This window comes from Bos javanicus, chromosome X (assembly GCF_032452875.1).
Source record: "Bos javanicus breed banteng chromosome X, ARS-OSU_banteng_1.0, whole genome shotgun sequence".
Taxonomy (NCBI): Eukaryota; Metazoa; Chordata; class Mammalia; order Artiodactyla; family Bovidae; genus Bos; species Bos javanicus.
This window is the reverse complement of record NC_083897.1, coordinates 116350275-116418366: the sequence shown is the minus strand read 5'-3', so window position 1 is coordinate 116418366 and position 68092 is coordinate 116350275. Positions and strand designations below refer to the sequence as shown.

General features: G+C 44.8%; 1 protein-coding gene across 1 annotated transcript; it reads left to right on the top strand.

Moving 5' to 3' along the window:
* The first annotated feature begins 20567 nt into the window (after positions 1 to 20567).
* On the top strand, positions 20568 to 42276 carry LOC133242880 (melanoma-associated antigen B3-like). The gene is made up of 2 exons (XM_061409105.1): positions 20568 to 20639; positions 40650 to 42276. The coding sequence occupies exon 2, from the start codon at positions 40702 to 40704 to the stop codon at positions 41749 to 41751; it is 1050 nt and encodes a 349-aa protein (XP_061265089.1). The 5' UTR covers positions 20568 to 20639; positions 40650 to 40701; the 3' UTR covers positions 41752 to 42276.
* The last annotated feature ends 25816 nt before the right edge of the window (positions 42277 to 68092 follow it).

The window sequence follows — 68092 nt, the reverse complement described above, 5'->3', positions numbered from 1 at the left end:
CAGCGAGGGAATGGATGGAACCCCAGTTCTTAGGAGGGTGGCATCTTGACCATCACCACTGGGAAGATGAGGACCATCAGTGCTGATGAGAGGGTCTCTCCCACCAAGGAGGAAGGCTCACAGAGTGACTCTGCCCCTGTCAAGGAGAGATGCACAGAGAAGCGCCCTGATTCCCCACTAGGGACTCGGAGAGGTGAAGGCTTCATTTGGGGGCAGGAGGACTCAAGTCCGTAGTGCGAAGGGTCCTGGGCTCTGACAGATGGCATGGTGAGGACTCTAAGGGATGACCCAGGGACTGCTGAACACTGAATGACGGGGTCCCCACAGAGCCCCACCCCTTCTATCATCCTTCAGAGATCCTGCACAGGGCAGCCATAGCCGAAAGTGTCTCTGCAAAACTTCCGTGCTGGTGGCGAAGAGCTCGGACTCATGTTCAGCGTGTTCGTGTGGCTAAGAGTGGATTCCCAGGACTGATCTGTAGGCAAGGTCAGGACCTGAATGTGGACTCAAGGGACCATTCCCCCGTCCTGTAACAAAGATAACACCCAAAGTCTCATCTCTGTGATCGGCAGGGGACGGTTCCTACAACTCTCTTAGGCCGATTTCTTCGGTATATCTTGATCTAAGACATTCTGTAAGATAAGCGATTACTTGATTCTGTAAATGAAGGAAACCTAGGCCCTAACTCCAGTCACGGGAGAGCGCCAAGTGCGAACGAGGCATGGGGCAGTAAAGATGGTGACACAAAGCGGCACCCATGCACTCAATTCCCAGACTTCTCCCCTGCCGAACTCTAAGAGGTGAAACTTTGGAGGCTTGTGGACACAGTTCGGGAAAGGGAGGAGTGTCAGACTCTGAGAGATACGAAGATGGGGACTCTGAATGAGGACTGTAGAACACCCCGACAGGCTTCTTCCCACCACCCCGCCCCCCCCCCCCCCGCCCCCCTCCCCCCCGCCCCCCTCCCCCCGCCACAACCCCACCTCTTCTGTCAACTATTGGAGATCCTGGGTATCACAGCTTTGAGAGTTGAGGAAGAGAGGGCCCAAGCCAGCAGATGTCCCAGTGTTCCTCCAGCAATTCTTCCTACACCTAATGAAGCTGAGCCAAATTCTGTACTTTGTGGCTGAAGATAGCATTCAGTGTTCTATAAGTAGTATAGAACGGGGCATCCCAGAGGGTGCACAGTGTATAATTCCTTGGGGTTTGTGTTCTGTATGAGGAATTTAGAGATAAATCTGTGTTTTTATGTTCTTGCTACTTTTCAAAGGTTGCTCCTCAATGAAAGCTTATAATCTAAGTGTACGAATGACATCAGTCACACTTTCTGTTGTTTATCGGTCTTAAGAGTTTTTCTGTTGTGTAAAAGAAGTGGGAAAGCTTCCATCTTATTTAGTAAGCTGGTGCAAGATAACCTGGCATTTCAATATGTTATTTCCTTGACAATTTGAAAACACTAAGCAGTGCAATATGTGGGATCAAGAAATAGAGGGAAAGTAAGATGGATGGTATTTTGTTTCCTCATCTTTTGTAGTCTGTGTTTTACAAAATTATAAGTGACAGTGTATGTTTCGTTAATTCAAAAATGTAAAATTAAATTCTAAGAAATTCATCTCATGCTCACAGGCTCATTTATTCCCTAAACAGTAATTGAGCCTCTGCTCATAGAAGACTCCGTGCTAGTACTTGGAGAGCTGAGAAAAAGATCTAGCCACTGACTATAAAATTACAGAGTTGAGAAGCAGCTGTCATGTAAAGGAAATGGTGACATGACAGCAGTCAGATGTGAATTCCCTGATGCAAGGGAGTGGTGGGCCTCGGGAAAGTATGACTTCTGGTGCAAAGTAATTATAAGTTGAGTGCATGGCGGGCTGGATGAGGCTGTGGCAATCGTGACCAGGGACCAGGTTCTCACATGGTGGGCTGCATAGTTTAAAGACAAAGCCTGGGATGGGAAACTGCCCTTAACAGTTACAGGCACACTTCACTCTGTTGCCCGTTGCTTTATTGTATTTCACAGGCACTGCTTTTCTTTTCTTTGTTCTTTTTCTTTACCAAATTAAAAATTTGTGTTAGTCAACCTTGCTTCCAGCAAGTCTTTCGGCTCCATGTTGCCAACACCATTTGCTCACTTCATGTCTGTGTGTCACGTTTTGGTAACTCTTGCAATGTTCACACCCTCAGCAGCAAAAATGATGGACTCAGTGAAGGCTCAGATAGTGGTTAGCATCTTTTTTCTTTTAGCAAAGAGGTGTTTTTATTTAAGATATCTATATTGTCCTTAGGCATAATGCTATTGCCCACTTAATAGCCTATAATATAGTGTAAACATAAATTTTATGAAAGCACTGGGAAACCAAAAAATTCGTATGACTCAATTGTGATGTGGACTTTCCTTTCAGGGTTGAGACCCAAACCTTCAGTATTTTCTGAGTCTGCCTGTGCTTTGGAATTGTGAGTAAATCAGAGAGCAATCATGTGAAGCTGCCATGGAATGTGTCCTGTGCTCTTATTCCAGTACAGGGAAACCCTGTGGAGATTAGATGGTTTATTCATGTTCTCTTCTGTCTATGGAGTTTCCCAGAAACTCCATAGTTTCCCCTGAGGTGGGATGATGCCTTGAAGCCACTGGACTGGCTCACTCTGCCCTTGGGGTGGGGGAGCCAGAGCCCACACCACTAAAAAAATAATAATAATTGAAATCAAGTTACTTGACTGTAATTTGACAAACAATAGGGAAGGAATAGACACTTGTGGGTGGTTAAATGAATGAAAGTGGGAGTGGTTTATGAAAAAGGGCAAGTGAGAGATAGGTAAGTTTGGGGCCCTTGAAATATTTAGGAGCTTTGTGTTACATCCACTGAGGATATCTACCTCATGGTGACCTTCAGTGGCATACTCTTAATTGGGATATGCTAGTTTTCCTTGCTAACCAGGATTTTTCTGATAGAGGGTTCTCTGCCCTGCTGCTGCTGCTGTTGCTTCAGTCGTGTCCGACTCTGTGCCACCCCATAGATGGCAGCCCACCAGGCTTCCACGTTCCTGGGATTCTCCAGGCAAGAACACTGGAGTGGGTTGCCATTTCCTTCTCCAATGCGTGAAAGTGAAAAGTGAAAGTGTAGTTGCTCAGTAGTGTCCGACTCTAGCGACCTGATGGACCTCAAACTACCAGGCTCCTCCATCCATGGGATTTCCCAGGCAAAACTACTGGAGTGGGGTGCCATTGCCTTCTGCAGTTGCCATGGCAGATCCTTGTAAATGTCAGAAAGAGATGTCCTCATATTCTTCTCAGGGGTAACAGAAAAGTGATGAGCTTGATTTGAGATGGAGGTCTCAGGTCAGCAGAGGGGGAACTCTTAGGCCTTCACCTGAGTCACATTTAGGGTTCGGAGTCAGCACCCTCAGTGGGATCACCATCATATGCGTTCTCAACCTGCCTGATGCAGTTGTCACTCATGGCATGACAGGTGTGGTCAAGCAATGCCACCCTCACATCCTTTTGGATCTCAGGAAATGAGAGCTTTTCTCTGCAGAAATGTTCTCAGATCCACAAAGAGGGGAGCCTCGGGTCCTGCCTGCATCCAAATCAAGCTAACTGAGGATTGAGGGGCCCACCCACTTTTGGATAGAGGGGTAAGAGGGCCTGGCCCTGCACTCAAGACTGAGATCCTGAGAGAAGGGTGTGGGACTGAGCCACCACCCCAGGCCCCAAAGATTTTTTTAACTTTCCTTTTTTAAAGCAGTTTTAGATTGACAGCAAAATGGAGCAGAAAGTACGGAGAGTGCCCATATGTGTTCTTCCTGGACACGTGTACAGCCTCCCCCACTGTCAGTGTCCCCCAGTAGAGTGGGCTGTTTGCTACAATCTAGGAAGCTACTTTAGCAAACAGTCCTGACCTAGCACACTTACTTGCTTACTTGCATTATCTTCATTCTTGGTATTGTACCCACTGTGAATATAGACAAATGGATGATGACTTGTATCCAGCCTTATGGGCTTCCCTGGTGAGTCAGCAGTAAAGAATCCACCTGCCCATGCAGGAGACACGGGTTCAATCCCTGGATGGGAAGATCCCCTGGAGAAGACAGAGGCAACTCACCCCAGTGTTCTTGCCTGAGAAATCCCATAAACAGAGGAGCCTGGCAGGCTACAATCTGTGAGGTCGCAAAGAATCGGACATGACTGAGCAACTAAACAACAGCATCCACTCCTATAGGGTCATACAAAGCAGTTTCACAACAGTAGAACCTCTCTGTGCTCTGTTCATCCCTCCCTCTGCCCATCCCCACCGAGTCCCAGGCAACCATTGGTCTTTTTACTGTTTCTATAGTTCTGCTTTTTCCAGGAGTCATGTAGTTGGAATCATGCAGTGTGTAGCCTTTTCACATTAGTTTCTTTCACTTAATAATACACATCTAAGGTTCCTCCATGTCTCTTCAGGGTTTGGAAACTTATTCATTTTTCGCACTGAACAGTATTCCATTCCTTATCCTGTTACCTGCTAAAGAACCCCATTGTTGCTTTTTATAAGTTTTGAAAAATATGAGCTAAGCTGCTATAAAGAGCTGCATACAGGTTTTGTGTGGATGTAAGTTTCCAGCTCATCTGGCTAAACACCAAGGAGCATGACCACTAGATTATAGGGTAAGAGTATGTTTGTTGTTTAGTCGCTTAGTCATGTCTGACTCTTTGTAACCTCATGGACTATAGCCCACCAGGCTCCTCTATCCATGGGATTTCCCAGGCATGAATACTGGAGTGGGTTACCATTGCCTTTTCCAGGGAATCTTCCCAACTCAGGGATTGAACCCATGTCTCCTGCAATGCAGATGGACTCTTTACCATTGAGCCACCTGGGAAGCCCAAGAATATGTTCAGTTTGTTAAAAAAAAAAGCAATTTATTAAGGTATGTTTGACATACAATAACCTGTACATATTTAATGTATACAGATTGATGAGTTTGGAGTTAAGTCTACTGTGAAACTACCACCACAGTTTATGCCATAAACATATCCATTACCTCCAAAATTTCCCTCTCACTCTTTTTAAAGTTTATTTTTAATTGGAGTATAGTTGCTTTACAATATTGTGTTGGTTTCTGCCATACATCAACATGAATCAACTATAGGTATTCATATTTCCCCTTCCACTTGAAACTCCCTCCCACCTCCCACTCCTTCCCACCCCTCTTCGTTATCACAGAGCAGTGGTTTGAGCCCTACATCTGCATCTCCATTCCTGACCTGCAAATACATTCATCAGTACCATCTCTCAAGATTCCATATGTATGCATTAGCATATGATATTTATATTTCTCCTTCTGACTTACTTCACTCTGTACAATTGGCTCTAGGTTCATCCAGCACATTAGAACTGAGTCAAATGTGTTCCTTTTTATTGGTTAGTAGTTTTCTGTTGTATATATATATGTACCACAGCTTCTTTATCTATTCATCTATCAGTGGACATCTAAGTGGCTTCCATATCCTAGCTATTGTAAATATTGCTGCAATTAACATTGGAGTACATGTGTTTTATTCAGTTATGGCTTCTTAAGGGTATATGCCCAATAGTGGGATTGTTAGATCATATGGTAGTTTTATTCCTAATTTTTAAGGAATTTCTATACTGATCTCCATAGTGGCTGTATCAATTTACATTCCCACCAACAATGCAAGAATGTTCCCTTTTCTGTACACACTCTCCAGCATTTATTGTTTGTAGCTTTTTTGATCATGGCCATTCTAGGAGTTGCCTTCTCACCCTTTATGTTTTCTGTGTGTGATAAGAACACTTGCCATAGTATTTCCCCTCTTAGAGAGTGTACAATATAGTATTCTTAACTATAAGCTCTATATTATATAGTAGTTTCCTAGAACTTATTCATTTTGTTTAATTAAACTTTGTAACTTTTGATTAATACTAAGAATTGGAATACTGTCTGCCATATCAGTGAATAAACATTGTCAGTTATCAACAGTTGCAGCCCACACAGATGGTGAGCCTTGAGGGAACACAAGATGTAAAACTATGGGATACAGATAGGTGAGGTGCATATCAGACGAATGATTTCAGTGAGCCCAGATTCTTGCATCTTCCCATACAAGGAAAAGCACTAAAGTCCTTAACTTGGGTTATCTGGTTTTCCTTCATTTATGATAATCTTTTGATATTCAGACTACCTGCCCTTTGTTGCAAAACTTTTATGTGACCTGGCTCCTCCCCTCCCTCCCTGGCCAGAGCAGTTTGAACTTTCAGGGTTACTTGAGATGCTGCCTCCTGGGTAGAAGTCCTAAACGTTTCTACCAAATAGAACATAACTGTCAACTTTTAGGTTGTCAATGTTTTTTAAGTCTACAGTTCCTTCCCATCCACCCTCCCATAGCCTCCGGCAACCACCACTCTATTTTCTGCTTCTTTGACTTTGACCATTTTAGATTGCTCCTATAAATATCATGTAGTATTTGTCCTTCTGTGTCTGGCTTATTTCACTATAGCATAAAGTCCTCTAGTTATATCCATGCTGTCATAACTGGAGAGGTTAGCTTCTTTTTAAGGTTGAATGATATTCCATTGTATGTATATTTTACATCTTCTTTATCCATTCATCTGTCCCTGGACACTTAGGCTACTTCCCTTTCTTGGCTATTGTGAGTAGTGCTGCAATGAACATGGGAGTGCAGAGTTCTCTTCAAGGTCCTGATTTCATTTCCTTTGGATAGTAGTGGAATTCAGAGAATATTATGTGTTATTTTATTTTTTGAGGAACCTCAATACTGTTTTCCATAGTGGGTGTACCAATTTACATTCCTACCAGCAGTGTTGAATATGTATAGTTTACTAAGAAACTTGCAGACTGTCTTCAAAGTGGTTCTACCATTTTCCATCACCACCACCGAGTAATGAGAATTCTTGTTGATTCATATCCTTACCACCATTTGGTGTTAGTCCTTTGGATGCTGGCCATTCTAAAAGGCATGTTGTGATATCGGATTTTTTTTTTTTTTTAATTTGCAGTTCCCTAATGGTATATGATGTGGATCATCTTTTCATATGCTTGTTGCCACCTGTGTATCTTCCTTGGGGAGGTATCTATTCATATCTTTTGTCCATATTTTATTAGATGTTAGTTTTCTTCTTATTAATTTTAAGAGTTCTTTATATTTTAGGTTGGAGTCTTCATCAGATACGTCTTTTGCTAATATTTTCTCCCAGACTATGGCTCATATTCTTGACCTCTTGATGGTATATTTTCACAGAGCAGACGTTTAAAGGGAATGAAATCTAGCTCATCAATTATTTCTTTCATGGATCCCCATCACTCTTTCCTATGATGGTATTTTGTTGATTGATTGATTGCTATGTGAAACATCTTTTTTAAATATAAATTTATTTAATTGGAGTCTAATTACTTTACAATATTGTAGTGGTTTTGCCATACATTGACATGAATAAGCCATGGGTATACATGTGTTCCCCATCCTGAGCCCCCCTCCCACCTCCCTCCCCATCCCATCCCTCTGGGTCATCCCAGTGCACCAGTCCTGAGCACCCTGTCCCATCCATCGAACCTATACTGGCGATCTGTTTCACATATGATAATATACATGTTTCAATGCCATTCTCCCAAATCATCCCACCTTCGCCCTCTCCCACAGAGTCCAAAAGACTGTTCTGTACATCTGTGTCTCATTTGCTGTCTCACATATAGGGGTATCATTACTATCTTTCTAAATTCCATATATATGCATTAGTATACTGTATTGGTGAAGGCAGTGGCAACCCACTCCAGTACTCTTGCCTGGAAAATCCCATGGATGGAGGAGCCTGGTAGGCTGCAGTCCATGGGGTCGCTAAGAGTTGGACAGGACTTCACTTTCACTTTTCCCTTTCATGCATTGGAGAAGGAAATGGCAACCCACTCCAGTGTTCTTGCCTGGAGAATCCCAGGGACGGGGGAGCCTGCTGGGCTGCCATGGGGTCGCACAGATTCGGACACGACTGAAGCGACTTAGCAGCAATAGCAGCATACTGCATTGGTGTATTTCTTTCTGGCTTACTTCACTCTGTATAATAGGCTCCAGTTTCATCCACCTCATTAGAACTGATTCAAGTGTATTCTTTTTAATGGCTGAGTCAAATTCTATTGTGTATATGTACCACAGTTTTCTTATCCATTCATCTGCTGATGGACATCTAGGTTGCTTCCATGTCCTGGCTATTGTAAACAGTGCTGCAATGAGCATTGCGGTACACATGTCTCTTTCAATTCTTGTTTCCTCGATGTGTATGCCCAGCAGGGGGATTGCTGGGTCATATGGCAGTTCTATTTCCAGATTTTTAAGGAATCTCCACACTGTTCTCCATAGTGGCTGTACTAGTTTGCATTCTCACGAACAGTGTAAGAGGGTTCCCTTTTCTCCACACCCTCTCCAGCATTTATTTCTTGTAGACTTTTGGATAGCAGCCATTCTGACTGGCATGACATGTTACCTCTTTGGGGTTTTGATTTGCATTTCTCTGATAATGAGTGATGTTGAGCATCTTTTCATGTGTTTGTTAGCCATCTGTATGTCTTCTTTGGAGAAGTGTCTGTTTAGTTCTTTGGCCCATTTTTTGATTGGGTCATTTATTTTTCTGGAATTGAGCTGCTGCAGGAGTTGCTTGTATATTTTTGAGATTAATTCTTTGTCAGTGGCTTCGTTTGCTATTATTTTCTCCCATTCTGAAAGCTGTCTTTTGACCTTGCTTAAAATTTCCTTTGTTGTGCAAAAGCTTTTAAATTTAATTAGGTCCCATTTGTTTATTTTTGCTTTTATTTCCAATACTCTGGGAGATGGGTCATAGAGTATCCTGCTGTGATTTATGTCGGAGAGTGTTTTGACTATGTTTTCCTCTAAGAGCTTTATAGTTTCTGGTCTTACATTTAGACCTTTAATCCATTTTTAGTTTATTTTTGTGTATGGTGTTAGAAAGTGTGTTAGTTTCATTCTTTTACAAGTGGTTGAGCAGTTTTCCCAGCACCACTTGTTAAAGAGATTGTCTTTTTCCACTGTATATTCTTGCCTCCTTTGTCAAATATAAGGTGTCCATAGGTGCATGGATTTATCTCTGGGCTTCCTATTTTGATCCATTGATTTATATTTCTGTCTTTGTGCCACTACCATACTGTCTTGATGACTGTGGTTTTGCAGTAGAGCCTGAAGTCAGGCAGGTTGATTCCTCCAGTTCCATTCTTCTTTCTCAAGATTGTTTTGGCTATTCGAGGTTTTTTGTATTTCCATACAAATTGTGAAATTCTTTGTTCTAGTTTTGGGAAAATACTGTTGGTAGCTTGATAGGGATTATGTTGAATCTATAGATTGTTTTGGGTAGTATAATCATTTTCACTATATTGATTCCTCCAAACCATGAACATGGTATATTTCTCCATCTGTGCGTGTCCCATCTGATTTCTTTCACCAGTGTTTTATAGTATTCTATCTATAGGTCTTTTGTTTCTTTAGGTAGATATATTCCTAAGTATTTTATTCTTTTCATTGCAATGGTGAAAGGAATTGTTCCCTTAATTTCTCTTTCTGTTTTCTCATTGTTAAGGTCAGATCAGATCAGATTAGTTGCTCAGTCGTGTCTGACTCTTCGTGACCCCATGAATCACAGCATGCCAGGCCTCCCTGTCCGTCACCAACTCCCGGAGTTCACTCAGACTCATGTCCATCGAGTCAGTGATAGCATCGAGCCATCTCATCCTCTGTCGTCCCCTTCTCCTCCTGCCCCCAATATCTCCCAGCATCAGAGTCCTTTCCAATGAGTCAACTCTTCACATGAGGTGGCCAAAGTACTGGAGTTTCAGCTGTAGCATCATCCATTCCAAAGAAATCCCAGGGCTGATCTCCTTTAGAATGGACTGGTTGGATCTCCTTGCAGTCCAAGGGACTCTCAAGAGTCTTCTCCAACACCACAGTTCAAAAGCATCAATTCTTCAGTTCTCAGCCTTCTTCACAGTCCAACTCTCACATCCATACATGACCACAGGAAAAACCATAGCCTTGACTAGATGAACCTTTGTTGGCAAAGTAATGTCTTTGCTTTTCAATATACTATCTAGGTTGGTCATAACTTTTCTTCCAAGGAATAAGTGTCTTTTAATTTCATGGTTGCAGTCACCATCTGCAGTGATTTTGGAGCCCAGAAAAATAAAGTCTGACACTGTTTCCACTGTTTCCCCATCTATTTCCCATGAAGTGATGGGACCGGATGCCATGATCTTCGTTTTCTGAATGTTGAGCTTTAAGCCAACTTTTTCACTCTCCACTTTCACCTTCATCAAGAGGCTTTTTAGTTCCTCTTCACTTTCTTCCATAAGGGTGGTGTCCTCTGCATATCTGAGGTTATTGATATTTCTCCCCGCAATCTTGATTTCAGCTTGTGTTTCTTCCAGCCCAGCATTTCTCATGATGTACCCTGCATATAAATTAAATAAGCAGTGTGACAATATACAGCCTTGATGTACTCCTTTTCCTATTTGGAACCAGTCTGTTGTTCCATGTCCAGTTCTAACTGTTGCTTCCTGACCTGCCTACAGATTTCTCAAGAGGCAGGTCAGGTGGCCTGGTATTCCTATCTTTTTCAGAATTTCCCACAGTTTATTGTGATCCACACAGTCAAAGGCTTTGGCATAGTCAATAAAGCAGAAATAGATTTTTTTTTGGAACTCTCTTGCTTTTTCCATGATCCAGCGGATGTTGGCAATTTGATCCCAGGTTCCTCTGCCTTTTCTAAAACCAGCTTGAACACAGGAAGTTCACGGTTCACATATTGCTGAAGCCTGATTTGGAGAATTTTCAGCATTACTTTACTAGTGTGTGAGATGAGTGCAAGTGTTCGGTAGTTTGAGCATTCTTTGGCATTGCCTTTCTTTGGGATTGGAATGAAAACTGACCTTTTCCAGTCCTGTGGCCACTGCTGAGTTTTCCAAATTTGCTGGCATATTGAGTGCAGCACTTTCACAGCATCATCTTTCAGGATTTGGAATAGCTTAACTGGAATTCCATCACCTCCACTAGCTTTGTTCATAGTGATGCTTTCTAAGGCCCACTTGTCTTCAGATTCCAGGATGTCTGGCTCTAGGTCAGTGATCATGCCATCATGATTATCTGAGTCGTGAAGATCTTTTTTGTACAGTTCTTCTGTGTATTCTTGCCATCTCTTCTTAATATCTTCTGCTTCTGTTAGGTCCATACCATTTCTGTCCTTTATCGAGCCCATCTCTGCATGAAATGTTCCTTTGGTATCTCTGATTTTCTTGAAGAGATCTCTAGTCTTTCCCATTCTGATGTTTTCCTCTATTTTTTTGCATTGCTTGCTGAAGAAGGCTTTCTTATCTCTTCTTGCTATTCTTTAGAACTCTGCATTCAGATGTTTATATCTTTCCTTTTCTCCTTTGCTTTTCACTTCTCTTCTTTTCACAGCTATTTGTAAGGCCTCCCCAGAAGCCATTTTGCTTTTTTGCATTTCTTTTCCATGGGGATGGTCTTGATCCCTGTCTCCTGTACAATGTCACGAACCTCATTCCATAGTTCATCAGGCACTCTATGTATCAGATCTAGGCCCTTAAATCTATTTCTCACTTCCACTGTATAATCATAAGGGATTTGATTTAGGTCATACCTGAACGGTCTAGTGGTTTTCCCTACTTTCTTCAATTTAAGTCTGAATTTGGCAATAAGGAGTTCATGGTCTGAGCCACAGTCAGCTCCCGGTCTTGTTTTGCTCCCAGACTGTATAGAGCCTCTGCATCTTTGGCTGCAAAGAATATAATCAATCTGATTTCGCTGTTGACCATCTGGTGGTGTCCATGTATAGAGTCTTCTCTTGTGTTGTTAGAAGAGGGTGTTTGTTATGACCAGTGCATTTTCTTGGCAAAACTCTATTAGTTTTTGCCCTGCTTCATTCCATATTCCAAGGCCAAATTTGCCTGTTACTTCAGGTGTTTCTTGACTTCCTACTTTTGCATTCCAGTCCCCTATAATGAAAAGGACATATTTTGGGGGTGTTAGTTCTAAAAGGTCTTGTAGGTCTTCATAGAACTGTTCAACTTCAGCTTCTTCAGCATTACTTGTTGGGGCATAGGCTTGGATTACTGTGATATTGAATGGTTTGCCTTGGAAACGAACAGAGATCATTCTGTTGTTTTTGAGATTGCATCCAAGTACTGCATTTCGGACTCTTTTGTTGACCATTATGGCTATTCCATTTCTTCTGAGGGATTCCTGCCCGCAGTAGTAGATATAATGGTCATCTGATTTAAATTCACCCCTTCCAGTCCATTTCAGTTCGCTGATTCTCATTGTTAGTGTATAGGAATTCAAGGGATTTCTGTGTGTTAATTCTATATCCTGCAACTTTACTATATTCATTGATTAGCTCTAGTAATTTTCTGGTGAAGTCTTTAGGGTTTCCTATGTAGAGGATCATGTCATCTGCAAACAGTGAGAGTTTTACTTCTTCTTTTCCAATCTGTATTCCTTTTAGTTCTTTTTCTGCTCTGATTGCTGTGGCCAAAACTTCCAAAACTATGTTGAATAGTAGTGGTAAGAGTGGCCACCCTTGTCTTGGTCCTGACTTTAGGGGAAATGCTTTCAATTTTTCACCATTGAGGATAATGCTTGCTGTGGGTTTGTCATATATAGCTTTTATTATGTTGAGGTATGTTCCTTCTAGTCCTGCTTTTTTATCATAAATGGATGTTGAATTTTGTCAAAGGCTTTCTCTGCATCTATTCAGATAGTTATATGATTTTTATCTTTCAATTTGTTAAAGTGGTGTATTACGTTGATTGATTTGCTGATATTGAAGAATCCTTGCATCCCTGGGATAAAGCCCACTTGGTCATGATATATGATCTTTTTAATATGTTGTTGGATTCTGTTTGCTATAATTTTGTTAAAGATTTTTGCATCTGTGTTCATCAGTGATATTGGCCTGTAGTTTTCTTTTTTTGTGGTATCTTTGTCTGGTTTTGGTATTAGGGTGATGGTGGCCTCATAGAATGAGTTTGGAAGTTTACCTTCCTCTGCAATTTTCTGGAAGAGTTTGAGTAGGATAGGTGTTAGCTCCTCTCTAAATTTTTGGTAGAATTCAGCTGTGAACCTGTCTGGTCCTGGGCTTTTGATTGCTGGAAGATTTCTGATTACAGTTTCAATTTCCATGCTTGTGATGGGTCTATTAAGATTTTCTATTTCTTCCTGGTTCAGTTTTGGAAAGTTGTACTTTTCTAAGAATGTGTCCATTTCTTCCAAGTTGTTCATTTTATTGGCATATAGTTGTTGATAGTAGTCTCTTATGATCCTTTGTATTTCTGTGTTGTCTGTTGTGATCTCTCCATTTTCATTTCTAGTTTTGTTGATTTGATTCTTCTCCCTTTGTTTGTTGATGAGTCTGGCTAATGGTTTGTCACTTTTATTTATCTTCTCAAAGAACCAGCTTTTGGCTATGTTGATTTTGGCTATGGTCTCTTTTGTTTCTTTTGCATTTATTTCTGCCCTAATTTTTAAGATTTCTTCCCTTCTACTAACCCTGGGGTTCTACATTTCTTCCTTTTCTAGTTGCTTTAGTTGTAGAGTTAGGTTATTTGTTTGACTTTTTTCTAGTTTCTTGAGATAAGCCTGTGTTGCTATGAACCTTCTTCCCCTTAGCAGTGTTTTTACAGTGTCCCATAAGTTTTAGGTTGTCATGTTTTCATTTTCATTCATTTATATGCATATTTTGATTTCTTTTTTCATTTCTTCTGTGACTTTTTGGTTATTCAGCAGCATGTTGTTCAGCCTACATATGTTGGAAGTTTTAATAGTTCTTCTCCTGTAATTGACATCTAATCTTATCGCACTGTGGTCAGAAAAGATGCTTGGACTGATTTCAGTTTTTTTGAATTTACCAAGAGTAGATTTATGGCCCAGGATGTGATCTATCCTGGAGAATGTTCCATGTGCCCCTGAGAAAAAGGTGAAATTCATTGTTTTGGGGTGAAATGTCCTATAGATATCAATTAGGTCTAACTGGTCTATTGTATCATTTAAAGTTTGTGTTTCCTTGTTAATTTTCTGTTTAGTTGATCTATCCATAGGTGTGAGTGGGGTATTAAAGTCTCCCACTATTATTGTGTTATAGTTAATTTCCCCTTTCATACTTGTTAGTATTTGTCTTACATGTTGCAGTGCTCCTATGTTGGGTGCATATATATTTATAATTGTTTTATCTTCTTCTTGGACTGATCCTTTGGTCATTATGTAGTGTCCTTCTTTGTTTCTTTTCACAACCTTTATTTTAAAGTCGATTTTATCTGATATGAGTATTGCTACTCCTGCTTTCTTTTGGTCTCTATTTGTGTGGAATATCTTTTTCCAGCCCTACTCTTTCAGTCTGTGTGTGTCCCTTGTTTCGAGGTGGACAACATATGTAGGGGTCTTGTTTTTGTATCCATTCAGCCAGTCTTTGTCTTTTGGTTGGGGTATTCAGTCCATTTACATTTAAGGTAATTATTGACAAGTATGATCCCATTGCCATTTACTTTGTTGTTTTGGGTTCGAGTTTATACACCCATTCTGTGTTTCCTGCCTAGAGAAGATACTTTAGCAGTTGTTGGAGAGCTAGTTTGGTGGTGCTGAATTCTTTCAGCTTTTGCTTGTCTGTAAAGCTTTTGATTTCTCTTTCATATTTAAATGATATCCTTGCTGGATACAGTAATCTGGGCTGTAGGTTTTTCACTTTCATCACGTTAAATATGTCCTGCCATTCCCTTCTGGCCTGAAGAGTTTCTATTGAAAGATCAGCTGTTATCCTTATGGGAATCCCCTTGTGTGTTATTTGTTGTTTTTCCCTTGCTGCTTTTAATATTTGTTTTTTTGTGTGTTTGATCTTTGTTAATGTGATTAATATGTGTCTTGAGGTGTTTCGCCTTGGGTTTATCCTGTGTGGGACTCTCTGGGTTTCTTGGACTTGGGTGACTATTTCCTTCCCCATTTTAGGGAAGTTTTCAGCTATTTGCTCCTCAAGTATTTTCTCATGGTCTTTTTTTTTGTCGTCTTCTTGTGGGACGCCTATGATTCTAATGTTGGGGCATTTAACATTGTCCCAGAGGTCTCTGAGGTTGTCCTCATTTCTTTTCTTTTTTTCTTTTTCCTCTCTGTTTCATTTATTTCTACCATTCTATCTTCTACCTCACTTATCCTATCTTCTGTCTCCATTATTCTACTGTTGGTTCCCTCCAGAGTGTTTTTTATCTCATTTATTGCATTATTCATTATATATTGACTCTCTTTTATTTCTTCGATGTCCTTGTTAAACATTTTTTGCATCTTCTCAATCCTTGTCTCCAGGCTATTTATCTGTAACTCCATTTTGTTTTCAAGATTTTGGATCATTTTCACTATCATTATTCAGAATTTGTTATCAGGTAGATTCCCTATCACTTCATCTTTTGTTTGGCTTGGTGGGCATTCATCCTGTTCCTTAACCTGCTGAGTATTTCTCTGCCTTTTCATCTTGTTTATATTGCTGTGTTTGGGGTGGCCTTTGTGTATTCTGGCAGTTTGTGGTTCCTCTTTATTGTGGAGGTTCCTCTCTGTGGGTGGGGTTGGATGGGTGGCTTGTCAAGGTTTCCTGGTTAGGGAAGCTTGTGTTGGTGTTCTGGTGGGCGGGGCTGGATTTCTTCTCTCTGGAGTGCAATGAAGTGTCCAGTAGTGAGTTTTGAGATATCTATGGGTTTAGTGTGACTTTGGGCAACCTATATATTGAAGCTCAGGGCTGTGTTCCTGTGTTTCTGGAGAATTAGCGTGGTATGTCTTGCTCTGGAACTTATTGGCCCTTGGGTGGTGCTTGGCTTCAGTGTAGGTATGGAGGCTTTTGATGAGCTCCTATCCTTTAATGTTGCCTGGAGTCAAGAGTTCTCTGGTGTTCTCAGGTCTTGGATTTAAGCCTCCTGCCTCCAGTTTTCAGTCTTATTCTTATAGTAGCCTCAAGACTTCTCCATCTATTTGGCACCGATGATAAAACATCCAGGTTAATGATGAAAAGTTTCTCCACAGTGAGGGATACCCAGAGAGGTACACAGAGTTACATGGAAATGAGAAGAGGGAGGAGGGAGATAGAGATGACCAGGAGGAGAAGAGAAAGGGGAGAGAGCAAGCTAGCCAGTAATCACTTCCCTATGTGCTCTCCACAGTCTGCAACACTCAGAGAGGTTCGTGGAGTTACACAGAAAAGAGAAGAGGGAGGAAGGAGACAGAGGTGGCCAGGAGGATAAAAGGGGGAACCAAAAGGAGACAACAGATCCAGCCAGTAATCAGTTTGCTAAGTGTTCTCCACAGCCCGGGACACACACAGAGATTCACCTAGTTGGGTAGAGAAGAAAAGGGGGAGGGGGAATATAGAGGTGACCTGGTGGAGAAAAAGGAGAGTCCTAAGAGGGAGAGAGCAGTCAAGCCAGTAATCTCACTCCCAAGTAAAATGGGTACTGAAGATTGGGTTCTTAAAGGTACATAATCAATAACAAATACCAAAAACCAAAGATTAAAAATCTAGAGTAGAGGTTAGAGTCTCAAAACCCAATATTAAAAAAACAAAGTCACAAAAATTATAAAAAAAAAAAATATATATATATATATATATATATGAAGTTTGATTTAAAAAGAGTGTCTTTTTTTGCAAGGTAATAGTAGGTTATAAAAATGAAAATTAAAGGAGTAACAGGACTTAAAAATTTTTTTTTAATTTTTAATTAAAAATTATAATAGTAAAAATATATCTAGGACTTTCTCTGGAGCTGTTGTGGATAGTGTGGGGTCAGTTCATTTTCAGATAGTTCCTTTATCTGGCTTATAATTCTCAAGATCTAAAGGCCCCTTCCTATGTAGTTGGTGCCAACTACAGGGTTTTAATCTGTTGCACCTGTCACTTCCAAACTGGTTCCCTCTGTTTATTTTAGCTTCTTCTGTTTGCTGGTCTCTTCAGTGTCTAATTTCCACCCTGACACAAGGGGCTGGTGGTGGTTACTTTTTTTAGGCTCCACTGTTCAGTCGTGCTATGGGGAGGGAGAAACACTGCAAACAAATATCACTGGCTTGTGTGGGGAATGCTTGCAGTGTCTCAGCCACACTGGGTTTGCCCCTGCTCACTGAGTGTGTGCTTTCCCAGTCTACACTGCTCAGGCTCTAGGTTGTTCTGCTGGGAACTGTCTGAGGCGGGGCCTGGGTTGCGTGCACTTCCCCGGTCTAAGCCTATCAGGTTCAGGTTCTCGGGTACTTGACAAAGGCGCAGACTTGGTTGGGCATGCGTTTTGTGCCCGTCCCAGGTCCGAACAGCTCAGGTGACCATGTGCTTGGTGAGCGCAGTCGCCCCAGTTTGGAGGCTGCATCTTATCGCCTCCCCTGTCCCAGCCCCTTGGTTTTCTGGGTGTACAACGGGCACATCTTCTCAGGTTTGCCATGTGTCTCTTCTGGGGAGCTGATCTCTGGCCGCAACCCTCCCAGCGGATGTCAACCATCCAGAATCCCAACAAGTCTTGGTTAGCAATGAAGCCTGCTTGCAGTTTGGTGGAGAATGCCTCTCTGGAGCTGCAATTGCCCCCTTCTGGCTCTGGCTGCCCTCGGCTGCCTGTCTCCAGTTGGGGATGGGCCGGTCCACAGCCTGCTAGCTCTGCTCAGTCCTTTGCTCTGTGAGCGGGCCTGGCAGTGTCTTAGGTTAGGGCTTTTCACCGGATAGCTATCCCACAGTCTGGGTTGCTATCTCAAGTTAGTAACCTCAGTTGCCCTCAGGGCATTCAGGCCTGGGGTCCTTACCCTAAGCAATGCAGCCCACGCCTCCCTGTCCAGCCCCCGCTTTCTAGTGGCAGATGCGAGTGCCTGGGCTGCTACTCCACTGGGAGTTGCCTTTAGGCATGTAATCTGTGGGTTTTAATTATTTATGTACCTATTTGTTTATTTTTCCTCCCAGTTATGTTGCCCTCTGAGATTCATAGGCTTGCCACAGACCCGCCAGTGAGAGTGTTTCCTGGTGTTCAGAAACTTCTCTCTTTTTAAGACTCCCTTCCTGGGATGGATCTCCATCCCTACCTCTTTTGTCTCTATGTTTATCTTTTATATTTTGTCCTACCTCCTTTCAAAGACAATAGGCTGCCTTTCTAGGTGTCTGATGTCCTCTGCCAGCATTCGGAAGTTGTTTTGTAGAATTTGCTCAGCATTCAAATGTTCTTTCAATGAATTTGTTGGGGGAAAAGTGGTCTCCCCATCCTGTTCCTCCACCATCTTAGGACCGCCCCTTGAAACATGGGATCCTAATTCCACAACCAGGGTTTGAACTCATACCCCTTGCACTGGAAGCACAGTTTTGTTTTTTATAATTTGAACATTTATTTTTTGCTTGGGGATAGCCAATTAACAATACTGTGACAGTTTCAGATGAACAGTGAAGGGACTCACCCATACATATACATGTATCCACTCTCCACCAAAACTCTCTTACCATCAATATTGCCACATAGCATATAACCAAAATAAGAGAGATAAAGGAGAGAAAGTGATAATGCTCAGTAACCATATGATTATCTGCATCTGCAAATTCAGACACCCTCAAGTCATGAAGGGCTGACAAGATTATCAGGTGCTATCCTTCTATGTAGAAAGTAAATAATTTTTTTAATTAAAAATATTTATTTTTATTTATTTTTGGCTGCTCTGAGTCTTAGCTGTAACACTCAGGATCTTTGTTGCCACAGGCAGGCTCTTTAGTTGTGGCATGTGAAAGTTTTAGTTATGGCACATGAACTCTTAGTTCTGGAATGTGGGATCCAATTATCTGACCAGGGATCGAACCTGGGCCCCCTGCATTGGGAGTACAGAGTCTTAACCACTGGACCAACAGGAGGGTCCTGAAAGTAAAGATTTTAGAACCACCCTAAATCTGGTGGCTCAGAAAGTAAAGAATCCACCTGCAATGTGGGAGTCCTGGGTTTGGTACATCCCCTGGAGGAGAGCAACTCACTCCAGGATTCTTGCCTGGAGAATACCCATGGACAGAGGAGCCTGGCAGGCTACAGTCCATGGGGTTGCAAAGAGTAAGACATGACTGAGCAACTAAGCAGACACCCAAAATCTGGCTGAAGAGAAGGAATATATCAGCTCTTTTTCTCTGACAGCATACCATCTGTCCTGAGTTCCTTGATTTCTGCTGCATTTTCCTAATCTTACATCACTTTGGGGACTGAGACCCGTTTTCTCCAAGATTTGCTAGAGGGTAACTGCTCAAGTGTTCATAGGAATATGCATTTCCCAGGAAGCCTTTAATCAAGTGACAGAAGCTGATATCAGAACTCCATGAAAGAAGACTGCAGAGACAGTGACTCCTGATTATAGTGGTCACCCAAAGAGGTATCTTACATCAGTAGAAGGAGCAGTCCCAGGCTGTGGTAGATGTAGTGAGGATGCTGAGCAAGAGGAATACAGAAGGACTTGAGTTGCATCCCCACTGCCTGTTTTTAGAGGCCTTTATGGACTACGATCACATGAGGGTCACCCTGACTTCCAACTTGGAATTCTCAGTGAGACTAGGACCTTGATGTAAGACAAGCAGCTTCACAAAGCAGAGAGTGGAGTTACAGGGTTCGTCCCATTTCAATATGAGGACGTGAAAGTGCACTCACAGTAGCACACACTGCATCGAAGGAGACCCTGGAAAATCTCTGTCGCTGTGCTGCCCAGGAAGCTCAGGGCACAGATGTCAGGTTGATTTCAGTCTGGAAATTCTCAGTGAGGTGTGGCCTCTGTCTAATAGGATCAGCCTAGTTTCGTGGGTGGACGAACCTGAGCCCAAGCAGGACCTCAGATGACAATGCTGAGTGTTAGTGGGGACCCCTGGAGAGCGAGCCAAAAAGCATTCTGTAAATTCTTAGCTCTGAGAGACCCAGAAGAGCTACTTCTGAGTGGTCCCCTCATTCCACCTGTGTGACCTCAGGGAAGGAAAGGCCTTCTCTCTCAGGATAGGGCCCCAGATCTGCAGAGGGGTGTCATCTTGACCATAACCGGACTTAAGGTGAGGACGATCAGTGCTAATGAGAGGATCTCTCCCCAAAGAGGGAGGCTTACAGAGTGGTGCCCCTCCTGACAAGCAGAGATTCTCAGAGCAGTGCCCTGATTTCTTTCACTAGGGACTTGGGTTGGAGATGGAAATGGCAACCCACTCCAGTGTTCTTGCCTGGAGAATCCCAGGGATGGGGGAGCCTGGTGGGCTGCCGTCTATGGGGTCGCACAGAGTTGGACATGACTGAAGCGACATAGCAGCAGCAGCAGCAGGGACTTGGAAAAGGGATTTGTTCGGGGGCTGTAGGACTTGGGTTCATAGATGGAGGCATTCGGTGCTCTGTTAAACTGCACACGGAGGACCCTGAGAGAGAATCTAGGGATGGATGAATATTGAGCTATTGGGGTTCCCGTAGTATGCTGCCCTTGCCGCCGACCTCGTGCAACCTCACGTAGGACGGTGCGCAGCTCTCCTCCACTTCCGCTTCGAAGGCGAGAAGCTCCACCGGTAGCCGCAGCGACCGTTTGGCGGAGACTTAGGGTCCAGGACTCGTCTGGAAGCAAGGTGAGGACCTGAATGTGGCTGAAGGGACTTTCCCAACCCTCCCAGTAATAAAAGTGACCCATCCACATCCCACCCCTGTAATATGGCTCTTGTGGGCCCCTCAGAGCTATCGGCTGAATGTGGTCTAGAATGTCTCAGGCCAAGGCGTTGGTCTGGGGGGGTAGGCCCGAATTCTACCCCCAGAGGAGGTCTAGGACCTAGATAACGGCCCTGAGGGCTGATGAGCAGACTTCGACACCGCAATGGCACCACACTGAGCTGCCCCCCTATACTGGGCTCTAGGAGGCCCTGGGTAGATCTGGCCAACTGTGGTGCCCCCTGGTGTCCACTGGAGGTGGTTTTGGGGAAGTGAGAGCCTTGCTCTAACACAGTAAAACCAGTTCAACAAAGGGAGCTAGTTCCGAACATGAATCATGGTTGTGACGCTGAGTAAGGATGGCGGCCACTTCCTTAAGAAACAGGGCCACATAAAGCGCCAGCCCTGTTTTCAGGCCTGTGAGAATCTGGCGTTTTGACATGACACTTCCCGGGACATCTTTGGGAAGCGAGCGACCAGGTCAAAGGGGGCAGCCTCAGGTTGGCAGGGGAGGGTTTCACTTTTGGAGGGGTCATGGTGAGAACCTCGGGGGCTGTGGATATGTTCCACACCACATCATTCAGACCAGATGCTCCCTGACGTCATCCCTGGCAGACCTCAAGAATACATGTCTGTCCCCACTTTGGGCTAAGGAGTGGTCAGCCAAGGGAGTGGTCAGCAGAGGGAGAACTCTTAGACCCTGTCATGAGTCAAATGTAGACCTTGGTTACTTCTATGTCCTGGCTATTTTAAATAGTGCTGCAGTGAACATTTGAGTACAAGTGTCTTTTTCAGTTAGTTTCCTCATGATATATCCTCCATAATGGTACTGTTGGCTCCTGTGGTAGTTTTATTCCTCTTTTTTTTTAATGTGGAGTGAATTAAGTCAGAAAGAGGAAAGGCAATATCATATATTAATGCATTTATATGGAATCCAGAAAGATGGTACTGATGAACCTATTTGCAGGGCAGCCTGGAGATGCCGACATAGAGAACACACTCGTGGACACAGTGGGGGAAGGAGAGGGAGGGGCAGATGGAGAGAGTAACATTGAAAACGTACACATTACCGTATGTAAAATAAATAACCAGTGGGAATTAGTTTTATGACTCAGGGAGCTCAAAGCCAGTGCTCTGACAGCTTAAGAAGGGTGGGATGGGGTGGGAGATGGGAGAGAGTTTGGAGAGGGAGGGGATATACAATATACCTATGGCTGATTCATATTGATGTGGGGCAGAAGATAACACAATATTGTAAAGATATTATCCTTCCACTAAAAATAAATAAATTTGTTTTTAAAAGGACATATAGAAGAAAAGAGAAGCAAAAAAAAAAAAAATTAACTTTGAATTGGGATCTTGGATGGGACCACAGGGACATCAACGTGCCTGCAACAGCTTCCATTCTTAGGAGACCATGTTTGGAAGATGAGGTCATCTTCACTTCCTCCTGTTGGGACAATGGGTGGTTGGTTTTTTACTATCCGACAGGTATCAGTTCAGGAGAAAGTGGAGATTCTCTGCCAGGAGCTCAGTTGAGGAACCTGAGTGAGGACTCAGAGTGTACATCCCAACCCTTGGATTTCCGCCCAGGAAATCTCAGGGATGGGCTGTGAGGTTGAACATCTGCTTTACTGTTTTATAGCAAGTCTAGGAGAGGGGAAATGTCTAGTCTGAAGGTGCATCCATCAGTTAGCAAATTGAGAATAGTGCCCAACGTTTTAAGGAGCCAAGGTAAAGACCAGGAATGATGATCCCAGTGAACTCAGGGTAGAAAAGACCCTACTGAGCTCTCAGCACTGGGTATCCCCTGGGAGGGAGGTGGACTGAGGCACTCAGACACTTTAGACCTTCACTTGCTTCTGGATCATGTGGAGGTCTGAAGTGTCTGCATCAGAGTAGCAGAGAGAAGGATGCCCAGGCTCCACTAGGACTTGATGAGATAATACTGAAGATGAGCTGAGAGGACCCCACTGCCAGTACCTGCTGTCACCTCAGTAAATCCAAAGCAGGGCTGAGAGGATGCAGAGGAAAAGTAAGCCTCTGTTCTTCCTCTGGGATTCTCAGGGGACAGGCTGAGAAGGAAAACAGGAGCCTTGTGGGTTCCTAGGGCAGTGTCCTCAAGGACACCTGCAGAGGCGGCCTTTGATTAAGCCAAGGTAGAATCTCCCTGTTTTAAGGTGCTCATGTCACCTCATTCTCCATCCTCCAGGTGCCCGAATCTCTTGTCTCTTGGCCCAGACCCCTGCCTGCGGTCCCTGACCACAGGCGTCATGCCTCATGGGCAGAAGAGTAAGCACTGTGCTCGTGAGAAACATCCCCAGGCCTGGACTGAGACCCAGGTTCTTCATGATCAGGCTACCACATCTGGGGGAGAAGAGACCACCTCCTCCTCCCCTCCTGATTCAGAGAGTGCTCCCTCAAGCTCCTCTGCTGCTGGCACCCTGAAGGGGCGTCAGGTAGCCCAAGGCACCACCAGTGCTGCTGCAGGTGCTATTCGCAAAAGATCTGGTTGTGGTGGCACAGCACGCTCGAGATCTGGAGTAGGTGGCACAGCACGCTCGAGATCTGGTGTAGGTGCCGAGGGCCAAGTTCAGGAAGGTGAAAATTCCTCCCAGGTCTCAGCTGCTGCTGAGAGCTCTCACACAGATCTTCTGACCAAGAAGGAGGAAGAGGCCCTTACAGGTGGGCTGGGGAGGGTAACATGCCCCAGGCAAAGTTCTCAGCCTGAGCAATTGCTCACTTAATGTTCAGGGTTCTCAGGGACTTGTGACTCCCGCCTAGGAGGGTACCCAGGTCAGCAGACCTTTATCTGAAGTTGGCCGGCTCAGGTCAGTAGAGAGAAATATTTCTAATGTGTGCCAAGAGGAAGGAGAGCAGCCCTGCCAAGCCCATATCAGCAGAGACCTCACGGAATCCTCCCTGTTGGCATGGCAGATCCTTGTAAATGTCAGACAGAGATGGCCTCATATCCTTCTCAGGTGTAACAGAAAAGTGATGAGCTTGATTTGAGACGGAGGTCTCAGGTCAGCAGAGGGGGAACACTTAGGCCTTCACCTGAGTCAGATTTAGGGTACGGAGTCAGCACCCCCAGTGGGATCACCATCATATTCGTTCTCAACCTGCCTGATGCAGTTGTCACTCATGGCATGGCAGGTGTGGTCAAGCGATGCCACCCTCACATCATTTTGGATCTCAGGAAATGTTCTCAGATCTAAAAAGAGGGGAGCCTCAGGCCCTGCCAGCGTCCAAATCAAGCAAACTGAATGAGGATTGAGGGGCCCACCCATTTTTGGATAGAGGGGTAAGAGGGCCTGGCCCTGCACTCAAGACTGCAATCCCCAGGGAAGGGTATGGGGCTGAGCCACCCAGCCCCATTAGTTTTTTAAGTTTACTTTTTTAAAGCAGTTTTAGACTGACAGCAAAATGGAGCAGAAAATATGGAGAGTTCCCATATATCTTCTTCTTGGACACATGCACAGCCTCCCCTACTGTCAATGTCCCCCAGCAGAGTAGGCCGTTTGCTACAATCTAGGAAGCTACATTGATATATCATTAGCACACAAAGTCCTGGACTAGCACATTTACTTATATTAGCTTCTTTTCTTGGTATTGTACTCTCTGTGAATATAAACAAATGGATGATGACTTGTATCCAGCCTTATGGGCTTCTCAGGTGGGTCAGTGGTAAAGAATCCATCTGCCCATGCAAGAGACGAGGGTTCAATCCCTGGATGGGAAGATCCCCTGGAGAAGACAAAGGCAACTCACCGAGTATTCTTGCCTGAGAAATCCCATAAACAGAGGAGTCTGGCGGGGTACAGTCCATTAGGTCGCCAAGAATTGGGCACGACTGAGTAACTAAATATCGACAGCACCCACCCCTTTATGTTCATACAGAGAAGTTTCCCAACAGTAAAAAGCTCTCTGTGCTCTGTTCATCCCTCCCTCCCTGCCCCCCAAACCTTGGCAACCATTGGTCTTTTTACTGTTTCTATAATTCTGCTTTTTTCTAAGAGTCATGTAGTTGGAATCATGCAGTGTGTAGCTTTTTGAGAATAATTTTTCTTTTTTAGTAATACACATCTAAGGTTCCTCCATGTCTTTTCACAGTTTGAAAACTTATTTATGTTTAGCATTGAACAGTATTCTGTTACTTATCCCATTACCTGCTGAAGGACACTGATGGTAGCTTTTTAAGTTTTGGAAAATATGAGTTAAGCTGCTATAAACAACTGCATGCAGGTTTTTGTGTTGATGTAAGTTTCCAGCTCATCTGGCTAAACACCAAAGAGCATGACCACTAGATCATAGGGTAAGAGTATATTTACTGTTTAGTCACTCAGTTGTCTCTTACTCTTTGCCACCTCATGGAATATAGCCCACCAGGCTCCTCTATCCATGGAATTTCCCAGACAAAATTCTGGAGTGGGTTACCATTTCCTCTTCCAGGGAGTCTTCCCAACTCAAGGATCAAACCCATGAGTCTCCTGCATTGTAGTTGGATTCTTCACCACTAGCCCAAGAGTATGTTTCAGTTCAGTTCAGTCGCTCAGTCATGTCCGACTCTGCAACCCCATAGACTGCAGCACGCCAGGCCTCCCTATCCATCACCAACTCCCGGAGTTCACTCAGACTCACGTCCATTGAGTCGGTGATGCCATCCAGCCATCTCATCCTCTGTCGTCCCCTTCTCCTCCTGCCCCCAATCCCTCCCAGCATCAGAGTCTTTTCCAATGAGTCAACTCTTCACATGATGTGGCCAAAGTACTGGAGTTTCAGCTTTAGCATCATTCCTTCCAAAGAACACCCAGGACTGATCTCCTTTAGAATGGACTGGTTGGATCCCCTTGCAGTCCAAGGAACTTTCAAGAGTCTTCTCTGACATGACAGTTCAAAAGCATCAGTTCTTTGGTGCTCAGCTTTCTTTATAGTCCAACTCTCACATCCATACATGACTACTGGAAAAACCATAGCTTTGGCTAGCAGACCTTTGTTGACAAAGTAATGTCTCTGCTTTTTAATATGCTGTCTAGGTTGATCGTAACTTTTCTTCCAAGGAGCAAGCGTCTTTTAATTTTGTGACTGTGGTCACCATCTGCAGTGATTTTGGAGCCCCCAAAAATGAAGTCTGTCACTGTTTCCATTGCTTCCTCATCCATTTAGTTGGTTTAAAAAAAAAGACAATTTATTGATGTATGATTGACATACAAAAACCTATACATACTTAATTTATTGATGAATTTGGAGATAAGTCTACTCCTGTGAAATGACCACCACAGTTTATGCCATAAGCATATCCATTACCTCCAAAATTTCCCTCTCATCCTTTTTTAAGTTTATTTTTAATCGGAGTATAGTTGCTTTACAATATTGTGTTGGTTTCTGCCATACATCAACATGAATAGTCCATAGGTATACATATGTCCCCTCCCCCTTGAACATCCCCCCACCTCCCACTCCTTCCTACCCATCTAGGTTATCACAGAGCACCAGTTTGAGCTCCCTGCATCACACAGCAAATCCCCATTGGCTGTCGATGTTCCATATGGTAATGTGTATATTTCAGTATTACTCTCTGTTTGTCCCTCCCTCTCCTCCACCCCTGTGTCACCAAGTCTGTCCTCTATGTCTGCGTCTCCATCCTGCCCTGCAAATACATTCATCAGTGCTATCTCCAGGATTCAGTGTGTTATGTGTCAGGATATGATGTTCATATTTCTCTTTCTGACTTTCTTTACTCTGTATAATAGGCCCTAGGTTCACCCACTACATTGGAACTCACTCAAATATGGTCTTTTTTATGGCTGAGTAGTATTTCATTGTATACATGTACCAAAGCTTCTTTATCCATTCATCGATGGACATCTAGGTTACTTCTGTGGCCCATCTATTGTAAATAGCACTGCAATGAACGCTGGAGTACATGTATCTTATTCATTTATGGTTTCCTAAGGGTTTATGCCCAGTAGTGGGATGGTTGGGTCATGTGGTAGTTTTATTCCTAATTTTTAAGGAAACTTCATACTCTTCTCCATAGAAAGAAAGTGAACTTGTTGAGTCGTGTCCGACTCTTTGCGATCCCATAGACTGTAGTCTACCAGGCTTCTCTGTCTATGGAAGTTTCCAGGCAAGAGTACTGGAGTGGGTTTCCATTTCCTTCTTCAGGGGATCATCCTGACCCAGGGATCGAACCAAGGTCTCCTGCATTGCAGGCAGATGCTTCACCCTCTGAGCCACCAAGGAAGCCCATAGAGGCTGTATCAATTTACATTCCCACCAACAATGAAAGAGAGTTCCCTTTTCTCCACACCCTCTCAAGAATTTATTGTTTATAGACTTTTTGATGATGGCCATTTTGACAGATGCCTTCTCACCCTTTATGTTTTGTATTTGTGATAAGAACACTTACCATAAGATTTAACCTCTTAGAGAGTGTACAATATATTATTTTAACTATAAGCTCTATATTATATAGTAGATCCCTAGAACTTATTCATTTTGTATAATTAAACTTTGTAACTTTTGATTAATAACGAGCATTGGAATACTGCCTGCTGTATCAGTGAATAAACACTGTCAGTTATCGACAGTTGCAGCCACCACGGATGGTGAACCCTGAGGGAACACAGGATGTAAAAATACAGGATACAGGCCCCAGATATGTGAAGTTCAAATCAAAGGAATGATTTCAGTGAGCCCCGATTCTTGCATCTTTCCATGTATGGAAAAGGGCTAAATTCCTTAACCAGGGTTATCTGGTTTTCCTTCATTTATCATAATCTTTTGATATTCAGACTACCTGCCCTTTGTTGCAAAACTTCTATGTAACCTGGCTCCTCCCCTCCCTTCTTTGGAGCAGTTCTCTCAGGGTTACTCGAGACGGGGCCTCCTGGGTTGAAGTCCTAAACGTTTTTACCAAAGAGAACATACCTGTCAGCTTTCAGGCTGTGAATTTTTTTTTCTTTTAATTTATTTATTTTAATTGGAGGCTATTTACAATATTGTAGTGGCTTTTGCCATACATTGACATGAATCAGCCATGGGTGTACATTGTTCCCTTTCCTGACCCCCCTCCCACCTCCCTCCCCATCCCATCTCTCAGGGTCATCCCAGTGCACCAGCCCTGAACACCCTGTCTCATGCAGAGACTGTGAATGTTTTTTAAGTCTACAATTCCTTCTCATTCACCCTCCCATAGACCATGGCAACCACCACTCTACTCTGTTTTTGTGACTTTGACCATTTTAGATTCTTCATATAAATGACATGCAGTATTTGTCCTTCTGTGTCTGGCTTATTTCACTGTAGCAGAAGGTCCTCTGGGTTTATCCACGCTGTCATAACTGGAGGGGTTAGCTTCTTTTTAGGGTTAAATGATACTCGATTGTATGTACGTTTTGCATCTTCTTTATCTATTCATCTGTCACTGGACACCTAGGCTGCTTCCCTTTCTTGGCCATTGTGAGTAGTGCTGCAATGAACATGGGAGTGCAGAGCTCTCTTCGAGGTCCTGATTTCAGTTCCTGTGGATAGTAGTGGAATGTGGAAAGTATTATGTGTTATTTTTGATTTTTTGAGGAACTGCTACACTGTTTTCCCTGTAAATTGGCTGTACAAATTTATATTCCTACCAGCAGTGTTGAATATGTACAGTTTACTAAGAAACTTGCAAACTGTCTTCCAAAGTGGCTCTACCATTTTGCATCACCACCACCGAGGAATGAGAGTTCTTGTTGATTCACATCCTTACCAGCATTTGGTGGTGTCAGTCCTTTGAATGCTGGCCATTCTGAAAGGCATGTCGTGGTATCTGCTTGCTTTTTAATTTGCAGTTCCCTAATGGTATATGATGTGGAGCATCTTTCCATATGCTTGTTGCCATCTGTGTATCTTCCTGGGCAAGGTATCTATTCATATCTTTTGTCCATTTTTTATTAGATGTTAGTTTTCTTCTTATTAATATTAAGAGTCCTTTGTATATTTTAGATTAGAGCCTTCATAAGATATGTCTTTTGCAAATATTTTCTCCCAGACTATGGCTCATCTTCTTGTTCTCTTGATGTATTTTTATGGAGCAGAAGTTTAAGGGGAATGAAATGTAGCTTATCAATTATTTCTTTCATGGATTCCCATCACTTTTTTCTGTGATGATATTTTGTTGATTGGTTTGCTATGTGGCACATGGGAACTTAATTCCACAACCAGGGTTTGAACTCACACCCCTTGCACTGGAGGCACAGTTTTTGTAAAATTTTAGATTTTTTACTGGAGAAGGCAATGGCATCCCACTCCAGCACTCTTGCCTGGAAAATCCCATCGACGGAGGAGCCTGGTAGGCTACAGTCCATGGGGTTGCTAAGAGTCGGACACGACTGTGCGACTTCACTTTCACTTTTCACTTTCCTGCATTGGAGAAGGAAATGGCAACCCACTCCAGTGTTCTTGCCTGGAGAACCACAGGGATGGCGGAGCCTGGTGGGCTTCCTTCTATGGGGTCGCACAGAGTTAGACACGACTAATGTGACTTAGCAGCAGCAGCAGCAGCTTTTTTATTTTGTGTTGGGGTATAGCAAATTAACAATATTGTGACAGTTTTCAGGTGAACAGTGAAGGGACTCAGCCATACATATACACGTATCCACTCTCCCCCAAACCTCCATCAATACTGCCACATAATACTAAGCAGAGTTTCCTGTGTTATACGGTACATCTTTGTTGCTTATCCATTTTAAATATAGCAGTGTGTACATGTCGATCCCAAATCCCCTAACTATCCCTGTCCCACATCCTTCCCCAGCGGCAACCATAAATTTGTTCTCTGAGACTGTAAGTCTTTCTATTTTGTAGTTAAATTCATTTGTATCATCTCTTCTTAAATTATACATCTAAGATATGTCATATAATATTTCTCCTTCTCTGTCTGAGTCACTTCAGTCAGTATGATGATCTCTAGGTCCATCCTGTTGCAGATTGGCGGTTGCCACAAGAGGGGGTTGGAGGATAGATGAAATGGGTGTAAATGACCAAATAGCATAAACATTCACAACTTTCACTTACAAAATAAAGAAGCCCTAGTGTTCTTGCCTGGAGAATCCCAGGGACGGGGAGCCTGGTGGGCTGCCGTCTATGGGGTCGCACAGAGTCGGGGACGACTGAAGCAACGTAGCAGCAGCAGCAGGGATATAATGTACAGCATGGTGACTGTAGTTAATCGTTGTTAAGTCACCAAGTGGTTTCCTACTGCCTGCAACCCCATGGATTGTAGCTTGCCAGCCTCCTCTGTCTTTGGAATTTTCCATGCAAGAATACTGGATTGGGTTGCCGTGTCCTCCTCCAGGGGATCTTCCCGACCCTGGAATTGAACCCACATCTCCTGCATCAACAGGCAGATTCTTTACCACTGAGCCACCAGGGAAGCACATAGTTAATAATACTGTATTGTATATGTGAATGTTCCTGAGAGAATATATATGTTTTTAAAGCGAGCTATAGTTGTTGTGGGCTTCCCTGGTGGCTCAGATGCCAAAGAATCTGCCTGCAATGTAGGAGACCTAGGTTTGATCACTTAGTCAGAAAGATCCCCTGGAGAAGGAAATGGTTACCCACTCCAATGGGTAATTCTTACTTCGAGAATTCCATCGATACAGGAGTCTGGCAGGCTACCATCCTTAGGGTCAAAAAGAGTTGCACAAGACTGAGCAACTAACACTTTCACTTCATCTTCATAGTTGATGTACAATATTTTATGTTTCAGGGACACAACAAAGTGATTCACAATTTATAAATGTTATGTTCCATTTATAGTTATTATAAAATATCGGTATATCCCCTTTGTTTTGCAGTATATCATTGTAGCTTATCTATTTTATACATATGAGTTTGCACCTCTTAATCTTCTATCCCTGCCCTTACCCTGCCCCTTGCTGCTCTCCCCTGGTAACCACTACTAGCTTGTTCTCTGTATCTGTCAGTCTGCTTCATCTCCCTAGTCTGTTTTATTGTTTAATTCTCCATATAAATGGTATTATACAGCATTTGTCTTCCTCTCTCTCACATATTTCAGTTAACATAATGCCTTCCAATCAATCCATGTTCTTGAAAATGGCAAAAGTTCATTCTTTTTTATGACTGAGTAATATTCCATTGTGTGTGTGTGGATCTTTTAGAATTAGTGATTTTTTTTTCATTTTTAGCAATAATTTAAAGTAAGTTGAGTGCCAAAGAATTAATGCTTTTGAACTGTGGTGTTGGAGAAGACTCTTGAGAGTCCCTTGGACTGCAAGGAGATCCAACCAGTCCATTCTAAAGGAGATCAGTCCTGGGATTTCTTTGGAAGGAGTGATGCTAAAGCTGAAACTCCAGTACTTTGACCACCTCATGTGAAGAGTTGACTCATTGGAAAAGACTCTGATGCTGGGAGGGATTAGGGGCAGGAGGAGAAGGGGACGACAGAGGATGAGATGGCTGGATGGCATCATGGACTCGATGGACGTGAGTCTGAGTGAACTCCCGGAGTTGGTGATGGACAGGGAGGCCTGGCGTGCTGTGATTCATGGGATTGCAAAGAGTCGGACACGACTGAGTGACTGAACTGAAACGAACTGAAAGTTTATTCAAGATTTAATGCAGGTTATTCTGACTTTAAGGTAGCATCACATGGCATACTTCTGAGTACATTCCTGAAAAACTCTTTTGTACTTATTTCTGTTTTATAGATCTATGCAACCTCTGGCACTGGGGAGGCTATCATCTGGGTTCGTATCACATAGCAGGGAGCAAATGGATACCAGAACTGTAGAAATCATGGAAGCAAGAGACCACAGTGATCTTAGAGTAGCGAACCGAGTGCTGCCATTAGTGTTCATGTCTGGATGATAAATTCTGTTGCAAATGCACCCTTAGTGTGAATGGGTAGTTTTTAGGGAAATGAATTGTCAGAGGGAATACACTGCCTCAATATGGGCTGCTGTTCTTTTTCATAATTGTGGTTTGCCAATGAAATGTATCATCCCCAACTGGACCTGCAGAATATTGTGATGGAGGGTCACTGGCCACATCACTAGGTTCCTTATTAATCCATTTCAGCGCCACAGTCTGTGCTTTTTGTCTGACTCTTCACTGTCTCAGTGTGTGCTCAAAGGTCCGGCCAAAACTCTTGATGATCTGGTGGCTGGGAAGGACTATCTCTTCATCTCACACTGGCTCTGCCAGACACAGGTGCCTTCTTAATAAACAGGGAGGTTGGACTGGGGTGGGGTCATGGCAGAGAGTAGATGAGGCTGGAGGGGAAGGGGAGACGAGCAGTGGAAACCCTTAGACTCAGACAAGCATCGAGTACCTGACGGAGACCATCCAAATTAGTGTGTTTTTTTTTTTTTTCCCATATATTCACCTGGGAGTGGGATTGCTGGGTCATTTGGTAGTTCTCTGTTTAGATTTTGAGGACCCTCCTTACTGTTATCCATGGTGGCTGCACCAATTGACATTCCCACCAACAGTGTACAGATCATGTCCACATGCTCACCAACATTTGTTACTTCTGTTCCTTTTGGATCATAGCCCTTCTGATAGGTATAAGATAATACCTCATTGTGGTTTAAATTTGCATTCATATGACGATTAACGATGTTGAACATCTTTTCATGTGCCTCTTAGCCAGCTGTATGTCTTCCTTGGAAAAATGTGTATTTAAGTCTTCTGCCCATCTTTTTCTTGATTGTTTTTTTTAAAACTCTTATATAAACTTTTTATATATTTTGGATATTAATCGCTTATTGGTTATATCATTGGCAAATATTTTCTCCCATATAGTAGGTTGGGTTTCTCCTTTGCTGTGCAGAAGCTTTTAACTTTAGTTACAACCCATTTGTTTATTTTTGCTTTTATTTCCCTAGCTTTAGGAGACAGATCCAAAAAACTATTGTTATGATTTATGTCAAAGTGTGTTCTGCTCATATAATCTTCTAAGTGTTTTATGGTTTCCACTCTTATAGCTAGGTCTTTAATCCCTTTTCAGTTTACTTTTGTGTATAGTTTTAGAGAATATACTGATCTCATTCTTTGAGAGCTACATGTCAAAGAATGAGATTAGAGCATAAATATAATTTGGTAATGTCAGAAAATTAAATGTGCTTTTACATTTGAGCCAGTAATTCAGTGTTTTCAGAAATTAACTCTGAAGAGACACCCACAACCATATGAAAATATGTAAATGCCTATGCACATGTTAATTGAGGGAACATGATATATCCACAGAGTGGAGTACTACAAAGCTATAAAAAGGAATGAGTACAATTTTGTAAACTAATAAGGGATGCTTCCATGATAGATATAGATATATAAATTAATGTGGGAGTTTGGGGCTAATGTCAATGATACCAAGTCCAGTGCCTTCCCATTCTGGTATGAAGAGGCTTTGAGAGCTGAAGAAGAGAAAGCCAGAGCCAGAGCTGCAGCCAGGGCTCCTATGGTGCCAGGGCCAGTGCACTTTCCGAGCATGTCCAAATTTCCTAATACCCCTAGTGAAGTCTGAGCAGATACTTCACATTGCATTTCAAGAAAGCGGGCAGTCTCTAGCAGAGGGCCACGGTGGGGCTCATGGAAATTCAGCATATAACATATTTGTGTTCCTATACAATATGCACAAATTGGAGGTTTTTCTTTTTTCTGTTTTTAACTGTTGTTCCTTTTAATTAAAGATGTGTTTAGCTTCAGAGTCCAAGTAAACTAATGGCACAGCTCCCACATGTACTGCAGATTATCAAGTTGAAAAATAAGAATTTTCATATTACATACCACAGACTGAAATCCTTGAATCATTTCTTGTCATTCAGAACAAGATAACATGATATTGGAATATGGATTTTTTTGTTAAAATGGAAATTTTTCCACAGTGAAGTCTGTGTGATTATCAGATACAGAAAAAAATCATAAGAGGTATTCATTTCTTCGTTTGTTTTGTTTTAGTCTTTCTTTGTAAAATTGAAGTTTATTTATCTGGATTGGCTTCGCTTATTTAAGAATGTGGGAGAAGTGAAATCCCAGTAACATTGCTTTCTTGCACACTTGAACTATAGTTGTTCAAATATCAATTTAGCATCTGCTCTTTGGAAGGCTTCTGGGTGGTTTTGGGGATGCTAAGAAAAATAAACTCAACCCCTTCTTACAGAATTCTAGAGTCTAAGAGCAGCATTCATATACAGTAGCTGGTGAACTGAGATCTAGAGGCCCAATAAAAATGAGGTGTAAGGAGGTGAGGGGATTGAGGGCTTCCTCATGAGGAGTCTAGTGTAAATACACCGAGGCAAGGCACTTGGAGACTTTAGGACAATAAAAGTCTGGCAGTGGAAGGTAGTTTTAAGTTAGGCTACAGGGCGAGCCCACCAGGGAGGCTGTGGAAACACTGAATAGGGGTCAGACCCTCAGATGGCGGGTCTCAAAGTTGAGAGACTTAAGCCTGGAATGGAAAACTACACTGAATGAACTACCCTTCATTATTTTCCACGTAGCTGTCCAATTTTCACAGCAGCACTTACTGAAGAGACTGTCATTTTTGGTTTGCGAGTATTCTGTTCAGGATTTTTACATCTATGTTCTTCAGTGTCATTGGCCTGTAATTTCCTTTTTTGGTGAATCTTTGTCTGATTTTGCTATCCGGGTGATGGTGGCCTCATAGAACGAACTTGGGAGTGTTCCTTCCTCTGCAATTTTTTGGAAGAATTTGAGATTGATAGGTAATAACTCTTCTCTGTTTGATAGAATTCACATGTGAAACCATCTGGTCCTGGGCTTTTGGATATTGGAAATTGTTAAATCACTGTTTCAATTTCAGTTCTTGTGATTGGTCTACTTACATTCTGTGTTTCTTCCTTGTTCAGTCTTGGAAGGTTGTACCTCTCTAAGAATCCGTCTATTTCTTCTAGGTTATCCATTTTATTTGCATATAGTTGTCTGTAGTAGTCTCTTACGATCCTTTGAATTTCACATGAGTGCATTCTTAATGAAATCAACCCTGATTACCTTGGTGTGGTGAGAGCATAGAGGTAAAATGAGGGAGTGTAAAGCAGGAAAATCTGGCCCCCCTGCCATAAGAAGGTACCCTGAGCCCTGGTTAAAGGAATTTCATACAATTGGACACATTCTTGCATTTCCTTACTAAAAAGTCTAGTCCTCTTCTATACGAGCCAGAATAGCAGGGAGGTAGCATTGAACTGCTTATAAATGTGTGTGCGTGATGTTAAAAATGAAATTTTACCAGGAGAAATAACCATTGGTTGTGGTCTTAAAGGTAATAGACTACATAGAGGCCTTGGGTTGAATGTATTTCCCCTGGAAATTGCCCAGACATGTAGATTTGCTTGTCTGCGTGTGATCTCTGCTGGAGTGGTAAAATGTTTTGGTCATCTACCAGAAAGATTAAACCCCAGGATGCTCAGAAGAAAGTGAGGAAATCAGTGTTTAAACATGTGTGCTCCTGAATTGTTCTCTCAAACTCAGCTCTAGCTGAGTTTAAGACAGCTTCCTCTTTCACTTTCTTCAACATGATGCAATCACTCATTCACCCTCTGCCTCACTAGGTAAGTTTTTCAAGGTAGAGAGTGAGACAGAGTCTAAGCTTCTATATGGCCCTCTTCAGTAGACAAGCATGCCCTCAGCACTTGGCGGGGTGGAAATATTAGGAGCCTCTGACCAAATGGGCTCATCTTGGAACTGGTGGGATAGATTCCTTGGAAGCTGGGTAGCACACGTGCCTTTTAAGCTACAGTTTGACAACCACATATAATAATGGAAAACTTTTCAGGGTTCTTTAAGTGAACCCTCAGATCCAAGCTGGTCACCTTGAGACTGTCCATTCTTCTCAGTGGTTTCTCCAGGGAATTCATACAGCCAACTCTTCCCAGAAACCAAACTAGGAGATGGAATTGGGTCCTAAATTAAGGGGTGATGCCTCTCGTTTGCCCATTTTCTTCCTAGAAAGGAACAAAGTGCTCTGAGCCACAGATAGACAAGCCCTGAAGGCTTTCTTACAGCTCCCATGAATGCAGGGGTTTTCCAGGAAGAAGCCAGGATTTCTGCCTCATCCAGAGACCTCAAGTTCTTGATAAGAGTGCTGGTTGATGTTGACTGCAATCCATGAAGGCTGGGAAGAGGCAGCAAGCATTGGTTGAAGGCAATTGGTCCAGGCTCTGTTTGCTGGCCAAAATGTAAACTATTTTGAGCACTACAGTGGAAGTGCAGTCCATGGGGTTGCAAAGAGTCGAACATAACTGAGTGACTGAACTGAACTGAACTGAACAGTGGAAGAAATTGGTCATTCAACTGCAGAGCTCAGTTTGGGCTAATGAGTGGCCAGGAAGAGCCAGGACAGCTAACCCAATAGTAATAAAAGTCCATCCAGGCACCAAAACTCCAAACTTAATAGCATATAAAGAGACATGTGAAGGAAGTTAAGTCTCTCATACTTACCTTTCTTAAATACCAATTAATCCAACCTTGCCAATGCTTATATAACACTCCAGTCTGGTTGGTACAAAGATTTGAGACCTGGGATTATCACTTTGTACAAAATTTGAGAATCATTAACCAAATTGAGGATGATTTCCTGCAAGATTGAAGAATGTACAAAGAGAGATGGGGGGGATTGAAACATAAAACATCGACCAATTTAAACTTGTTTTGCTTCCTTAAAACAGGTTGTTGGTTAATGAAACCTTGAGTTATTTTTAGAGACAGCACCATGCATGTGTAAAAAGAAGCCCCTGTTTCCAGGATAACCCCCGAACCAAGAGGGTTCAGCCTGTGAAACTCTCAGAGTAGGAATGTTGCCATGGGAGAACTGTATGAAGTCCTTCAATATGGAAAATCTGGCTTCAAGCAGCATGAATAGCTTACATGAACTAATTCAAGACTAACCAATTAGCTTCCAGGTTTGCAGTTCCCCTAAACCCTTTCATTTTACCTCAAACTCTGGATTGAGGAGACAGATTTGAGAGCCCTGCCTCGTGTCTTCTTGCCATTCCACCTTGGAATAAAATTTTTCTCTCAAAAGCCTGTTCCATAGTATTGGCTTCTATGTGCATCAGGCAGCGAGCCCTTGCTGGGGAACACTAGTAACTAATAGGCCTGGAATTAGACTCCTCTCTGAATTCCTCTAGATTCCACACTGTTAGACTCCTCTTAACCTAAAGCAGAGCTTGTGTTCCTTAACATTCAAATGTATCTTGGGATAAAAGTAAGGACTCTGAATATACTCCAATACACTTCTTTAGGCAGAAAGCCTTGAAGGCTACCTCAGTAAATGACAGCAATGAGGAGGAGAAACATGATAGTGACAATCAGATTGTATCTCTATGCAGTGTCAGATAACCTCAATTAGAACAGCACAAAGCCATCTTGGATGGCACCTTTCCTTTAGAAGTGTGCGCATATCTCAGATATGGTGGGTTGGGTTATAGATCACTGCAATAAAGTGAATATTGCCATAAAGTAAGTCACAGGAATTTGGGGGATTCCCATGCTTATAAACATTGTTAATCCTATTGTATACACTTACTAGAAAATCTCTAAAAAATGTACATAGCTTAATTTACATATATAAGGCAGTTACTTAGTAAGAAAGAAAAGTTATCAGAGCACCATAACAAATAAAATAAGGAAAGAGTTTAAAATATTTAAAGAATTAACAATATGTGGAATAGGGACCCCAAGTGAACACTCGGTTTTGGAAAAATGGTGCCACAGATATGTTCAGTGCAGGGTTATGCAAATTTTAAGTTTGTAATGAAGCACAATACCATGAAGCATGATTAAGTGAAGTACAGTGTTTTAAAGGTATGCCTGTAAATCAATTAAAACAAGTAACAAAAGAGACTGACTCTGGCTTTTGAAAAGGATGGAGCAGCATTTTTCTCTGGGAACACACCCCATTCTGCCCCCTGCCTTCTGTGTTATTTTCCCCATCTCAGGTCAAGTCTGGGACATGAAACTGTAAGGTTTGCATTAGGGACACTGCTCAAGAGTTTGCCGGAATGTGGTGTTCCCCAAGAATCGTTTAATCCAAGAGATAGACAAAATGAGGGCCCCCATGAGTGAGGACTGGAGAGACAACAACCCTAAAATACAGGTCATTCAGAGATCTGCCCAAACTTGCTCTCAGGCCTAGATTGCCCAGACAGGACATTCCCTCTTATAAGCCTTGTAGTTCTCTGTGAGGTCAAAGTCTCAGTCTAAGAATGGCCTCAGTTCAGTAGAGGGAGAATCTTAGGTTGGAGGGTCAGGTCCCAGGACTGGCCAGGACCATGGTGAGGTCCCTGAGTGAAGAAAGAAGTATCATTAGACCCACAAATGAGGAGGCTTTACAGACCCCTGCCCCTATTCCTAACCCCAGAGGCTCCAGGCAGAGTTATAGGGATGGGAAGCCTCTTCATTTCTGTCTGGTCTCAGGGAGGGAAGGGCTTGTCTGTCAGGATCAAACTCCAGTTCTGCAGAGGGGGGCATCTTGGCCATCACCACAGTGAAGGTAAGGACCATTGGTGCTAATGAGAGGGTCTCTCCCACCAAGGAGGAAGGCTCACAGAGTGGCTCCCCTCCTGTCAGGGAGAGATGCTCAGAGACGCACCCTGACTCCCCACTAGGGATTTGGGGAGGCTAGGGCTTTGGGGGCAGGAGGACTCAAGTCCATAGAGCAAGGATTCCTGGGCTCTGATAGATGGTACAGGGAGGACCCTAAGGGATGACCCACTGACAGCTGAACACTGAACGATGGTGTCCCCACAGAGCCCTGCCCCTGCCATCATCCCTCAGAGATCCTGCACTGGGCAGCCTGAGCTAGAAGTGGTTCCCCCCACAATCCGTGCTGGTGGCGGGGAGCTCGGACTACTGTTCAGGGCGTTCATTTGGACGAGAGTGGATTCCCAGGACTGACCCGAAGGCAAAGTGAGGACCTGAATGTGGAGTCAAGGGACCGTTGCCCCTCCTGTAACAAAGCGAAACCCACAAAGTCTCGCCTCTGTGGTTGGCAGGGGATGGTTCCTACAACGCTGTTAGGCTTACTTCTTTGGTAAATTTTGATCTAAGAGATTCTTTAAGATTTAAGAGATTACTTGATTCTGGAAATGAAAGAAACCTAGGCCCTAGCTCCAGTCACTGGGAGAGCCCCAGGTACTAACAGGGCACTGGGTAGTTAAGATGGTGACACAAAGCACTACTGATGTGCTCAATTCCTGGACTTCTCCCCTGTCACAGTCTAGGAGGTGAAGCTTTGTTTGGAGGCTTATGGACACAGTTTAGGTAAAAGAGAAGTGTCAGGTCTGATAGATGAAGGAGGGGACTCCGAATGAGGACCGTAGAAACACAACCTCCCCACCTTCACCCCTCGGCCTTCACACACCTCCCCTGCTATCAGCTATCTGAGACCCTGAGCATCATGGCCAGATATGAGTCATCCTTACTTCTGATCTACAGTTTCCAGGAAGTAAGGACTTAAGTTTGAGGGCCTGGCCTATGGCGGGTGGAGGGTGGATTCCCAGCGCTGGTCCAGAGTCTAGGTGAAGACTGAGCTCGGACTGAGGCAGGGGCCGCTCAGCCCATACCAAAGAGGGCTGCACCAAGTCTCACTGCTGCTGTAAGCCCTGGGAAGCCCCGGCAGAGCCATCAAATTGAATTTGGCCCGGGAAGTCTCAGGGATGGAAGGGCTTTGGTCTCAGGAGTAGCCCCTGCTTGCAGATGGAGAATATCTCAGTCCTGACAGCAGTGAAGTGAATGCCCTAAGTACTGACTGGGGACCCCTCCCCATTTAGGGGTGGTATCACGAAGCAGAGTGCCTATGTATCTGGGAGGCTCCGGCGAGGGAGTAGTCACGTATGTGGTACCCTGACTTTGCCCCTCCAGGGACTCGTGGTATTCAGGACTTCGCTCTGAGGCTGAACTACCCAGGTTATTGGTGGGAGGAGTCCTGAGTTCTACCCAGACCTGAGCAACGACTAAGGTGGACACTGACTCTAAACTTAAGTTCTCATAAATTCTGGCCCTTTTCTATGTAGAAACCTAGAGTATCTGTGAAGATGAGCAGTCTTCTCACTTCTGTCTGGAGAGTTCAGAGAAGTGAGGGTGTTGGACTAAGTGAATGACCTCAATTATGCCAAGGTAGGAGGCCCAGGGCTTCAGAGGAGTCAGGGTGAGGACCCTGAAAGAACTGATGATTGTACTCACCCACCAACAGGGGAATCAATAGAGAGTACCCTCTGTACCACCCTCACCCACTGCACAGCACTGAGAAGCCCAGGCATGGAAGTCAGGTGTATGTGAACCCTCCTTTCTTTCTGATGGTATGGGATTGGTGAGAGCCTTTGTCTGAGAGGAGGTACACCAGGGCAGCAGACACAGGTGTCCCAGGCCCTACCTAGAGCCAAGGAAAGACCCTGAAAGAGGACAGAAAACCCCAGTGAGCCCAGGAGAGAGTTCCCTACAGCTGACTGCTGTGGGTGCCCCCTGCCAGGGACACTGGGCTGAGGTACCTCTTCACTTCTTCAGGTATCACAGGAAGATGAGGACCAGCCTCTGGGGTATAAGCTTAGAGCCACACAGAGGAGGGGGCCCTGCGCCTGCCAAAAGTTGATACGATTGTCCTGAATATGAACCGAGAGGACCCCCACCCTCCAGAATGGAGGGGGGTGTCCAGAAGGACTAGACTGGCCCACTGTTCCTCAGCCTCAGGAGGCAGCTAGCAGGGCTGGCAGGCTGCAGCCTGAGACTCACCTTAATTATTTTGACAGAGTATTCAGAGGACAGAGTGATCAGAATGGGAGTCCTTTGGGTTTGCAGAGCAGTGCCCGCGTGGCAACCTGAAGAGTGGGCCTTCTTAAAGGCCAAGTGGTGCCTCCCTGCCGCGGGCATTCACACCCTCTCTCTCATCCTCTCTCCTCTCTGCCCAGATCACGTGCTGTTCTACCTGCACTCCTGCCTGTTGTCCTGACCACAGTCACCATGCCTCGGGGTAAGAAGGCTAAGCTCCACACCTGTGAGAAACGCTGCCAGGCTCAGCATGGCACCCAGGATCTGAGGGGCACTCAGGTCACTGCCACCACGATGGAAGCACTCTCATCTTCCTCCAGTCCTGGTCCTGGGGTTGATGCTAAGAGAAAGTCCGGTGCTAGGTCTGGTAACCATCTCAAGCGTCCTCGGGGGGCCCTGGTCACCACCACTGTGCCTGCAGGTGTTTCTCCCACAAGATCATCCAAAAGAGCCCTTGGGAAAATTGGGAAAACACGTAATTCCTCTCAGGCCCCTCTCTCCAATGTGCGGTCTGGAAAACACTCACTAACCAGGCTGGCAAATCTGTTGGTGCAGTTCCTGTTACGCATGTATAAGACAAAAAAGCCCATTAGGAAAGCGAATATGCTGAAGATTATTGATAAAAAGTACCACAATCGATTCCTCAGGATCCTCAAAAGAGCTTCTGACAGCATGGAGGTGGTATTTGGTATTGACGTGAAGAAAGACAACACTGCCAAGCATTCTTATGTCCTTGTCAGCAAGATGAATCTCCCCCGCAATGGGATCGTGCACCGTGGCAGGGGTTTTCCCAAGACCGGTCTCCTGATGAATCTCCTGGGTGTGATCTTCATGAAGGGCAACTGTGCCCCAGAGGAAGACATCTGGGATTTCCTGGGTAAGATGAATATCTATGCTGGGAAGAGGCATTTCTTATTTGGGGAGCCCAAGAAGCTCATCACCCAAGATTTGGTGCAGCTGAAGTATTTGGAATATCGGCAAGTGCCCGGCAGTGATCCAGCATGCTATGAGCTCCTGTGGGGTCCCAGAGCGCATGCTGAAACAAGCAAGATGAGAGTCCTGGAGTTCCTGGCCAGGATTAACCGTTTGGATCCCAGTGCCTTCCACTTTTGGTATGAAGAGGCTTTGAAAGATGAGGAAGAGAGGGCCCAAGCTAGTGGATGTCCCAGTGTTCCCCCAGCAGTTCCTTCCACACCTAGTGAAGCTGAGGCAAATTCTGCACTTCGTGGCTCAAGAGAGTAGTCAGTGTTCCAAGTAGTATAGGACTGGATGTCACCGAGGATTCATAGTGTAAAATACCTTGGTGTTCCTGTTCTGTATGGGGAATTGATACATAAACCTGTGTTTTTATGTTTTTGCTACTTTTCAAATGTTGCTTCTAAATGAAAGCTTGTCTAGCATATATGTGTACAAATTCATCAGTCACACTTAACCATTTTTTGTTGGTCTTAAGGATAAGAGTTTTTCTGTTGTGTAAAAGCAAAAGGGGAAGCTTCCATCTTATTTAGTAAGCAAGTGAAAGATAACATGGCATTGCAATATGTTATTTCCTTGAAAATACAAAACAGTAAAATATGTGGGATCAAGAAATAGAGGAAAAGGAAGATGGTCAGTATTTGGTTCCCTCATCCCTTGTACTCTGTGTTTTACAAAATTATAAGCAACAGTATATGCCTGGTTAATTTAAAATGTTGAAATAAATTCTAATAATTTCAACCTCATGCTCACAGGCTCATTTATTCCCCAAACATGAACTGAGCCTCTGCTCATAGTAGGCTCCATGCTAGTACTTGGAGAGCTGAGAAAAAGATCTAGCCACTGACCATAAAATTATAGAGTCGAGAAGCAGCTGTCATGTAAAGGAAATGGTGACATGACAGCAGTCAAATGTGAATTCCCTGATGCAAGGGAGTGGTGGGCCTCGGGAAAGTATAAGTCCTTCAGTGGGAAGTAATTATAAGTTGAGTGCATGGCGGGCTGGATGTTTGGTAATCGGACCAGGGACCAGGTTCTCACATGGTGGGCCGCATAGTTTAAAGACAAAGCCTGGGATGGGAAACTGCCCTTAACAGTTATAGGTACACTTCACTCTGTTGTGCTTTTCTTTATTGTATTTCACAGGTACTGCTTTTCTTTTCTTTGTTCTTTTTCTTTAACAAATTAAAAGTTTGTGTTAGTCAACCTTGCTTCCAGCAAGTCTTTCGGCTCCATGTTTCCAACATGGTTTGCTCACTTCATGTCTGTGTGTCACGTTTTGATACCTCTTGCAATGTTCACACCCTCAGCAGCAAAAATGATGGACTCAGTGAAGGCTCAGATAATGATTAGGATATTTCTTTTAGCAAACAGGTGTTTTTAATTAAGATATCTATATTGTTCTGAGGCATAATACTATTGCCCACTTAATAGCCTGCAGTATAGTATAAACATAAATTTTATGAAAACACTGGGAAACCAAAAATTTCTTGTGACTCAATTGTGATATTAACTTTCCTTTGGGCGTTGGAAACCAAACTTGCAGTATTTTCTGAGTCTGCCTGTGCTTTGGGATTGTGAGTAAATCAGAGAGAAATCATGTGAAGCTGGCATGGAATGTACCCTGTGCTCTTGTTCCAGTACAGGTAAACACTGTGCAGATTAGATGTTCTATTCATGTTTTCTCCTGTCTGTGGAGTTTCCCAGAAATCAGGGTGGCACTCCCCTGAGGTGGGATGATGCCTTGAATGCGCTGGACTGGTGCACTCTGCCCTCAGTTGGGGAGCCAGAACCCACACCACTAAAAAAAAATAATAATGATAATTGAAATCAAGTTATCTTGATTGTAATTTGGCAAACAATAGGGAAGGAATAGACACTTGTGGGTGGTTAAATGAATGAAAGTGGGAGTGGTTTATGAAAAAGGGCAAGTGAGAGATAGGTAAGTTTGGGGCCCCTGAAACATTTTGGAGCTTTGTGTTACATCCACTGAGGGTGTCTACCTCATAGTGACTTTCAGTGGCATACTCTTAACTGGGATATGCTAGTTTTCCTTGCTAACCAGGATTTTTCTGATAAAGGGTCCTTTGCCCTTGACCCCTGCTTATTCTTTGACATCTCCTGGGTTGAAAATTGAATCACAGTGTATTGGGTTGAATCTCCATGGACAAATTGATCACACTAAGGACTGGCATCCTTGGCAGTCTCAGGACAGGCCAGGCAACGGGCCAGGCATTTTATAGGCATTATTCTCAGTCCCCAAGACAGACCTTCTGAAACCCATTTCACAGATGAAGAAATTGAGGCTCGCAGAGTTTGGTAAGGTATTCAGTTTCTCACAGTTCTTAAATGACAGTTGAAAGTAGACTCCTGGCCTAAATAAGTCTGATGCCCACACTTTGCCATTCCTCCTCGCCTGAGGCCAACTTTGTGTTCCTTCATTTGCCTTCCTTCTGATCGACTGGTCCAGCATGTATGTCAGGTGATAAAAAGGAGAACTCTGTGCCCAAAACACTGCATGGAAATATGTAACCACAGCAATAAGCATATCAAAATAACTGAGAAGTCTGAATAAAGCAGAGAAAGGTAATATTTAGTAACAATGTAATCATCTACATATCCAAAATCAGAGAACCCAAATGATCAGGGGCCCAGAAAATCATGCTGGACAGCCCCTTGCATATGGAAGTTAAAACCGTTCAAAGAGAAGTTACACAAAAGGTGAAGTGTGGCTCCTAAAGAGAAGGGGTAGATGAAAGTGTTTTATCCTTTGTCAACACATCCATCCTGCCTTGCCTTACAACTTCCCTATTTCGCAGCACTCCTGGGATGGGAACTTGGTCTCTGAAGGGTTTTCAATAGGGAAACGGGTCAAAAGGTTGTCAGGATGTGTCCTTGCCCAGGAAGACTTTTAATAAAGAAATAGGAACCAGGAGAAAGAGGCCCTTACAGGTGGGCTGGGGAGGGTAACATGCCCCAGGCAAAGTTCTCAGCCTGAACAATCGCTCACTTAAAGTTCAGGGTTCTCAGGGACTTGTGACTCCACCCTAGGAGGCTGTCCAGGTCAGCAGACCTTTATCTGAGGTTGGCTGGCTCAGGTCAGTAGAGAGAAATATTTCTAAGGTGTGCCAGGAGGAAGGAGAGCAGCCCTGCCAAGCCCATATCAGCAGAGACCTCACGGAATCCTCCCTGTTGGCATGGCAGATCCTTGTAAATGTCAGGCAGAGATGGCCTCATATCCTTCTCAGGGGTAACAGAAAAGTGATGAGCTTGATTTGAGACGGAGGTCTCAGGTCAGCAGAGGGGGAACACTTAGGCCTTCACCTGAGTCAGATTTAGGGTACGGAGTCAGCACCCCCAGTGGGATCACCATCATATGCGTTCTCAACCTGCCTGATGCAGTTGTCACTCATGGCATGGCAGGTGTGGTCAAACAAGCCACCCTCACATCCTTTTGGATCTCAGGAAATGAGAGCCTTTCTCTGCAGAAATGTTCTCAGATCCACAAAGAGGGGAGCCTCGGGTCCTGCCTGCATCCAAATCAAGCTAACTGAGGATTGAGGGGCCCACCCACTTTTGGATAGAGGGGTAAGAGGGCCTGGCCCTGCACTCAAGACTGAGATCCTGAGAGAAGGGTGTGGGACTGAGCCACCACCCCAGGCCCCAAAGATTTTTTTAAGTTTCCTTTTTTAAAGCAGTTTTAGATTGACAGCAAAATGGCGCAGAAAGTACAGAGAGTGCCCATATGTGTTCTTCCTGGACACGTGTACAGCCTCCCCCACTGTCAGTGGCCCCCAGTAGAGTGGGCTGTTTGCTACAATCTAGGAAGCTACTTTTGGAGAAGGCAATGGCACCCCACTCCAGTACTCTTGCCTGGAAAATCCCATGGATGGAGGAGCCTGGTAGGCTGCAGTCCATGGGGTTGCTGAGGGTCAGACACGACTGAGCAACTTCACTTCTCACTTTTCACTTTCATGCATTGGAGAAGGAAATGGCAACCCACTCCAGTGTTCTTGCCTGGAGAATCCCAGGGACGGGAGAGCCTGGTGGGCTGCCGTCTATGGGGTCACACAGAGTCGGACATGACTGAAGTGACTTAGCAGCAGCAGCAGGAAACTACTTTAGCAAGCAGTCCTGACCTAGCACACTTACTTGCTTACTTGCGTTACCTTCGTTCTTGGTATTGTACCCACTGTGAATATAGACAAATGGATGATGACTTGTATCCAGCCTTATGGGCTTCCCTGGTGAGTCAGCAGTAAAGAATCCACCTGCCCATGCAGGAGACACAGATTCAATCCCTGGATGGGAAGATCCCCTGGAGAAGACAGAGGCAACTCACCCCAGTGTTCTTGCCTGAGAAATCCCATAAACAGAGGAGCCTGGCAGGCTACAATCTGTGAGGTTGCAAAGAATCACTCATGACTGAGCAACTAAACAACAGCATCCACCCCTATAGGGTCATACAAAGCAGTTTCACAACAGCAAAACCTCTCTGTGCTCTGTTCATCCCTCCCTCTGCCCATCCGCACCCAGTCCCAGGCAACCATTGGTCTTTTTACTGTTTCTATAGTTCTGCTTTTTCCAGGAGTCATGTAGTTGGAATCATGCAGTGTGTAGCCTTTTCACATTAGTTTCTTTCACTTAGTAATACACATCTAAGGTTCCTCCATGTCTCTTCAGGGTTTGGAAACTTATTCATTTTTCACACTGAACATTATTCCATTACTTATCCTGTTACCTGCTAAAGGACCCCATTGTTGCTTTTTTTAAGTTTTGGAAAATATGAGTTAAGCTGCTATAAAGAACTGCATGCAGGTTTTGTGTGGATGTAAGTTTCCAGCTCATCTGGCTAAACACCAAGGAGCATGACCACTAGATCATAGGGTAAGAGTATGTTTGTTGTTTAGTCGCTCAGTCATGTCTGACTCTTTGCCACCTCATGGACTATAGCCCACCAGGCTCCTCTATCCATGGGATTTCCCAGGCACGAATACTGGAGTGGGTTACCATTGCCTTTTCCAGGGAATCTTCCCAACTCAGGGATCGAACCCATGTCTCCTGCAATGCAGATGGATTCTTTACCATTGAGCCACTTTGGAAGACCAAGAATATGTTCAGTTTGTTAAAAGAAAAAAAGCAATTTATTAAGGTATGATTGACATACAATAACCTGTACATATTTAATGTATACAGATTGATGAGTTTGGAGTTAAGTCTACTGTGAAACTACCACCACAGTTTATGCCACCAACATATCCATTACCTCCAAAATTTCCCTCTCACTCTTTTTAAAGTTTATTTTTAATTGGAGTATAGTTGCTTTACAATATTGCGTTGGTTTCTGCCATACATCAACACGAATCAACCATAGGTATTCATATTTCCCCTTCTACTTGAACCTCCCTCCCACCTCCCACTCCTTCCTACCCGTCTTGGTTATCACAGAGCAGTGGTTTGAGCCCTACATCTATGTCTCCATTCCTGACCTGCAAATACATTCATAAGTACCATATCTCAAGATTCCATATGTATGCATCAGTATACCATATTTATATTTCTCCTTCTGACTTAACTTCACTCTGTACAATTGGCTCAAGGTTCATCCAGCACATTAGAACTGACTCAAATGTGTTCCTTTTTATTGCTTAGTAGTTTTCTGTTCTATATATATGTACCACAGCTTCTTTATCCATTCGTCTATCAATGGACACCTAAGTGGCTTCCATGTCCTAGCTATTGTAAATAGTGCTGCAACTAACATTGGAGTTCAGTTCAATTCAGTTGCTGAGTCGTTTCCGACTCTTTGCGACCCCATGAATCGCAGCATGCCAGGCCTCCCTGTCCATCACTAACTCCCGGAGTTCCCCCAAACTCACGTCCATCCAGCCAGTGATGCCATTCAGCCATCTCATCCTCTGTCGTCCCCTTCTCCTCCTGCCCTCAATCCCTGCCATCATCAGACTTTTCCAATGAGTCAACTCTTTGCATGAGGTGGCCAAAGTACTGAACTTTCAGCTTTAGCATCGTTCATTCCAAAGAAATCCCTGGGCTGATTTCCTTCAATGGACTGGTTGGATCTCCTTGCAGTCCAAGGGACTCTCAAGAGTCTTCTCCAACACCACAGTTCAAAAGCATCAATTCTTCGGCGCTCAGCCTTCTTCACAGTCCAACTCTCACATCCATACATGACCACTGGAAAAACCATAGCCTTGACTAGACGGACCTTTGTTGGCAAAGTAATGTCTCTGCTTTTGAATATGCTATCTAGGTTGGTCATAACTTTTCTTTCAAGGAATAAGCGTCTTTTAATTTCATGGTTGCTGTCACCATCTGTAGTTATTTTGAGTAGATGTGTCTTATTCAGTTATGGCTTCTTAAGGGTATATGCCCAATAGTGGGATTGTTAGATCATGTGGTAGTTTTATTCATAATTTTAAGGAATTTCTATACTGTTCTCCATAGTGGCTGTATCAATTTACATTCCCACCAACAATGCAAGAATGTTCCCTTTTCTGTACACACTCTCCAGCATTTATTGTTTGTAGCTTTTTTGATCATGGCAATTCTAAGAGTTGCTTTGTCACCCTTTATGTTTTCTGTGTGTGATAAGAACACTTATCATAGTATTTGCCCTCTTAGAGAGTATACAATATAGTATTCTTAACTATAAGCTCTATATTATATAGTAGTTTCCTAGAAGTTATTCATTTTGTATAATTAAACTTTGTAACTTTTGATTAATACTGAGAATTGGAATACTGCCTGCCATATCAGTGAATAAACATTGTCAGTTATCAACAGTTGCAGCCCCCACAGATGGTGAGCCTTGAGGGAACACAAGATGTAAAACTATGGGATACAGATAGGTGAGGTGCATATCAGAGGAATGATTTCAGTGAGCCCAGATTCTTGCATCTTCCCATACAAGGAAAAGCGCTAAAGTCCTTCACTTGGGTTATCTGGTTTTCCTTCACTTATGATAATCTTTTGATATTCAGACTACCCGCCCTTTGTTGAAAAACTTCTATATGACCTGGCTACTCCCCTCCCGCCCTGGCTGGAGCAGTTTGAACTCTCAGGGTTACTCGAGATGTTGCCTCCTGGGTAGAAGTCCTAAAGGTTTCTACCAAATAGAACATAGCTGTCAACTATTTGGTTGCCAATGTTTTTTAAGTCTACTGCTCCTTCCCATCCACCTTCCCATAGCCTCCGGCAACCACCACTCTATTTTCTGCTTCTTTGACTTTGACCATTTTAGATTGCTCCTATAAATATCATGTAGTATTTGTCCTTCTGTGTCTGGCTTATTTCACTATAGCATAAAGTCCTCTAGTTATATCCATGCTGTCATAACTGGAGAGGTTAGCTTCTTTTTAAGGCTGAATGATATTCCATTATATGTATATTTTACATCTTTATCCATTCATCTGTCTCTGGACACTTAGGCTACTTCCCTTTCTTGGCTATTGTGAATAGTGCTGCAATGAACATGGGAGTGCAGAGTTCTCTTCAAGGTTCTGATTTCAATTCCTTTGGATAGTAGTGGAATTGCAGAGAATATTATGTGATATTTTTGATTTTTTGAGGAACCTCAATACTGTTTTCCATAGTGGGTGTACCAATTTACATTCCTACCAGCAGTGTTGAATATGTATAGTTTACTAAGAAACTTGCAGACTGTCTTCCAAAGTGGTTACCATTTTGCATCACCAGCACCAAGGAATGAGAATTCTTGTTGATTCATATCCTTACCAGCATTTGGAGTTGTCAGTGCTTTGGATGCTGGCCATTCTAAAAGGCATGTTGTGATATCTGCTTGTTTTGTTCTTTTTTTTTTTTTTTAATTTGCAATTCCCTAATGGTATATGAGGTTATTGATATTTCTCCCTGCAATCTTGATTCCAGCTTGTGCTTCTTCCACTCCAGCGTTTCTCATGATGTACTCTGCATATAAGTTAAATAAGCAGGGTGACAATATACAGCCTTGACGTACTCCTTCTCCTATTTGGAACCAGTCTGTTGTTCCATGTCCAGTTCTAACTGTTGCTTCCTGACCTGCATACAAATTTCTCAAGAGGCAGATCAGGTGGTCTGGTATTCCCATCTCTTTCAGAATTTTCCACAGTTTATTGTGATCCACACAGTCAAAGGCTTTGGCATAGTCAATAAAGCAGAAATAGATGTTTTTCTGGAGCTCTCTTGTTTTTTCCATGATCCAGAGGATGTTGGCAATTTGATCTCTGGTTCCTCTACTTTTTCTAAAACCAGCTTGAACATCAGGAAGTTCACAGTTCACATATTGCTGAAGCCTGACTTGGAGAATTTTGAGCATTACTTTACTAGCGTGTGAGATGAGTACAATTGTGTGGTAGTTTGAGCATTCTTTGGCATTGCCTTTCTTTGGGATTGGAATGAAAACTGACCTATTCCAGTCCTGTGGGCACTGCTGAGTTTTCCAAATTTGCTGGCATATTGAGTGCAACACTTTCACAGCATCATCTTTCAGGATTTGAAATAGCTCAACTGGAATTCCATCACCTCCACTAGCTTTGTTCGTAGTGATGCTTTCTAAGGCCCACTTGACTTCACATTCCAGGATGTCTGGCTCTAGGTCAGTGATCACACCATCGTTATTATCTGGGTTGTGAAGATCCTTTTTGTACAGTTCTTCTGTGTATTCTTGCCATCTCTTCTTAATATCTTCTGCTTCTAAAAGTTGGCTTAAAGCTCAACATTCAGAAAACGAATATCGTGGCATCCGGTCCCATCACTTCATGGGAAATAGATGGGGAAATAGTGGAAACAGTGTCAGACTTTATTTTTGGGGGGCTCCAAAATCACTGCGGATGGTGACTGCAGCCATGAAATTAAAAGACACTTACTCCTTGGAAGGAAAGTTATGACCAACCTAGACAGCATATTCAAAAGCAGAGACATTACTTTGCCAACAAAGGTTCATCTAGTCAAGGCTATGGTTTTTCCTGTGGTCATGTATGGATGTGAGAGTTGGACTGTGAAGGAGGCTGAGCACCAAAGTATTGATGCTTTTGAACTGTGGTGTTGGAGAAGACCCTTGAGAGTCCCTTGAACTGCAAGGAGATCCAACCAGTCCATTCTGAAGGAGATCAGCCCTGGGATTTCTTTGGAAGGAATGATGCTAAAGCTGAAACTCCAGTACTTTGGCCACCTCATGCGAAGAGTTGACTCATTGGAAAAGACTCTGATGCTGGGAGGGATTGGGGGCAGGAGGAGAAGGGGACGACAGAGGATGAGATGGCTGGATGGTATCATTGACTCAATGGACGTGTGTCTGGGTGAACTCCAGGAGTTGGTGATGGACAGGGAGGCCTGGCGTGCTGTGATTCATGGGGTTGCAAAGAGTCGGACATGACTGAGTGACTGAACTGAACTGAACTAATGGTATATGATGTGGAACATCTTTTCATATGCTTGTTGTCATCTGTGTATCTTCCTTGGGGAGGTATCTATTCATATATTTTGTCCATATTTTGTTAGGTGTTAGTTTTCTTCTTATTAATTTTAAGAGTTCTTTGTATATTTTAGGTTAGAGTCTTCATCAGATATGTCTTTTGCTAATATTTTCTCCCAGACTGTGGCTCATCTTCTTGTTCTTTTAATGGTATATTTTCACAGAGCAGACGTTTAAAGGGAGTGAAATCTAGCTCATCAATTATTTCTTTCATGGATCCCCATCACTCTCTCCTATGATGGTGTTTTCTTGATTGGTTGATTGCTATGTGAAACATCTTTTTTAATATAAATTTATTTATTTTAATTGGAGTCTAATTACTTTACAATATTGTAGTGGTTTTGCCATACATTGACATGAATAAGCCATGGGTATACATGTGTTCCCCATCCTGAGCCCCCCTCCCACCTCCCTCCCCATCCCATCCCTCTGGGTCATCCCAGTGCACCAGTCCTGAGCACCCTGTCCCATCCATCGAACCTGTACTGGCGATCTGTTTCACATATGATAATATACATGTTTCAATGCCATTCTCCCAAATCATCCCACCCTTGCCCTCTCCCACAGAGTCCAAAAGACTGTTCTATACATCTGTGTCTCATTTGCTGTCTCACATATAGGGTTATCATTACCATCTTTCTAAATTCCATATATATGCATTAGTATACTGTATTGGTGAAGGCAATGGCAACCCACTCCAATAATCTTGCCTGGAAAATCCCATGGATGGAGGAGCCTGGTAGGCTGCAGTCCATGGGGTCGCTAAGAGTTGGACAGGACTTCACTTTCACTTTCACATTTCACTTTCATGCACTGGAGAAGGAAATGGCAACCCACTCCAGTGTTCTTGCCTGGAGAATCCCAGGGACGGGGAGCCTGCTGGGCTGCCAGGGGGTCGCACAGATTCAGACACGACTGAAGCGACTTAGCAGCAGTAGCAGCATACTGTATTGTTGTATTTCTTTCTGGCTTACTTCACTCTGTGTAATAGGCTCCAGTTTCATCCACCTCATTAGAACTGATTCAAATGTATTATTTTTAATGGCTGAGTCAAATTCCATTGTGTATATGTACCACAGCTTTCTTATCCATTCATCTGCTGATGGACATCTAGGTTGCTTCCATGTCCTGGCTATTGTAAACAGTGCTGCAATGAGCATTGTGGTACACATGTCTCTTTCAATTCTTGTTTCCTTGATGTGTATGCCCAGCAGGGGGATTGCTGGGTCATATGGCAGTTCTATTTCCAGATTTTTAAGGAATCTCCACACTGTTCTCCATAGTGGCTGTACTAGTTTGCATTCCCATGAACAGTGTAAGAGGGTTCCCTTTTCTCCACACCCTCTCCAGCATTTATTGCTTATAGACTTTTGGATAGCAGCCATTCTGACTGGCGTGACATGTTACCTCTTTGGGGTTTTGATTTGCATTTCTCTGATAATGAGTGATGTTGAGCATCTTTTCATGTGTTTGTTAGCCATCTGTATGTCTTCTTTGGAGAAGTGTCTGTTTAGTTCTTTGGCCCATTTTTTGATTGGGTCGTTTGTTTTTGTGGAATTGAGCTGCTGCAGGAGTTGCTTGTATATTTTTGAGATTAATTCTTTGTCAGTGGCTTCGTTTGCTATTATTTTCTCCCATTCTGAAAGCTGTCTTTTGACCTTGCTTAAAATTTCCTTTGTTGTGCAAAAGCTTTTAAGTTTTAATTAGGTCCCATTTGTTTATTTTTGCTTTTATTTCCAATACTCTGGGAGGTGGGTCATAGAGGATCCATCCTGCTGTGATTTATGTTGGAGAGTGTTTTGACTATGTTTTCCTCTAGGAGTTTTATAGTTTCTGGTCTTACATTTAGACCTTTAATCCATTTTTAGTTTATTTTTGTGTATGGTGTTAGAAATTGTGTTAGTTTCATTCTTTTACAAGTGGTTGAGCAGTTTTCCTAGCACCACTTGTTAAAGAGATTGTCTTTTCTCCACTGTATATTCTTGCCTCCTTTGTCAAAGATAAGGTGTCCATAGGTGCATGAATTTATCTCTGGGCTTCCTATTTTGTTCCATTGATCTATATTTCTGTCTTTGTGCCAGTACCATACTGTCTTGATGACTGTGGCTTTGTAGTAGAGCCTGAATTCAGGCAGATTGATTCCTCCAGTTCCATTCTTCTTTCTCAAGATTGCTTTGGCTATTTGAGGTTTTTTTGTATTTCCATACAAATTGTGAAATTCTTTGTTCTAGTTTTGGGAAAATACTGTTGGTAGCTTGATAGGGATTGCATTGAATCTATAGATTGTTTTGGGTAGTATAATCATTTTCACTATATTGTTTCTTCCAATCCATGAACATGGTATATTTTTCCATCTGTGCATGTCCTGTTTGATTTCTTTTTTTTTTTTTTTTTTTTTTCCATCTATAGGTCTTTTGTTTCTTTGGGTAGATATATTCCTAAGTATTTTATTCTTTTCATTGCAATGGTGAATGGAATTGTTCCCTTAATTTCTCTTTCTGTTTTCTCATTGTTAGTGTCTAGGAATGCAAGAGATTTCTGTGTGTTAGTTCTGTATCCTGCAACTTTACTATATTCATTGATTAGCTCTAGTAATTTTCTGGTGGTATCTTTAGGGTTATCTATGGAGAGATCATGTCATCTGCAGATAGTGAGAGTTTTACTTCTTCTTTTCCAATCTGTATTTCGTTTATTTCTTTCTCTGCTCTGATTTCTGTGGCCAAAACTTCCAAAAACTATGTTGAATAGTAGTGGTGAGAGTGGCCACCCTTGTCTTCTTCATGACTTTAGGGGAAATGCTTGCAATTTTTCACCATTGAGGATAATGTTTGCTGTAGGTTTGTCATATATAGCTTTTATTATGTTGAGGTATGTTCCTTCTAGTCCTGTTTTTTTTTTTTTTTTTTTTTTTACCATAAGTGGATGTTGAATTTTGTCAAAGGCTTTCTCTGCATCTATTGAGATAATCATATGATTTTTATCTTTCAGTTTGTTGAAGTGTTATATTATGTTGATTGATTTGCCAATATTGAAGAATCCTTGCATCCCTGGGATAAAGCCCACTTGGTCATGATATATGATCTTTTTAATATGTTGTTGGATTCTGTTTGCTAGAATTTTGTTAAGGATTTTTGCATTTATGTTCATCAGTGATATTGGCCTGTAGTTTTCTTTTTTTGTGGCATCTTTGTCAGGTTTTGGTATTAGGGTGATGGTGGCCTCATGGAATGAGTTTGGAAGTTTACCTTCCTCTGCAATTTTCTGGAAGAGTTTGAGTAGGATAGGTGTTAGCTCTTCTCTAAATTTTTGGTAGAATTCAGCTGTGAAGCCGTCTGGTCCTGGGCTTTTGTTTGCTGGAAGATTTCTGATTACAGTTTCAATTTCCATGCTTGTGATGGGTCTATTAAGATTTTCTATTTCTTCCTGGTTCAGTTTTGGAAAGTTGTATTTTTCTAAGAATGTGTCCATTTCTTCCAAGTTGTCCATTTTATTGGCATATAGTTGCTGATACTAGTCTCTTATGATTCTTTGTATTTCTGTGTTGTCTGTTGTGATCTCTCCATTTCATTTCTAGTTTTGTTGATTTGATTCTTCTCCCTTTGTTTGTTGATGAGTCTGGCTAATGGTTTGTCACTTGTATTTATCTTCTCAAAGAACCAGCTTTTGGCTATGTTGATTTTTGCTATGGTCTCTTTGTTTCTTTTGCATTTATTTCTGCCCTAATTTTTAAGATTTCTTCCCTTCTACTAACCCTGGGGTTCTACATTTCTTCCTTTTGTAGTTGCTTGAGGTGTAGAGTTAGGTTATTTGTTTGACTTTTTTCTTGTTTCTTCAGGTAAGCCTGTATTGCTATGCACCTTCCCCTTAGCACTGCTTTTACAGTGTCCCATAGGTTTTGCATTGCTGTGTTTTCATTTTCATTCATTTCTATGCATATTTTGATTTCTTTTTTGATTTCTTCTGTGATTTTTTGGTTACTCAGCAGCATGTTGTTCAGCCTCCATATGTTGGAAGTTTTAATATTTTTTCTCCTGTATTGACATCTAATCTTACTGCATTGTGGTCAGAAAAGATGCTTGGACTGACTTCAGTTTTTTTGAATTTACCAAGGGTAGGTTTATGGCCCAGGATGTGATCTATCCTGGAGAAGGTTCCATGTGCCCTTGCAAAAAAAGGTGAAATTCATTGTTTTGGGGTGAAATGTCCTATAGATATCAATTAGGTCTAACTGGTCTATTGTATCATTTCAAGTTTGTGTTTCCTTGTTAATTTTCTGTTTAATGATCTATCCATGGGTGTGAGTGAGGTATTAAAGTCTCCCACAATTATTGTGTTATTGTTAATTTCCCCTTTCTTACGTGTTAGCATTTGTCTTACATATTGCAGTGCTCTTACGTTGGGTGCATATATATTTATAATTGTTATATCTTCTTCTTGGATTGATTCTTTGGATTGACCTGGAGTACCGCCAGTTGCCTGGCAGTGAACCCCCTAGCTATGAGTTCCTGTGGGGTCCTAAAGCCCTCATAGGAAACAGCAAGACAAAAGTCCTGCAGATTTCGACCAAGGTCAATGATTCCGTCCCCAACACCTTACTGCCACATTATGAGGACTCTTGGAGAGAGGAGGTAGAGAGCTCCGGAGCCAAAGCTGCAGCCGGGACCGGTCCTTCTGCCTCAGCCAGCACTGGCTCTTCTGCTCGGCCAGTGCTGGACTTTCTGACTCGGCCAGACCGGGCACTTCTGCTGCAGCCAGGGCTGGCCCTTCTGCCTTGGCCAGTGCTGACCATTCTACCTGGGCCAGACCTGGCACTTCTGCTGTAGCCAGGGCTGGCCCTTCTGCCTTGGCCAGTGCTGACCCTTCTACCTTGGCCAGACCTGGCTCTTCTGTTCCAGCCAAGGCTGACATGTCTGCCAGGGCCAGTTCTGGCCCTTCTGCCTCGGCCAGTGCCGGCTCTTCTGCCTTGGCCAGACATGGAACTTCTGCTGTAGCCAGGGCTTGCATTTCGGCCTTGGCCAGTGCTGGCCATTCTGCCTCGGCCAGACCTGGCAATTCTGATGTAGCCAGGGCTGGCCCTTCTGCCTTGGCCAGTGCTGACCCTTCTACCTTGGCCAAACCTGGCTCTTCTGTTCCAGCCAAGGCTGACATGTCTGCCAGGGCCAGTTCTGGCCCTTCTGCCTCAGCCAGTTCTGGCCCTTCTGCCTCGGCCAGTGCCGGCCCTTCTGCCTTGGCCAGACATGGAACTTCTGCTGCAGCCAGGGCTTGCATTTCGGCCTTGGCCAGTGCTGGCCATTCTGCCTCGGCCAGACCTGGCAATTCTGATGTAGCCAGGGCTGGCCCTTCTGCCTCGGCCAGTGCCGGCCCTTCTGCCTCAGCCAGGACTGGCCCTTCTGCCTTGGCCAGTGCTGGCCCTTCTTCCTTGGCCAGATCTGGCACTTCTGATGCAGCCAAGGCTTGCATTTAGGCCTCAGCCAGTCCTGGCCCTTAGCCTCGGCCAGACCTGGCACTTCTAATGCAGCCAGGGCTGGGCCTTTTACCTCGGCCAGTTCTGATCCTTCTACCTTGGCCAGACCTAGCTGTTCTGTTCCAGCCAGGGTGACATGTCTGCCAGGGCCAGTGCTGGCCCTTCTGCCTTGGCCAGACCTGGCTGTTCTGTTCCAGCCAGGGTGACATGTCTGCCAGGGCCAATGCTGGCCCTTCTGCCTTGGCCAGACCTGGCACTTCTGCTGCAGTCAGGGCTAGGCCTTTTACCTCGGCCAGTGCCTGCCCTTCTGCCTCGGCCAGTACTGGCCTTTATGCCTTGGCCAGTGCTAGCCCTTCTGCCATGGCCAGACCTGGCACTTCTGCTGCAGCCAGCGCTGGCATTTTGGCCTCGGACAGGGATGACATGTCTGCCGGGGTGAGGCATGGCCCTTCTGCCTCAGCCAGTGCTGGCTCTTCTGCCTTGGCCAGACCTGGCACTTCTGCTCCAGCCAGTGCTGACATGTATGCCAGGACCAGGCCTGGCCCTTCTGCTTCAGCCAGTGCCGGCCCTTCTGCCTCGACCAGGGCTGACATATCTGCCAGGGCCAGACCTGGCCCTTCTGCCTCAGCCAGTGGTGGCCCTTCTGCCTGAGCCAGTGCCGGCCCTTCTACCTTGGCCAGACCTGGCACTTCTAATGCAGCCAGGGCTGGGCCTTTTACCTCGGCCAGTTCTGACCCTTCTACCTTGGCCAGACCTGGCTGTTCTGTTCCATCCAGGGTGACATGTCTGCCAGGGCCAGTGCTGGCCCTTCTGCCTTGGCCAGACCTGGCTGTTCTGTTCCAGCCAGGGTGACATGTCTGCCAGGGCCAGTGCTGGCCCTTCTGCCTTGGCCAGACCTGGGACTTGTGGTGCAGCCAGGGCTGGCCCTTCTGTCTCAGCCAGACCTGGCACTTCTGCTCCAGCCAGTGCTGACATGTATGCCAGGACCAGGCCTGGCCCTTCTGCCTCAGCCAGTGGTGGGCCTTCTGCCTCAGCCAGTGCTGGCCTTTCTGCCCCAGCCAGTGCTTGCCCTTCTGCCTTAGCCAGACCTGGCACTTCTGCTTCAGCCAGGGTTCGGCCTTCTGCCTCGGCCAGTGCTGACCCTTCTACCTTGGCCAGACGTGGCACTTCTGTTCCAGCCAGGTCTGACATGTATGCCAGGACCAGGCCTGGCCCTTCTGCCTCAGCCAGTGCTGGCCCTTCTGCCTCTGCCAGAGCTGACCCTTCTGCCTTGGCCAGTGCTGGCCCTTCTGCCTTGGCCAGACCTGGCACTTCTGCTGCAGCGAAGGCTTGCTCTTCTGCCTCTGCCAGGGATGACGCTTCTGCCTTGGCTAGTGCTGGCCCTTCTGCCTCGGCCAGACCTGGCACTTCTGCTGCACCGAGGGCTTGCCCTTCTGCCTCTGCCAGGGCTGGCTCTTCTGCCTTGGCCAGTGCTGGCCCTTCTGCCTCGGCCAGACCTGGCACTTCTGCTGCATCCAGGCCTGGCCCTTCTGCCTCGGCCAGTGCTGACCCTTCTACCTTGGCCATACCTGGCTCTTCTGTTCCAGCCAGGGCTGACATGTCTGCCAGGGCCAGTTCTGTCCCTTCTGCCTTGGCCAGACCTGGAACTTCTGTTGTAGGCAGGGCTTGCATTTCAGCCTAGGCCAGTGCTGGCCCTTCTGCCTCAGCCAGACCTGGCACTTCTGCTTCAGCCAGGGTTCGGCCTTCTGCCTCGGCCAGTGCTGACCCTTCTACCTTGGCCAGACATGGCACTTCTGCTCCAGCCAGTGCTGACATGTATGCCAGGACCAGATCTGGCTCTTCTGCCTTGGCCAGTGCTGGCCCTTCTGCCTTGGCCAGACCTGGCTCTTCTACTGAATCCAGGGCTTGCATTTAGGCCTCCGCCAGTGCTGGCCCTTCTGCCTTGGCCAGACCTGGCACTTCTGCTACAGCCAGGGCTGGGCTTTCTGCCTCGGCCAGTTCTGACCCTTCTACCTTGGCCAGACTTGACTCTTCTTTTCCAGTCACAGTGACATGTCTGCCAGGGCAAGTGCTGGCCCTTCTGCCTTGGCCAGACCTGGGAATTGTGGTGCAGCCAGGGCTGGCCCTTCTGCCTCAGCCAGTGCTGACCCTTCTACCTTGGCCAGACCTGGCTCTTCTGTTCCAGCCAGGGCTGATATGTCTGCCAGGGCCAGTTCTGGCCCTTCGGCCTCAGCCAGTTCTGGCCCTTTTGCCTCGGCCAGTGCTGGCCCTCTTGCATCAGCCAGTTCTGACCTTCTGCCTCGGCCAGTGAGGGCCCTTCTGCCTAGGCCAGTACTGGCCCTTCTGCCTTGGCCAGACCTGGCACTTCTGCTGCAGCCAGGGCTGGGCCTTCTGCCTCGGCCAGTTTTGACCCTTCTACCTTGGCCAGACCTGGCTCTACTTTTCCATCCAGGGTGACATGTCTGCCAGGGCCAGTGCTGTCCCTTCTGCCTTGGCCAGACCGGGAATTGTGGTGCAGCCAGGGCGGCCCTTCTGCCTCGGCCAGTGCTGACCCTTCTACCTTGGCCAGACCTGGCTCTTCTGTTCTAGCCAGGGCTGACATGTCTGCCAGGGCCAGTTCTGGCCCTTCTGCCTCAGCCAGTTCTGGCCCTTCTGCCTCGGCCAATGCCGGCCCTTCTGCCTCGGCCAGTGCTGGCCCTTCTGCCTCGGCCAATGCCGGCCCTTCTGCCTCGGCCAGTGCTGGCCCTTCTGCCTTGGCCAGTGCTGGCCCTTCTGCCTTGGCCAGACCTGGCACTTCTGCTGCAGCCAGGGCTGGCACTTTCGCCTTGCCCAGTGCTGAAATGTCTGCCAAGGCCAGGCCTCGCACTTGTGCTGCAACCTGGGCTTGCACTTCAGACTCGGCCAGTGCCTACTCTTCTGCCTTGGCCAGTGCTGGCTCCTCTGCCATCGTCAGACCTGGCACTTCTGCTCCAGCCAGGGCTGGCTCTTCTGCCTCGGCCAATGCTGACCCTTCTAACTTGGCCAGACCTGGCACTTCTGGTCCAGCCAGTACTGACATGTATCCCAGGAACAGGCCTGCCCCTTCTGCCTTGACCAGGGCTGACATGTCTTCCAGGCCCAGACCTGGCCCTTCTGCCTCCGCCTGTGCCGGCCCTTCTGCCTTGGCCAGACCTAGCTCTTCTGCTGAATCCAGGGCTTGCGTTTAGGCCTCGGCCAGTGCTGGCCCTTCTGCCTTGGCCAGACCTGGCACTTCTGCTGCAGCCAGGGCTGGGCCTTCTGCCTCGGCCAGTGCTGACCCTTCTACCTTGGCCAGACCTGGCTCTTCTGTTCCACCCAGGGTGACGTGTCTGCCAGGGCCAGTGCTGGCCCTTCTGCCTTGGCCAGACCTGGCACTTTTGCTGCAGCCAGGGCTGGCATTTCGGCCTCGGCCAGTGCTGGCCCTTCTACCTTGGCCAGACCTGGCTCTTCTGTTCCAGCCAGGGTGACGTGTCTGCCAGGCCAGTGCTGGCCCTTCTGCCTTGGCCAGACCTGGCACTTTTGCTGCAGCCAGGGCTGGCATTTCGGCTTCAGCCAGTGCTGGCCCTTCTGCTTTGGCCAGACCTGGCACGTCTGCTGCAGCCAGGGCTAGCCCTTAGGCCTCGGCCAGTGCTGACATGTCTGCCAAGGCCAGGCCGGCCCCTTCTGCCTCAGCCAGTACCGGCCCTTCTGCCTTACCCAGTCCCAGCCCTTCTCCCTCGGCCAGTACTGGCCGTTCTGCGTTAGCCAGTGCTGGTCCCTCTGCCTTGTCCAGACCTGTCACTTCTACTTCAGCCAGGGCTGGCCCTTCTGCCTCGGCTAGTGCTTACATGTCTGCCAAGGCCAGTCGTAGCACTTCTGCTCCAGCCAGGGTTGACATGTATGCCAGGATCAGGCCTGGCCCTTCTGCCTCAGCCAGTGGTGGCCCTTCTGCCTGAGCCAGTGCCAGCCCTTCTGCTTCCGCCAGTGCCGGCCCTTCTGCCTTGGCCAGACCTGGCACTTCCTCTGCCGCCAGGGCTTGCATTTAAGCCTCAGCCAGTGCTGGCCCTTCTGCCTTGGCCAGACCTGGCACTTCTGCTACAGCCAGGGCTGGGCTTTCTGCCTCGGCCAGTTCTGACCCTTCTACCTTGGCCAGACATGGCTCTACTTTTCCATCCAGGGTGACATGTCTGCCAGGGCCAGTGCTTTCCCTTCTGCCTTGGCCAGACCTGGGCCTTGTGGTGCAGCCAGGGCTGGCCCTTCTGCCTCGACCAGGGCTGAGATGTCTGCCAGGGTCAGGCCTGGGCCTTCTGCCTCAGCCAGTACCGGCCCTTCTGCCTTACCCAGTCCCAGCCCTTCTCCCTCCGCCAGGACTGGCCCTTCTGCCTCGGCCAGTGCTGACCCTTCTACCTTGGCCAGACCTGGCTCTTCTGTTCCAGTCAGGGTGACATGTCTGCCAGGTCCAGTGCTGGCCCTTCTGCCTCGGCCAGTGCCGGCCCTTCTGCCTCGGCAAGTACTGGCCCTTCTGTTTTGGCCAGTGCTGACCCTTCTGCCTTGGCCAGACCTGGCACTTCTGCTGCAGCCAGTGCTGACACTTTGGCCTTGGCCAGTGCTAACATGTCTGCCAAGGCCAGGCCTGGCACTCTGTTGCAGCCAGGGCTAGCACTTTGGCCTCAGCCAGTGCTGCCTCTTCTGCCTTAGCCAGACCTGGCACTTCTGATGCAGCCAGGGCTGACACTTCAGCCTCAGCCAGTGATGGCCCTTTGGCCTCGGCCAATGCTGGCCCTTCTGCCATGGCCAGACCTAGCACTTCTGCTGCAGACATGGCTGACATGTCTTCCATGGCCACGCCTGTCCCTTCTGCCTCAGCCAGTGCTGGCCCTTCTGCCTGGGCCAGTGCTGGCCCTTCTGCCTTGGCCAGACCTGGAACTTCTGCTGCAGCCAGGGCTTGCATTTCGGCCTTGGCCAGTGCCGGCCCTTCTGCCTCGGCCAGGACTGGCCCTTCTGCCTTGGCCAGTGCTAGCACTTCTGCCTCGGCCAGTGCCCACTCCAGGGCCGCCTCCAGCTGCTCATCTCGCCCCTAGTGTGGTCTGCAGCCCGTTCTTCACTTTGTGGTTGGAAAAGCCTGTCAACCTGTGTTCCTAATATGCATCAATAACTTGTTGACTTCCCCCCCCAAATTTTCAGTATTACTTTTCTCAACAGAAACTTTATTTAGTTTAGTGATAGAAGTATATTATTTACATGGGTACACATTGTTTGCTGTTTGTTAGATTTAGGAGTAAGAGTTTTGTTTTTTGAAATACATACTGGAAATCCTTAAATCACTTGTGATGCAGGATGAGAATAACATCACTTTAGGATAAGAATATGCTTAGAAATGTGAAAGACACCACACTAAGAGAGGCTCAGAACATTGATACATAAATAGAGATACAGCTGAAAGCTAGTCAGTTTTTGGTTTACTTTCCTCTCTGTTTAGTTTCCCCTTTTGTAAAGGTAAAAGTTATATATCTGAATCTGCTTATGTTTTTCAAGAATGTTTGAGAATATAAATTATCACAAATGATTAATTCGTGGTTCTTCTTTTACACAAACATTAATTGAGCATCTGCTCTTAAGAAGTCTTCATGCTTATACTGGTGATATTTAGTCAAAAATGTCCCAGCCTCTTCCCATTCAATTATAGTCTCTCAGAGAAGCTGTCATCCTATGGAAGAGGCTGAGATGCTCTCTACCTCAAGAAGAAAAAGAAAAAAGGGTAAAGTGGGGTTGGAAACAGCATATTACTTTGTTTTCATTGCTAGGCAGAATTTTTGCTAGATTCAGGAGGTTGGGTATTTTTTTTCCCCCTTCAGTTAGAATGCTGCATAGTACCTGATATCTCTTAGATGCAATAAAAACAACAACAACAACAAAAACAAAAAACCAGCTGATGTAATCCCATCTGATTATCTGAGGTCAAGATAATCATAGTAATAACCGCCATTGCCCCTAATGTCTCAGTAGAGTCAAGCACCATGACAGATGCTTTCTGTAAATACATATATTCCACCAGTCCAATAGGACAGGGCCTATCAAACACAGTTCAAGATGGAGAGCCCAAGGCGCATAGAGACAGTGTTTGATTTTTGCTGAAATACTTCTGGGTGGTAAATGACAGAGCTGGGGCTAGACTCCTGCTCTATAAACTACTGTAGCACTCATACTATTTTCACCCCCACCCCAAGACATACCCTTGTCTTTTTTAAAAAAATACTTTTAATATTTGATATTTCATTTCCTTTTTCTTATTGATTTGGCTGTACTGGCTCTTAGTTGTGGCACGGCACGTGGGGTCCACTTCCCTGACCAGGGATCGAACCTGGGCCCCCTGCATTGGGAGCTTGGAGTCCTAGCCCCTGGACCACCAGGAAAGTCCCCACCCTGTATCTTTTATTTCAGGGTTTTTCTCAGCACTTCAAAATGTGTTCTAGGTGATAAAAAGGAATGCCCTTGTGCTCAAGCTACTGGATCAGAATGTGTAGCCAGAGCAGTAAGAATACCAAATACATTTAACAAAAAATACATACCCCTTATTCATTATTCACAGATTAATGACACAGTATTTGGTGCCAGCATAAGCATGTATGTTGGCCATGTTAGATAACCTCTGAAGACCAAGGGCTCTCCATATCATGCTTACAGTCTCTTGCCTGTAGAAAGTATACTGCTGTTACTGCTAAGTCACTTCAGTCGTGTCTGACTCTGTGTGACCCCATAAACGGCAGCCCACCAGGCTTCCCCATCCCTGGGATTCTCCAGGCAAGAACACTGGATTGGGTTGCCATTTCCTTCTCCAATGCATGAAAGTGAAAAGTGAAAGTGAAGTCACTCAGTCGTGTCCGACCCTCAGCGACCCCATGGACTGCAGCCCACCAGGCTCCTCCTTCCATGGGATTTTCCAGGCAGGAGTACTGGAGTGGGGTGCCATTGCCTTCTCCGGGTAGAAAGTATATCTATCAGAAATAACATGAGAATCTTCACCTGTCTAATGAGGAGATAGGTTAATGTACTTTTTTCCCTGATGGGTGACCACCTGTCCTGGGACTCCTGCCTTGGGCTATAGCTTCTCCATCTCCCATCACTCCTAGGACAGGGACCCATTCTCTGTAGCACTGCAGAGCAAACACAGCTCAAGAGTTTGCAGAGATGTATAATTTCCCCAGAAGCCTTTAATCCAAGACACAGCAAGCAAGATGGGGAGGACCCCATGTAGGAGGATTAAGGAGAGCAACACCCCAGAAAAAGAGGGAGTGGTCACTGGAACAGCATTCCCGACTGCTGTCAAACACAGAAGATCTCAGAACTGTTAGGCAAAGCATAGCCTCGCTTATTCTTCAGGCTTCTCAGAGACCTAAGAAACTTGGAATTGGGGCTGAGTTCTGAGGTTGGATAGGAGTGAGGATCAGTCTCTCAGAATTGATGGTGATTAACGTGAATGAGGGTGATAGAAAGACCCAGCCACAACGGTAGCAGCCTGTAAAGACCTGTCTTCATTGGCAAGCCCATAAAGTCCAGAAAAATCCAGGCTGCTGTGGTTAATGCCTTCACTCCAGGTCCCGGGAAGGTGGGACACTGGGAATCAGCAGAGTCCTCAGCCTCAGATCAGCAGAGAATAGAGCCCCAGGAAGTGTGCAAATTGAAGACCCAGGGTGTGGATATGGAAGCCCCTCAACCCCAGCAGACAGGGCTACATTTAGTCCCTCCTCTTCAGTTAGCCCTGGGAGGCATAGGTAAGTGCTGGCCAGCTCAAAGGCCCCCTTGACTTCTGCCTGGAGGGTGTCAAAGAGATGTGGATGTTGATTTATAGGCTGGCTCTTCATCAGAGAATGGAAATCCCAGGCATGACATTTGCACAGTCCTGTATGAGGAGTGTGTCAGCCAACTACGCCATTATAGATAAATTCTTAGAAAGACCTACAAATGTAATGGGCCCTAGGAGGGAAGAGGCAGGGCTTTCAGAGTAAGTGTATCCCTTATTTCCTGAAGGTGAATAGCTTCAGTGCCTTAAAGTCCTTGGGCTAATGGAGGGAGCCTCTATCAGCTGAGGAAGGGTACCTAACAGTTCCTAACAGGAGTCAACTGATGATACTGACCAACAGCGAAGGATCCCTCCCAGAAAGAAGGGGGCTACAGAGGGCACTGTCCCTGTTGTCAGGCCTGAGACTGTGCCACTTAGGCCTGGTGACATGGTGAGTCCTACTCACTTCCTCCCAGAGGATCACATGGAGGTAAGGAACCTCATCCTGATCAAAGGGAGCAGCTGAAGCTCAGCAGAAGGATGATTTCCAGGTTGTGCCAGAAGTCAAGGTAAGGAACCCGAAAACTGAAAAGACTACCTGCCTCAAAACAGTGGGGGCAGAACATATTCCTTCCACTCCTGTTAGCCTTGGAAGACCATGGGCTGCGTGGCCCATGAGGCAAATTGCACTTCTACCTTGAGAGTCTCAGGGAATTGTGGGCCTGATTGGAGAAGCATTAAGGCAATTCAGGGAATATTTCCAGGTTATTTCCAAGTCAAATTGAGGATGATAAAGAATGTGGGAACACACATACCAGGATGTCCACACACAATCCTCCCTACTGTCAGGCTACAAGGCCCCAGGCAGAGTTATCAGGCCAAGGGCCCTTCAGTTCTGACCGAGGAGTAGCAGGAAAGTTAGGGTTTTGATCTGATGGTGGTGGTCCCATGTTAACAAGAGGGAATCTTGGCCTTGGCTGAGAGTCAAGTTTGGGACCCTGAGGGGAACCATCTGTCATCCTCAAGCAGCTTCCAGAGCTTTCATCGTTGTGAGACTATTGGCAGGCATGGCTAGTTAGGGCCACCCTTATTTCTTTCAGGCTCACAGGGAGGTATCGTCTTACTATGAGGAGTTCAAGAAGGACGGGATTCCCCAGGCCCCACCAGAATTCAAATTGTGGAGCCCGAGTGGAGACTGAGAGGTCTACCCATCCTTGAATAGAGGGGACAAAAGAGAGTCATGCCCTACCCTTTGATGTCAGTTCTAGAAGATCAGGGCATGGCTGTCAGCACTCTCCCTAACTTCTTTATATCAAGCCTTTCTGTTATTATTGAATTGCTAAGTCATGTCTGACACTTTTGTGACACCATGGACTGTAGCCCACGAGGCCTCTCTGTCCATGAGATTTTCCAGGGAAGAATTCTGAAGTGGGTTGCCATTTCCTCCCCCAGGGGACTTTCCCGACCCAGGAATCAAATCTATGTCTCCTGCGGTTCCTGTACCACAGGCGGATACTCTACCATTGAGCCACCAGGGCAGCCCTGTATCAGGCATAAGGAAGGTCAGATCTTTGTTGGAAAGTGCAGCCACCAGTCATGAAAAGGGAGGGATACGGTGCCTGCTAGGCACTGTGGCAGATACTTTATTTACAGTTAGCACCAAGGCCACCAGTCCTTCCAGACCGGGCTTAGCACACTCAATTCACAGTTGAAAAGCTGAGGCACTCTCAGTTTAATAACGTGACAAACTTCCCATGGCTGGTAAGTGACAGTGATGGTCATAGGCCCTTGATTTGAGTTAGTCTAAAGCTCACCCTCTCACTCCTGCAAGCCTGAGCTGACCTTATGCCCATAATTCCCTTTTTATTCTCATTACTGTGAAATGTATCTGAAGCAATAAGAAGAGGGACTCTCATGTGCAACTCTTATATTGTAATACATAGCCAGAGCAATAATAAAAGCAAAATATATGTGACATATGAAGAGAGGAAAAAAAGAGATATTATTTGCTGATCATCTATCCCTACATATTAGTTCTCAGATAAGCTTAAAAGATCTGAAAGCTTTAAAGATTGAGATAAGCTCACAAGATCAGGATTCAAAAAAAAAATCATCTCACAGCCATTTCTTTGTATAAAGATATATCTATTAGATCTAAAATATGAAGTTTATTAGAATAGAGGTTCCCTGAGAAGTCTGGCTGAAAGAGAGAAGGGACAGGTTACCACGTTTTGTTTCCCTCACAGGTCTCTACCTAGACACCCTTACTTATGCCATGGATTTTCCCATCTCTCATCACTTGTAGGACAGGGACTCCCCTGCAAGGTTTGGAGTAGGGAAGCTGATCAGGGCTTTTCAGGGATGCGGCATTTCCCAAGAAGCCTCTAATCTAAGGGGCAAGGGCCTATAGGAGGACACCGTGCACCTGGACCGAGGAATGCAAAGCCCCAGAATATTAGGTGTAAGAGGCTTCAGGCAGAGCTCTCAAGCTGAACATCTCTTGCTCTGTTGTCACAGTATAGTTGTCAGGGTTTGAGACCTTAGGTCTAAGGAGGGCAATCTCCGGTCACAGAAGGAATTGTCAGATGTATATGTGAAGCCCCTTGAAAGGAAGTGAAAGAAATAGCCACCCAGAACCACTGGGGTTCTGTAGCATCCAGTTGCTGATATCAGCCCTTGGAGGTTCTGAATTCCATCATAGGATGAGGAAGATAGAGGCCTTGAGAGCTGAGAAAGACAGAGTGCTACTGCCATGGGTAGGACACATTCCAGAACCAAGTCCTCCAGCTCCTCCCACATAGTGACATCCAGGGCAGATCCTTCATCTTGTGATTGAAAAGAGAAGTAAGTATTCCACGTAGCTGAGTGCCAAGGTGGAGCTGAAGGGAACACATTCTATGTCTTTTTTTGTTCTTGCTTGACCTCAGTAACTGGGAGATGTATCTTTTTCTGTTTATGGCTTTCTTTCTGATACTCTTAAAATACTGTTCCTTATAATTGAAGGTTTATCTGACATCCATATCTGTGTTTATGAACAAAGTATATCCCATTTATTGCCGTATTTCAGTATAGGTATAAAGGTTTTGGTATTTTGTATAGTGAATCAGAAATCCTTGGATCTCCTTTTGTGGTTAGAACAAGACATGTCAAGAGAGTTGGGATTTTCTTGCCAATGTGAAAGAACACTGAGTAAAATAGTTGGTATCAGAAAATACAAGGATCTTGACTGAGTGGCATCTGCAATACAGTGGAACAGGAATTCCCAGCCCCTTTACCTACAGCAACCCAGATTTTAAAATTGTACAAGTAACCAAATACCTTTATAGAAGGTCCAGAATGCAATTAAGAAATTGCAGTACCACACATAAGCATATAACTTGGATCAGCTGTACTTGAAATGGGTAAGAACAGCAATTTGACTTTATTGGCATCAGGCCCTGTCTCAGGATGGCAGAGCTTAGTAACAAGAGAGATTGTGACCTTTCTTGGTGGGGGAAAGTGAGAGTGGGGTGAATGTTTTGAGTGTCCAGGAAAATGTTAGAACTAAGAGATGAATTCAAGAAAGCTGAAGGACACAAAATAACACACAAAAAGAGTTGTGTTTGTAAACACTAACAACAAACTATCTGAAAAAGAAATTAAGAAAACAGTTCTATTTAAAAAATGTCAAAAAGAGTAAAATACTTAGGAATAAATTTAATGAAGAAAGTGAAAGAGCTATACACTACAAGCAACAAGACATTGATGGAAGAAAGTGGAAAAGACACAAATAAAAAGATGTCCCAAGTATATGGACTAGAAGAATTCACACTGTTAAAATATTCATACCACCCAAAGTGATCTGCAGGTTTAATGTAATGTGTGTCATAATACC

Bases quoted from the DNA above. Each gene is read 5' to 3' on its own strand.
- LOC133242880 (XM_061409105.1), top strand. From the start codon at position 40,702: ATGCCTCGGGGTAAGAAGGCTAAGCTCCACACCTGTGAGAAACGCTGC.